A 70,456-nucleotide genomic window follows, 5' to 3' on the forward strand; every position below is an offset into this window, starting at 1 on the left:
ATCATCAATTTCTCATACCTTTTGGCATTACGTATCAATAAACAAAGTATTCATACATTCCTTCTTTTCCTTACAATGAACTATTTTTTTTGGCACCTACTTAAATGAAGATGACAAAAACATCTTTTTATGAAAATGCTTTGTTTAAAAGTGTGACTTATTTATTTAGCCATATTTTAAACAAAGACAACACTTTTTTAAATATCAAAATCTAACCATACAATCCATCATCCAAGGGTCAAAAAGAAATATTTTCATATGAAGACAATTATAAAATCTTCATTGTAGTATCCACCTTTTTTTTTCTACCAAAAATAGAAGACTCGAACTCGCAACCTCTTAATTGAATATGGAAAAACTATGTCATTTGAGCTATAAATCATTGACTCCTTACAATGAACAATTGAACATACATGAATTTAAATTTGTATTAAAAAATTGTAGGGGAAAAAATATATGTGATGATACATATAACAATTATACTAAGTGTACAAAAAAAAATTAGTTATAAAGTCAAACACTTGTATAAAATATATATTAAAATATTAATATACATTAAAAATAAATAATTAAATTATATATATATTTATACATAAAAATATATGAATTGATATATTTGTTGTACACGTGGTATTTTTTATATCTAATTATTTCTATAATACTAATTAATTAAGCGGAAATAATAATAATAATAATAATAATAATAATAATAATAATAATAATAATAATAATAATGGGATCATAATTACGGTTGTGGACTGCAATTTAATATTAAAAAATTATATATGGTCAAAAGGGACAATGATTAACTGGGAATAAATGTTTATGTTTATGGTCATGCTCAGTGGTCTTGGTTGATTGTGCTTTAATTTATATTATAAAGGATGTAATATAAAGTTTTGGAATATATTTTGCTTACTACCAAAACAAATAAAGCAATAAACAAATGGGTTCTTTTGCTTTGTCTTTTGTAATATTGGCTGGTCCTCATCAACTAAATTGTCTGATCAGATAAGATTACAATTATCACATTAGATTCAAATACAGTATTATTTAATTTATTATTAATAATTTTTTTAATTATATTGGAGCCATATGGATGCTGCATTACTCTAATTAATTCTAAATCACTTAATTAATTTTGAATGACATGAATTACAATCTTTATATAAACATGGAGTGCTGGAGAAAATAACTTTATAATTTGCAAGTTTGATGATAGAGATCATCATAAGTAGTACATTATCGTTGACATGTCAAGTTAAATTTTTTTTTTTCTAAAACTAAATAAGTTCAATCATTGAGAGGTATCTATTTTAAATAGCTTATTACACAAGCAAAACTTTCACACACTTTTGCAACCTTTAAATCATATCATAAACATTTCACATGCAACAACAACCCATTTTAGTCATTAAGCTGAGGTGTTCTGCAAGCCTCTCTAATCAATATATATTTTAAACTGTATTTTTTTAGTTGATGGATTGAATCTTTGGGGCTGGTTGAAAGACGGCTAAAAGTGCTATTTTTTTTTAAAAATGTAAAAATAAAAATAAACGTGCTGCCTGTTTAACCCGCGGGCTAGTCCGATTAACCTCTCATTTTTTTTTTTGTTAATCAGGTTCAACCTGTTTAGACCGAAATTTAAACAGACTTAATTTTAGAGATAAAATCCGCCCATTTAAATAATTAAACGAGCTGGCCCGATAGATTTGACCTATTTTAACGACCCACGCATGTAAAGAAGTCGAGATGCATGGTGTTTAAGTTACATAAAGTTGGCATTTGTAGAAAGCGATAGAGTTGGCGACTTATTTTATGTAATAAAAGTCTCACAATACTAATTTTTATTATTATTTAACGATTTAAAAAAAAATCATATTATTCCAAAATAATTTTATTAGAAATTAAAAGGTCTCTTTTTTTAGATAAAGACCACTTTATCCTAAATAAAATGAATATAGGAATTCAATATATATTTTTTTTATTGATGAAAATTTTTGCAAATATAATCTAATTATTATTATAAAGTAGGGTCTATCATGTTCTTAATCCTGCAATCTCATATGAAGTTTTTATCAAGCAAAACACTATATTCATAAACAAGTCAATGTGTTAGGTTTGAAAGTTAGAAATGTTTTTATGAGATTTTTGTCTCAATAGAGTATACACAGGCTTACACACACGTGAGGATCAAGTTTGATTCCAATTACTTTAGTTTTTGTGAAACTCATGTTTTAACTTTATGCAGTGAAAACTTTTTTGCAGAAACAATAATATATTTCAATTTTAAATCGATTATTATCAAATTAATCGAGGACGTACATCACCATGAATATGAGTACTTTAATTGATAATTAATACTAATAGCATACTTTTTAAATAGAAGAAAAAAAAATTAGAGACCCGCTATACATACAAGTCTTTTTGGTTTACAAGTCTTACAAGTTAACACAAGTCCAATAAAACACACGCATTACACTTTCACATTGAAGAGTAAATAAATGCACGTTATTCAACTACTTCCTGTTTCCAAAGCGCACTACTCACCATGCATTATGAACAACTCTTCTTCTTCTTCCTCCATGAAAACGATTTTTTTGCCAAATTTAAAGATAATGGAACTTCAGAAATACACCAAAACGATTACAGCAATACACCCAAACGATTACAGAAATACACCCAAAGGATTACAAAAATACACCCAAACGGTTATAGGAATTCACCCAAACGATTATAGAAATACACCCAAAGGATTACAGAAATACACCAAAAGGATTACAAAATTACACCCAATGATTTAAGAAATACACCCAAAATTCGTTGAAGTACACCTTATGTGCATAATTCAGAACTCTTTCACTTTCTCCTCCTCATCTTCTGCTGCTTCTTCTTCTTCAAAAACGATTTCAGAGCTTAATGTCAAAAAACAATGGAAATCAAGAATAATGAAGAAAGAAAACAGAGAGAAAAGCACGTAAATAAAGAAAAAGAAGAAGAAGAAGAGGAACACAAGGAAGAAGAACGTGCAGCAAGAAGAAGAAAAATGAGAAAGAGAAGGCAAGAAACGAAAGAAAAGAAGAAGAAGAAGAGGAAGAGGAAGAGGAAGAGGAAGAAGAACGATTCAAAGCGCGTTTTGAGCGTTAGTTTTAATTGGACTTGTAAGGCTTACAAGCCTTAATCGCTTGTATGCGAAGAATTTCTGAAAAAATTATTACATGAAATTTAAAGATGATGACATATATAACACGTACACTTAAGGCAAATCAGCTTTTAGCAAATCTATTATGCAAGACCAAGGGAGGTACTGAGTTTAATTAATTTGGTAATTTAAGTAACGAAAATATATGGTAATCAAAACAAATTAATAAAAAACAGTAAGAATTTATTTTATTTATTATTCATTAATTGTTACAATAATAAATAAATTTTAACTGTTTTTTTTTTTTGGAAAAGTATATAGAACCAAGAGGTTACTAGCAAAAAACTAAACAAAACCACATTAATTTATATTAATAATTAATTTAAAATTTTTTAAATTCAAAATTTAAAAAATTTAAAATTGATTAAGTAAACCTAATTAAAATCTATAAAAACATTCCTCTTCTCTCTCACATTAACCTACCCACCTCCAACAATCACACACACAAATCTCTCTCTTTCACCGCCTCTCTCTCACCGGCCCTCTCCGCCTCTCGAAATTTTGCACGCATAAACAACTAACAAAGCATGCAAATAACGCAATTCGAATTAGAGTTTATCTTACAACGCAGACATAGTAGTGATTGTCATCAACACGTTCACGTTCGGCATCTTTCGAACGCACTCTCTGATCACAGGAATCGCCGCCATTCCTTCTCCTAATGACACAGCGTGAAACCACCCCAGAGGTCCCGGTCGCCGTGGTAGGAAAGGGCGACCGAGTCGCTCTAGCCACCGGCAACGGTGGTCGAGGCCTCGGAAACGCGCCACCTCAAGTGGAGCCGAATCAGCGGCGAGAGAGCGTAGGTTAAGGTTATATATACGTTGTACAGCAGCAAAACCTTATTCGTTGAATACGCCATTGCTTCTTCTTCAGCTTCAGCTACTACTACTATAGACTGGAGCGAAGTATTCGGTGGGCGAGGGTGTATGATAGAGGCCCAAGGAAGAAGTACATTAATTGGGCATAGAGATGTATGTTACACACTTGATCTTAGCCAAAAGGAGTCCTTGAACAATTACAGAAATATAAAAAAACATTCATTTAATATAAAAAAAAATCCTAATACTTAACAAAAGAAACATCCAGTTATATTTTAGCAAAAATAATTAAATATCTATAAAACTTAAAAAAAATATATGAAATTCTTAAAGAAATAGAGACATTCACATTTGCAATACAAAAAAATTCGAAAAATATATAAAAGAACATCCATTTATTATGAAAAGAAACATTCTGATATTTAGCAGAAGAAACATCCATATATATTAACTCGTAAAAATTTTGGATTCAACCAGAAGTATTTAGCTGATTTTTGGCTAATACTTTTTTTATTCCCTAGCATTACTCTTTTTTTTTTTTGTCTTCTTAGCATTATTTAGTAACAGAAATGTTTGGTAATATATAAGGACGTTGAGCTGGAAAATTGTGTCGAGGATAATAATAACAACTAATAAGAATACCTTTTTTAATATCATAACATCTGACTCTGGCGCAACCTAGCGCAATAGTTCCACCCCAAACAATTTGAACATAAGGAACGCAAGTATAATTCTTCTTATCAGTACAAGAGTTGGATTTGTAATTATATTTATTTTTCGTTTTCAACCAACGAGCCACAGCATCTGCTCCAGTAATAGGTCGCGAATTTTGTATAGAAATTCGGCCATATACCTTACTCCAACCAGTTGGGTTTAGTTTACAGCTTTCAGCGCGATCATTCACGAATGCACGAGCAAGATCTTCCATTTTGTTGTTCCACTCCAATGGATGGACTCCAACACTTGCACGTGCATCGTTGTGAACTTTAAGATAGTCTTCTGGATAGTTTTGTGCCATTAAAAGCAATGGAACTACACTTATAAACTTTATTACCACTATCCAAATTTTCATTTTTGTAATTTTTGATGATTGCAAAAATTGAAGGTAAGTATTGAATATGGATATATATATATATATATATATATATATATAACATAGTTGCAACTAGCTAGATAGATGTACTTAAAATATATATTTAGATAAAATGTCTTTTTATAATATGTTAGGAGTATAATAAATAAAAATTTTTAATTTATTTAGTTTATTATAAATATAAAAGATTTATCTTTTTAATAAATTTAAGGGAAATATTTTTTTATAATATTATTAAAACTTATTTTTAAGACAGATGTTTAATAATTTCGTATCTTTGAAGTATTAGAGAATTGTGGAGATAACAACAAATGAAAGTAATTATAATATTGGTAATATTAGAAAAATAAAAATAAAAATAAAAATTTATTTAAAAAAAAATAAATTTTGACTATTTTTATTAATTTTTTTTTATTAAATATTTTTGTTATAATATAATCTTAAATATTAGACCAATATAACTAATGATAAGACAAGAGCCAATTATAAAAATAAAAACCACTGATAACTCTTGGCGGCACTCTTTCGTAATAATGTGGTGAGGCATTTAATTTGCCCCTTCAATTTGACATTGTTTTAATAAGGTTTAATTATTTAGTTAGTTTTTATAGTTTTATCAAATTTTTAATTAAATTTTTATATTTTTATTGAATCTTTATATTATTTTTATTTTGTAATTATATTATTTTCATATCAAAGACGTTAAAATAAATAGAATATTTCTTTTAAAATATATGTAGTAAAAAATTTAATTAAAATTTTAATTATAAATACTTTTAATTTATAAAAAAATATTTACTTAATTCTAATATTTTTTATACAAAAAAACTTAATTATAAAATTAAAATTAATATATAAATTAATTAAAAAAATAATATAAAAACTTAATTATAAATTTAGTAAAATTATATGAACCAATAGAATAGTTAAATCTTTTAATAAAGAACAAAGCTTTGGCTGTGTTATTTCATAATAATAGCGAGGTACTTAGTTTGAATAATAAATTAAAAAATATAATAATAAGTTTTAAAAGAGCCGAGGATCTTGTTCTTATTTGAATAACAAAGAGCGTTTCTAAAGGAGATTGCTTAGAGTTGGATTATTATTATGTTGTCATGGCTGTCCTATGATAAAACAACACATAGCAAATATAACTTTTTATTTATTTGTAATAGAAGGGTAAAATATATCAGAATCAAAGAAGAGAAGGAACTGTCACTTCTTAAAAAAGTGCGCGTCTTTAATAAATATAATAAATTAATTTGCAGCGGTTGGAACATTTAAATCGTTGTTATCTTGATCAATTTACATAGCAGAAGCAAAACCGCGATTAGAATTGTCGCTATTTCGTCAATTTGCAGCAGTTTCGGCAAATGGCCGCCAATTTTCAGACGCTATTTTCCGCATTTGTTGTAGTATAATTTTAAGATTGATGAAATATTTAGTAATTAATTCATTAATTTATTTAAGTAAATGTTGTTAGAGGTTTGAATTACGTTTTGTGTTTGCAATAATCTATTAACTGATGACAAATTCTTAAATAGAATTCAAATCACAATAGATTATTTTTTTATTTACAGAATTAAGAGATACTGTAAAAAAAACATAAGATTGATTTTTTAATTTTAAATTTCTGTAAGATTATCCATTGGAGTAAAATTTAGTGCCTAGTTGTGATATATGTGATGCTTATTAGGGGTTGATGCACATAAATAAAGTTTATTCGGGCTTAAGTTTAAAATTTCAAAAATTTATCTCTTGATACAATGTGAATTAATCGATAATATTAGAGAAATAAATAAAAATCACAATTTGTTTTATTTGATATTTATTATAATAATTAATAAATATCAAATAAAATAAATTTTAACTATTTTTTATTAATTTATTTTGATTAAATATTTTTGGTAAATTAGTATAAAATAAAATTTAAGTTTCTATAAAAGTTGTACAAGAATGAAATAGAATAATATCTAGATTTTTATTTAGAGTACACGACTCTTGAAAAAAATCGCCGTTAACCGTTTGTCCGCGCCCCATTTTTTTATGGTTAATTAACAGCCATGAAATGTTTTGCGACGATTCAAAATTGCTACAAAACGGCTCCAAAAACCGTCGTAAAATGTCAGAATTTTTGTAGTATATATATATATATATATATATATATATATATACTAATATACAGCTCTCTTAAAAGTTCAGCATAATCGCTCCTTTATTAGCAGAAACTTCTTTAACAAAAATACTTTCATCTAAATAAAGCTAAAAGGGTGCACCTCTTTATCATCAATTTCTCATATCTTTTGGCATTACGTATCAATAAACAAAGTATTCATGCCTACCCTTCATTCTTTTCCTTACAATGAACTATATATTGAACATACTAAATGTATACAAAAAAATTATGCTAAATGTATACAAAAAACTAACTATAAAATCAAATATTTGTATAAAATATATATTAAAATATTAATACATATAAAAAATGAATTAAATTATACATATATTTATACACAAAAATATATATAAGAGTTGATATATTTGTACACATAGTATTTTTTATATCTAATTCTCTCTATAATACTAATTAAGCGGAAATAATAATAATAATAATATTGGGGATCATAATTATGGTTGTGGACTGCAATTTAATATTAAAAAAATTATATATGGTCAAAAGGGACAGTGATTAACTGGGAATAAATGTTTATGTTTATGGTCATGCTCAGCGGTCTTGGTTGATTGTGCTTTAATTTATATTATATATAAGGGATGTAATATAAAGTTTTGGAATATATTTTGCTTACTACCAAAACAAATAAAGCAATAAAAAAAAGGGTTCTTTTGCTTTGTCTTTTGTAATATTGGCTGGTCCTCATCAACTAAATTGTCTGATCAGATAAGATTACAATTATCACATTTGATTCAAATACAGTATTATTTAATTTATTATTAATAATTTTTTTTATTATATTGGAGCCACATGGATGCTGCATTACTCTAATTAATTCAAAATCACTTAATTAATTTTGAATGACATGAATTACAATCTTTATATAAACATGGAGTGTTGGAGAAAATAACTTTATAATAATTTGCACCTACATACCCTTTTTCATCATAAGTAGTACATTATCGTTGACATGTTAAGTTTTAATTTTTTTTTTCTAAAACAAAATAAGTTCAATCATTGAGAGGTATCTATTTTAAATAGCTTATTACACAAGCAAAACTTTTACACACTTTTGCAACCTTTAGATCATATCATAAACATTTCACATGCAACCTATTTTAGTCATTAAGCTGAGGTGTTCTGCAAGCCTCTCTAATCAATATATATTTTAAATAAAGATATATAGTTTAAATCGATCAGAAAAGATACGGAATTATATGAAAAAAAGATAAATACGTCTCTGAGAGAAAATTAGATGTCTCGCCTTTTAAAAAATAAAAAATATTTTTATATTTTTAATTAGTCAAAAATTTATTTGTCTTCAAAATAAAAAATTAAGGACTTATTTATATTATATAGGCATATAGCTGAATTTTTGTTAAGAAGAAAAAAGAAAAGGTGTATTTTTGCATAGCTTATAACTAATTAATCTTGAGGTAAAAACACTAATAATTATATTAATGCCTTTGGGTACATAATGAATTAACAACGAATGAAAAAAGATTAAAATAATAAGGATACTTAATTAGATTAATTAATATAAGTGTGTGTTGGACACATGAATAGATAGAAGGGTAAGTGGTGGTTTTGCATTGTGTTATTCGAGTTGTCTTGTGTGGTAGGCAGCAAGAATCAAATTCCCCCAAGAACAAACTTTCACAAATGATGTCTTCTAATTTACTATTATGCTTTACTACTTTTTAAATAAAGTTTCATTGCCACATTCTCCTCCAGCGTTTTTCATTTTCCTGGAAGGTTCAATACATAATTCATGACCGTATCACGAATCTTCAAGAAAGATTATATATATATATATATATATATATATATATATATATATATATATATATATATTAGTTTTTCAAATTTTAAAATATATAAAATAGTCTCAATATTTAATTCTGTTAGATAATACAGTTAACCAATTAGTTATTCACGATGACTATTAATATATAATGTTAACTTTATGCATAACTGTTCTTAACAAGACATAAAGGAAAGAGACAAAACAATATACTAAAAACAAGACATAAAAGAGAGAGACAAAAAATTGTGTTATTATATTTTGTTTGGTAATAAACAAAAATAAATTATAAAAATCTAATTTATTCTAATTTTTTTCATTAAAAAATTTTGCGACGAAAAATATAATAATAAAAATATAATTATGAAAAGTTAACAAGAATAATGAAAGAAAAAATAAAAAATAAGTTGTGTTACTTGTTAGTGTCTCCGTGTTCTTCCTATCAGGATGGACACAAAATATATTAATTTAGTGTCTCTATCCATGTCTCATCTGTCAAATACGATTTTGTGTCTCTGTGTCACTGTCTTAGTAAACAAACACAATTTTGTCCATGTATGTGATATAGACAAATCAATCTTAAAAATAAAGTGTAAATCAATTTTAATGACCATGTGTGTGAGTTAATATTCTATATCAACAGTTATCATTAATGATAAAAAAAATCAAATTATAAAAAAATTGCATTGTCTAACAGAAATAAATATTAACATTTTTTTTATGTATTTCAAAATTTAAAAGACTAAAGTATCCGATATTAAAATTTTTGATAATTATTTTTGTTTTTTATTTATTACAATGTTATTTGAAATTTTAGGGAAATCACTTAAATTCTAGTGGTGATGATATATACATTAGTTTGAAGAGCAAGTTTTACTTTAATTTGCTCCCAAAAAAGAAAAAATAAAAAAGAAATAGATTCTTTCTCTAATAATAGAAAGCCTTATCAAAAAGAGAAAAAAAAAAGACTTATTTATTTGAAACTCACTAAAATTATTATAAGCCGAAACTACCAAAATCCCATACGTGATAAAAAAAAAAAAGGTACATCCTCTGTATATATAATTGGGTGAAAATTCAGGTGCAGTCGACTTCACGTGAAGTTGATAGGTGAGAACCGTTAGATGAAAATTTAGTCAAATTGGTCAAATCATTTAACGGCTCTCAACTATCAACTTCACCTGAGTTTCCACCATATAATTGACTCTTTTTTCCACCAAATAAAGTTGTTGTGTTATTGTTACATGATGGAGCATGAATTAACGTTGTCTTCATTGAAGAAGTTCAAGAGTTGATCTGGAGTGTCTTGTGAAGAAGTAGGAAAAGTTTGAGAGGTTCGGACACAATTGGGAGGTGCCCTTTTATCATACACACCCGAAGCATGCGGATATGTGACTACATGTTGTGGAACATATGGCCAAAATTCTGCTCTTTTTTTACCCGTTTCTTTTACCCTCTTCAACACCTTGTTTGCATCCACATAACCATTCACGCTTACTTTGCTTTCTTTTCTGTTTATATTCACTGATTTCACTCCTACCAAATATAATCAACAAGTAAGTATACAAATTAAATCATGCTCATGCATAAGTTGGGTTGGTCAAAGAAAATGTAAGTATAAATAGTCTTATTGTAATACATGATAGGACAGAACAATTGTATCGTTTAATTTATCAATAATGCTAGGGAACCAACTCTATATAAGCCAAGAATCAGCCAACTGATAAACCAGAGGCACCGGTAACTTTAACCGGATATTGCTACTGATAGGCACACGGATGTTTCTTTTTTCTTGTAAATTGGATGGTTTTTGATATGATTTCTATGTTTCATGTGTTACGCATTGATAAAACATAATTAATTATATGGAACTAACTAATTAATGATCAAAGCATCTGTTCCGTGATTCTCCTATCACTAACGTATCTTCTCTCATGTTTTGAACGTGGTCAACAATAATTTAAAAAACAAATTAAAACTAATTACAATTAATTATGTTGTTCCATTATTGGCTGATTATTAGTTGGTTCCATATACTTTTCCTTAATTTATTTAGTCAATCTCGTTTAAGAGAGAGAAGATTTTGTGTATGAATTTAATTTTAATACATTAATAATATAAAATATTTTACATAATCATACAATCTTATCTGTTTTTTTTTAATGATTATTTACGTAACTATTATGAAAAAATGTATTTTTACTAATATGTCATTGTATGATTAAAAATACGTGTAAAATAAATTTTTTGTTGTATACGAAAATGCAAGCGGAAATTACTTACGAGTCCTGTTAGGCTCAATATGAGTTAAAAAATGAACATCACCCATACTATTCAAAATAACTATCTGGATACTAGGATAATATACCATGTCATGAAACCACTCATCCCAAAAGTTTAAGCTTATGAAAAAAGGTAATACTAATGATTATATTTCTAATATTGAATCGAACATCCCTAAACCTCTATTGTACATATTGTACAACTATTCTATTGGCTTCCTATACTTCCTTGTTACATTACTTAAAGGTTAACCTAAAGTAAAAGGAAAAGGAAACAATGTACAATGATGTTGTGAACTTGAAGCTAGGGAGTTCTTAACGTAATGGTAACAATTGACTATTATTTATTAGGCATCTCTCCAAATAGGTAGGAGTTTTTTTTTTTTTCCTTTTTTTTTCTCTTTTCTCTAATTAGAGTTTAGAGATAGGTAGATATATCTATTATATTCTTTTCCCTCATGGAAATAAATTTTTTTCTTTTACAACCAAAACACAAATATTTAAATTTATAAATAAATGATATGATGACTACTATCAAGAAGACTAGAAGTAGCTAGGTAGATTCTAAGAGGACAAAGTATATAATATAAAAAAACTTTTAAGTATATCGGTATATCAGTGTTTTAATAAATTTTAACTGTTGATCTTAATTATATATATTATATATATTTTTTATAATTAAGATTAACGGTTAAAAATATTGAAACATCAATGTTTCAGTATAATTGAAAATTTTTCTATAATATAAAGCTTTGGAAAGGAAGATCATAAATAATGTTGTTTGAATTTTTTAAAACGGGAACATAATTTTAGCAGCTCTATATATAGCTCCTATGATCATAATTAGATACTTACTATGTTATGTATTTATTTATTTATTTTCTACAATAATGTGCCAAAATAATAATAAGAAGCTTATTAATTTGCAGCACATTGATTAAGAAAGCTAAGAGAATTGAAATATTAATGGTAGGTGTTATTAGTTGGTGATGGAAATTAAACCTCTCATTGTAGCGACTGCATTTCTAACCTTTCGTTCACATCCATCACAATCCATTTTGACTTTAATCTCAACTGTCTAATAATAAAACAATGCAAATACATACATTAGATTATAGGAATTAATTAGAATGAAAGAACCAAAAAGAAAATTAAACAACGAGAGCATGAATATATTATAAGAAGCTATAACTATACCTGCATTGATTTGAGTTTTCTTTTTGTGGTTGGAACGGTGCAAAAGTAGAAGATGTAATCGAGTGCTCCCATTTGTAATAATTATTTTTCTAGAGAAGACACTCACACAAACATGAGGGCAAGGTGTTTATATAGCTAGGGAACTCAAAAGATTCACATACACAGAGAAAGAGATAAAGATAAATGTACAAAAGCAGTGTCTAGACATAATTTGTTGAGAAAAGAACAAATAGGTCACTGATCTTTTGTCTTGCAGATATTTTTGTTTTTGACCATTAAAAAATACTTTTAAATTCCTAACCTTCACAAAACTTGGACAGATCAGTCTCTCCGTCCAAATGCCTCCGTCAGGGACTGATCTGTCCAAATGCCTCCGACAGGAACTGATCCGTCCAAGTTTTGTGAAGGTCAGGAACTTAAAAGTATTTTTCAATAGTCAGGGATGAAAATGTCCGTGGAGCAAAAGGTTAGGGACTTATTTGTCATTTTCTCAAATTTTTTTTTTCAAATTTAGGAGTGAGACACGAATTCGCGATTTCTAGGTGAGTATAGAAAGATTATGCCATTTGAGTTATAATTCGTTGGCCTAAAAATTAAAATTAACATTATATATTATTACAAAAGAAAATAATCAAAGAAAAAATTATAAGATATAACACTGTTTTAAAATTAGAATTATTTTTTACGGTATTTTTTAATTTAGTAGATTAAGAACTAATTCTCAGCAAATTCGAACGATATTTAAAAATATGTCGTTTTTTAATATTTACTCAGGTTTTGGTTTAAAACTAGATTAATGTTATGTATGTATGTATGTGTGCATGCTATATATTAACAAGGGAATTAAATATTTGAGATACATAAATATAAAATTATAAAAAAATTGATCATATGATGCATGTATGTGTATCTCAATCTTTTTGTAACGCCTGTATATGCTTTTGCTTTAATTTCCAACTATTAATTAATACAATACAATACACATGATTCCGTCTACTAGGTCTAGTTGCGTTATTATATATATTAGAATGAGTGGCCAAATATATCCCTTGGATTTTCCTTTTTCTTAATTGAAAGAAAACTTTAAAATTTTAGAATTTGGAATTAATTAGCTAGTTGCTGAGCTGGTTTAGTGAATCATTATTATACTAGAGCAAGGTTGAAGTGATACATATATATACGATTATACTAGAGCCAATGGGAGAGGAGAATAATTGACCCAACTTATGTTCTCCAAAAGTGTAAAGTGGCATTATATCTTTTGTAGGCTTAAAAAGACAAAGAAAAAGGAATTAAAAGAACATTATGATTTATGCAACTCCATGTTACTTTACAGATACAGAACCACCGCCCAAAGGATCAATCTTTGTTTTGTTGACTAATTTGCTTGGCTTCAATGCAACTTCTTGTGGCCGTCAAGCTCTATATGCCATATATCGGAAGGGATATAGATATATCTATATTCATTCTTTCCAACACTTGCATAAGTACATGTATATATGTATTTAGAAAAAACTAATATTTTAATAATTAAAATTATTAGGCACTATTAATTTTAATTAATTTAATATTTATTAAAGATTTGATTATTTTAACAAAATTAAATAAAATATTCGTTGAGATTATTCATTTAGCTAATTTTATCCGACTAATTTAATTTTTTATGGATATTAAATTAGTTTATATATTTTATTGTTAAAATTACGTAAATCTTTTATTAGATTTGTTACACATCCAAATTTTATTGCCATCCAAGTTTAAAAAACATTACCGGTCTCATTAAATTTTAGAAACTACTCTCATTAAAAGAGCGTATACACGTGCCCAAAATCTTAAAAAACATTACCGGTCTCTTTGCGCTTTAATATGAAAAATCGTTCCGTTCATATCTCCTACTCAAAACTGCAACAAAAGAATTTGAAATCTCTCTCAAAATCTCTCAAATTTTCTGCAAAAACTATTGCAGAATCTGGTGATGTATTTGAAATCATCAACAAAAAACACAAAAAAAGAACAATAAAGACTCCGCAAGGTACTAACAAAACTACTTATTCTTAATGTTCAGTTTTTTCTTTTGCATATCGAAATTCAATTTTTTCTTGTTTTTCTCTATAATTAGGGCATCTAATAAAACTGTGTTGTTAGTTTATTGGTTCTGATAAATAATTTTGCTTCATTTCTTAATTTAATTGAAGTTCATTTTGATCCAAAAATAAATTAGATGTATTTTTGTTGATAATTGAATCTTTTTTACTGCTTGTTGAAATCAGAAATAATTTAGATTTCAAAAACAGACTTATTGATATCATATTATACTCTTTCAAGCTTAAATAATTTCATAATACCAAACTTCTTACTTTTCCCTACTAAAATGTAAATACAAAAATAAATGCTTCAGAAAATGATTATCTTTCAAATTGAAAAACAAAATAAAAAAAGAAAAAGAACATGGACTTGAACAACTTTAGAAGCTAGAAAAGCATCTATTGAGGGCCTTCTTCAACAACGGCATGCCACTTTGTTCTTGGAATCTGCTATATTTAGACAATCCTCGACAAAGAAACATTTAAACCAAAACTGATTTCAAGAAAAAGAAAATAAAATAAAAAAGAACAGGTAAAGATGATGGGCACATTGAATATGAACATCATGACAAAACCAATAGTATCACATTTTCTTTTACTCAATCTAAAGAAATTTCACTTGTCATGAATAATTTCTGGTTAAGAACCACTAAAGTGGACATACACTATACAAAAATTGTTCCATGTTACAAAAATGAAAAAATTAATTGTCCAGAAGACAGAGGCTATTGAGAGACACCAGTATTTGCACCTTGGTCAAGATCTGAAAATCTGGAACCAACTTGCATGGAAAGCCTCATGAATTTTTCGGCACACCTGAGAACACACGTTTCCTCGTTTTTGGTTAGGGATTTTCGATAGAATGTATCGACACAATCCTTGAAACATCGCTCCACTAATGAATTATACATCCTTAGACTGCAATTTTAATGAACAGAAAACAAATTAACAAATTCCACCTTATGCTACAAGTAAACAATTTCTACACCAAATGCACCTAACCAGAACTTCTACATTCACATCCCTTCAACTTTAAACTCTATATAAAATTATAAATAGCTGCATTGCTTTAATATATGCACAAAATAGTGTTAGTTTAATATGTAATTTCGCCAGAAACTTGCACTTAAGAAGTAAGATTACAAAGCTATTTCATTTTTGCTTCAGTCTTAACAGTTAACACACACAGTTCTAAAGTATCCAAATGAATAAGACCAAGAAAAGGATATTTCAAAAAGAATAAAAATAATGAGAAATTCTGCACATAATGGGGAACTAGAACAAAGCAAATTTTTTTCATTCCAGCACTATAAGCATTTTTATACATGGGAGTACATCAAATGGTGATAGCTTCAGACTTGACCTGAAAGATGCTAGTTACATCTATTGGACCAGTCGGAAATACAAGCTTTCTTGCACCCAAAGGGACAGGACATGAACTCCATTTTCCCATGGCATCCGACAACTAGTCGAGAAAGAAAGGGAAGAAGGCCTAAGCGAGCGAGACGAAAAAGAATTAAGGATCTAATCCCTTAGTTTAGTGGCATTGTTTAACAATCATCCTCTAACATGAGAAGGCCACATTTTTAGCCGCATCAACTGCAATAGAAACTACTTATTTAAAACCATACAATAAGGATCTAATCCCTTAGTTTAGTGGCACATACAGAGAAGAGTCATTGAATTAGTATATCTCCCCATGAAAACAACAATTACATCTTATATTACATGCTTAAACATCTAAAGAAACAATTTACTCAATTCAGCTCTCATATTAAAAAAAAAAAAAAAAAAAAAACCCCAATATTAAGTTGCCATGCTACCTTATCCTAAATAATAATTTAACAATTTCATATATGAGAAACATGGGAAGTTCAATCAAGGCTCCATAAGTTCATTGACAATAAATCCACCTAAAAAAATTAATAATTTTTTTTCTTTTTTAAGATATAGCTTCCAAGTTCAGATCCCAATCTAGCATTCAATCCTTGGGGCAATTACTAATTACTCTTCCAAATTCCAATGTAGAAATCTCACAAACAAATACAACTAAAAAGTGAATAATAAAACAAAAACGAACTAAAGCTCCGAATCCATGATTTCCATGGATAAACAAACAAAGCAACATTAATAACAAATAAATAAATAAAAATTATACCTGTCTCGAATTTGTAGCTGGTCTACCATGGTGGACATTCGTTGCTTATCCTCTTCAGGAAGATCAGACATGCCACTGAAAATGTTCTTATCCATCTCCAATTTACACGAACAAGAATGAAAAACGGTTAACGAGGTTTTCAATTTTTTAGCGCGCAGGTTAAACCCTAAAACTTGCACGCTAGACGAGGCTAGTTTTTTTTACTGATTTGGGCCTGGTTGTTTTGTCATTTTGGGCCCAACTTTGGGCCTGGACCACTTAGAAGAAATGTAATGAGGAAAAAAATGAGTAGCAGTGTAATTCATTATCTGTCCATTTCTTCTTCCATGGCTGTTTCCTTGTTCTCTCAGCTGCATCTGCATCCACTGCTTCATGGTAACAACAAAATCTCTTTGTCTCTGCAATCCCAACAAAGGTTTCATTCACCATCCAAGGCTATTAGTATTATTCAGTGTTGCTCGAGTTCTTCCAACCACAGCATCAAGCTCAGAACTTGCAAGAACTGCAAATCTCAATTCGACCCTTCACTCAATCACCCTCTTGCTTGTCGCTTTCACACTGCCCATTTTGGTGGTAACTCTCTTTTCAATTTCTCTGTTTCATCTCCTATTAAAAGTTTCTGGCTTTTCCGTTATCTTTTATTCCCCCAATTGGAGATCAAATTTGCTTGCTTGAATGCTGATATTGAATAGTATATGAAATGAGGGTAGTGAATTGTGAATTTTGATCGGTTACAATCTTGAATATATATAAAGTATGTATAGAAAAGTTCCAAAATTTATGTGGAACTTTGTGAATTATATATGTGTACTGAAGAGAACTAAATGATACTTCATATTATAATTTTATGTCAATTGAAACTTGGAAAGCATCATTGAATTTATCAGCATTTCATTTGGAGCATGCAAACTTTCTAGGCTTTTCTTATTGACAGAATGGTCTCTTGTTAGCTGGTTTCTATTTTAGCATAACTTATACAAATATGTTTCGAAATTAATCTACACAAAATATCAAATTTAGGGGAACATTTACAATTTGAAGGTTAATGAAGTATTGGAGGATCTGTCATGAAAAGTATTAAGACCTTAAAGCTAATTAAGACCTTGGCATATTTAAGCATTGTGCTTATTTTCTTTCTTTCCTATGAATCTTATCTAACTATTTGGGATATCTGTCTTGTCTTTCTGTTCCACAGGAGAAACTAAGAGGAAGTTTGAGAGTGTTTATGAAGGGGGCACCATGAACACTCCTGATTCCGGCAAAGTTTTTCAGTATTGGCATTGCTGCGGATCCGAAGATCCCTTCCATCCTGGCTGCACTTCTGCACCTCACTCCTCCTATGATGACTGATGTTCATCAATGTCTCTTCTTCAACTCTTCAATTAAAATTCTTTTAGCTAATATACACTTATCATGACTCAATGCTAGAAAGGATCCAGGGACCAATATGGTGTCTGGAGCTGGATCTTGGGGACTAGTATAGTAAATTTTGAATCTGAAAGACTAAAATGGTGAAAGTCATAAATCTCAGATACCACTACGGGGATTTAGTCTACTCATCTTGTGTACAAAAGTTATTGATTCCTTGTGTAACATAATCTAAAAAAATGCGATTATTTTTGTGTGCACAATGAATCTGTTATTAGTCAAGATATTGATGTAGTTAGTAATCTGTTATTGGAATGTTAAACTGATTCATATGTTAATGCTATCTGATGCTAATCAATACGTTTTCAATGTTATGTAACACTCGATTTCAGTTCGCACCGGAAACCACTTATAAATAGCTATAACAACCATCATCACAATTTCCTTGTAGAAAAGAGTTGATTTAGAGATCCCAACTCGACTTCTTATCAATGGAGGCAGCCAAGCTTTCATGGAATCCGATCTTCTCCAAGAGCCTAATACGTTGGCGGTGCATGCCACGACGCAAGGTTGTTGGGATGAGCTACTCTGGTGGCGATTATCAGGACTACTATCTAGGGAGGTTAGTGGATGAGAGCATGATTGTACTGTATTCACAACGACAAAGATGTATTTGAAGCATTTGGGTTATTGGAATGTTATATGTTGAGCCTAAGACCAAGTGTTGCATTAGGGATGCTCATATTTGTTGCTTTGAGTGTGCTGATATCTTTTGGTGTAAGATTGTTTCATGCCATGGAGATTCATATATATCTTGCTTTGGCTTAACTAAGATGAGAGAAAATAATAGAATATTTAGCTAGGTAGAAGAAACTAATGATTATTAGTTGAAATGAAGAAAAAGACATATCTAGTTTGAAATGAAAAAACAAAACTACCATATGTAGATTCAATTGCTTCCTTTTTGTGTTATATACCAATATTACTATTAGAATTATAAGAGTAAATTATCATTTTTGTCCCTAACGTTTGGGGTAAGTCCTAAAGTTGTCCCTAACGTTTCAATCGTCTTATTTAAGTTCCTAATGTTTCAAAATTGACTCAATGTTGTTCTGCCGTTAGGGATCCGTTAACAGAATTGACGGCGGGACGAAATTGAGACGATTTTGAAACGTTAGGAACTTAAATAGGACGAAAACGTTAGGGACAAAAACAATACATAAAAATAAATTTTAATTTAATTTTATCTTTCAATAATATTAATTTTTTACTGTACATAGTATTCAATTATTTTTTAATTACATCTAAATAAATTACACTTAATCACATTATTTTCATTTTAAATAAATTTATTTTTTTATAATTTTAAAAAAGTTTGATACATTAGAGACAAAAGGTATAATTTATATTTTATTGTATATATATATATATATATATATATATATATATATTATTTTTTTCTTTTCTGCAAGTTTATGTACTAGTCATTCTACAAATATTTCATGATAACTAAAAATCTTTAAGAGTAAAATTATAAAAAAAATTAATTTATTTAAAATAAAAGTAATATGATTAAGTGTAATTTACTTAGATGTGATTAAAAAATAATTGAATACTATGTATAGTAAAAAATTGATATTATTGAAGGATAAAATTAAAATTTATTTCTATGTATCATTTTTGTCCCCAACGTTTTCGTACTATTTAAGTCCCTAACGTTTCAAAATCGTCTCAATTTTGTCCCGCCGTCAATTTTGTTAACGGATCCCTAACGGCAGGACAATATTGAGTCAGTTTTGAAACGTTAGGGACTTAAATAGGACGATTGAAACGTTAGGGACAATTTTGGGACTTACCCCAAACGTTAAGGACAAAAACGATACTTTACTCGAATTATAATAACTCCACACATTATAGTTTCTTATTTGTCAATGTGTTGTAACTTGTAAAGTTTTAATTTTCTTAAAAATGGATGAATAAGTTAATTCATATTTATTGTGAAAAGCACGTGGATGGAGATTCTCTGCTTTCCTTTGTAGTATAGTGCTTTTCTCAGGCATCACACAACATAACATAGAGAAAATTAAATAAATATATGTATATAAAAAAAAAGGAGGGAATGTGTTTCTTGGTTTTGAAGATTTCTAACGTTGTTTTATTATTATGGCATACCTTATGTTATATTTGTGCTTTGTTTGTGATAACAAGGACACTCAATCTCTTGCTTCGTTTTGAGGACCAGCCAAATAGAGAAGCAAATCAAATCAAAGCAATCATCATAAATTAAAGGCTTAATACATGTTGTATTCATTCCTGAATCTACTCAACAAATTGCCATGTTTTGATGTCTTCATGTCACGCACAGTCTTAATTTGTTGGATTCGAGTTCTGTTTTGTGCATGAAATGGAATCGATATCTCCTAATAATATATTGGTACAATGCCGAATATGTCACAATGAAGATGAAGAGTCACACATGGAAACACCATGTTCATGTTCTGGCACCCTCAAGGTAATTATAATTTTAACAAAGGAAAATAAATAAATAACTAGGTTTTACCATTTCTTGTATATAGGGAGTCATAATGATTTTTTTTTTTAATTATTTGTGTTAGTATCCCCTCTTTTTGAAGTCCTTGCACACGTATTATATAAATTTTTCAGAAGTAATCAAACCATATGTCTAACAACCTAGCAAGAAAAATTAAGACATTTAGTCTCTAATTTATTAATTGTAGAATTACAATAGGCAATATATATATAAATAACGATAATAAGAGTAGAGATATTTAACTCCTCTGCTTTAATTAATTAATTAATTAATTTTAATGTTGTAGTATGTACATAGAAATTGTGTTCAAAGATGGTGCAATGAGAAAGGCGATACTACCTGTGAGATTTGCCTACAGGTACATGATTATGTTCACTTAACCAGTAATGATAAGGGTAAAGTACTAAATTGATTTCTACACATTCTTTTTTGATTCTTAATATTTAAAGTGTCCTATTTGAATTCAAAAAATTTTCATTTAGTTTTAATGTAGTCCTACCGTAAGGTCAAAATTAAATAATTAACGAAATATCCTACATAACAGCTGTGCAAGAATAAGATAGCTAATCTAGAGAACAAGTACAAGTTCCAAAGGTATAAAAATAGGTTCGCCAAGTACGTTAAAAATTCGTCCTAGAGTTGCTCTGCCCACTGGAACACTTAGGGGCTCCCCGTATCAATCACTTCCATTCCTCTTATTAGACCATCTGTAGCGCTCATAGCTACGGCTCTAACTCGATTATTTTCTAATAATTGCTGTACTTCACAAGTCACGTTAATTTGTTGCTTCAATACATTTAGTTATCGTTCTCATTAATTTTATAGAAAATATTTCATTTAAATTATAAGAAAAATGATAAACAAATATGTTAATACATCAACGGTTGATTTTATGCCTTTGAAACTTGTACTTATTTTCTAGATTATCGATCTTGTTTTTGTACTACTGTCACGTACGATATTCCGTTAATTATTTAACTTCAACCTTACGGTGAGACTAATTGAAGTTACATAAAACTTTTTTGAACTTAAATAAGACACTTTAAACCTTACAATTCAGTACTTTACTCAAGTAATGATGATGATGATGATAGTAATGGTACATGTTAACTAATGCAGCAATTTACACCCGGGTACACTGTACCCCCACCACTTATCCATTATGGTGGATCTCCAATAAATTTCGGGTAAGTCTGTGTATCAACCAACATTTACTGGATTCATGTTTCATGTTCATACTTCAATTTTTTTTTTTTATTGTCATTGTTATTTCTTTTTCTACCATGAAGTGATAGAAGTTTGTTGTCTTAGATGGAACTATTGGGAGACTTCAAGAAGAGTTCACAATAACAACAATCAATTTGTATCAATGTTTGGTGCTGATCATCATGATCTAGAACCTGACATTGAATATTCAACACCCTCTACAAGGTCCATGATATGGTGCCGCATAATTGCCACTATTGTAATTTCCATTTTTGCTTCTTTTAAATTTATATACGTTTTATGTAAACAAAATTCATTGGGGGCAACAATTTTCTTAATAATTAGCTAAAGAAAAACACACTTTATTGTATATTGCAGTTTCTTGGTCTTATTGTTTTAAGGCATACACTTCAAGTTATACTGATACTCAGTGAAACAGAAGAGTATTCATTAACAGTGTTTATGGTAAGAGGATACATTTATAGATAATTGTTAAAAAAACAGTTTCCATCTTTTTTGAAAGCCTACACAATAATCTAGAGGAGTTTAAGAAAATTGATTCAATTTGATTGCAGCTATTACTGTTGGGAATCCTTGGGATATTGATTTCAATACATACGATGATCAAAGCTAACTACTATGGCCCAAGGACTTCAACACCAGGTTACAACATTTGTTCTTAACCACTTGTGAATTAGATGGTGTAATGAGAGTTAGTTACTAATAAAATTGCGAAGATTAGCTAGAATCCAATTAATGATTGTTTCTATGTACAGATTCATCATTCCCCTATTTCATCACGTGAAGAGTATAAAGTATAAACCATATTGGTGATTCCATGCTATATGTGGTCAATTTCGGATGAAGAAATTGCTTTGATGTTGAAAAAAATTGATGAAAATCATAGTGGAGATCAGGACACTATGACCATGTTGTATAAAGGGCAAATCATGAATGCCTAAATTATAGAGAAAATTAACGTTGTATGCTTAACTTGTATGCAAAAAAAAAACCAAATTAACGTTGTATGCTTAACTTGTACACATGGAAAAGATCATAAGCATTATTGATGATTGAAATTACCAACAAAATTCATATAATCTAAGGGGCACATGTAATCAGAAACATTTCTTATAGTGAATATATAACTAAAACCATAGTACTTAGAACACAACATCAAGCATAATCCAGACACATACATGAACTCTAGCAACACTTCAACCACACAAGGGGCCAAAACAAGACCCTTTATTCAAAATAAAAGGACACAACAGTAAAGAAAATCAACAAACTGAGGACAATAACAGTAAGTAAATGTGATATCATAATCTTCAATATTCTGAACTGAGCACAAACTTTTCTCATTCTTCCTCCGATTCTGATTCAGCATTCTGAAGCCAATCAATGAATGGTTGAGCATTCTTCCATATCTGAGAGTCCTTCTTATCACCCTTCAGTCCCTTTGAATACCAATGCACGACGTGCTCTTCCTCCACCAAATCAACATCATAGAGGGCTTTCAGAATAAGTGCAACCTCCTTCAATGCATTGCTACCTTTCTTGTTACAGAACTCCTCAACAGCATTGAGCAATAACAGCTGCAATCCCTCGTCATCTCCAGCAACTGCAGCAGCAAGGTGATTCTTCCTCTTGGTAGCTTCTTTTCCAAACCCTTTCTCAACACCATCAAATAATCCTTCAAGAAGTGCATTCATCTTCTCCTGAGCAGATACAGGAAATGCAGCAATATGTGACTGCAATTCCTTCGCTGCGACACCTTTCTTCAAATATGCTTTCACTTCCCTGACCACAGTTGCATAGTTCACAGTGTCACCATTCTCAGAACCCTTGCTTTCTGTCTTCTTCTTCTCTGGTTCATTTGTCGAGAGCATGACCATATCAGCAGTCACAGCACTTAACTGTTCTTGAATACGTTGACGAGCAGCATCAATAGATGTATCCGTTTGCCACTGAACATCATCATCACCATCATCTTCATCACGAGCCTCCTCTTTCTCATCAATTTGACTGTGTGTAGGAGATACACGTTCCTCATCAGAGCTACCTGCTTTCTTCTTACTAGATTTTACAGTGCCATCCTTTGATGATGAAGAGCCTTTCTTCTTAACCTCTTTCTTCAGTTTCTTCTGTTCCTCATCAGCCATTTCACCTTCCTTCATCCTCTCCTTCTCAGCTCTCCTCATGGCCTTTTTGTCTTTCGATCCTTTCTTTGCTTCAGGAGGGTTCTTGATGATAAAGGTAGTCAGCTTGTCCCTCATGTCCACATCAGACACAAAACCACAAGCAGCACATTTCAGCTGGATCATTTGACTCTTTGTAATCAAAATATCAGTTTCAGGATTTCCACAACCGTAGCATTGAACATATTTCTTAATGAAGTTCTCAAGAAGGCCCGCAAGTTTTGCAGTATCATGTGCTCCATTAACATGAGAAGTGCCGGTTTTCTCATCGAATTTCGATTGTGCTCCAAGCTCACAACCGAAATATTTGGTGGTGTAAGATGCCGGCCTAGCCAACGCTTTTGCAATGTCAACCATATTGACAATATTGGTTTTGATGCCATTACCTCTGCCCTCAATCTTGGTTATCATTTTAGGCATCTTATACCTGTAGAAGGCATCATCGCTATTTGCGGCACCAATGTTCTGCAGCGCCATGACGATGACAATGACTAACAAATAGATGTTCAGAGAAGGCAATACAAAGCTGGGATAGTGGCCTCTAAGGCTGCTTGCACCCTCAAAGACTCTCCTTCAGAGATTATGGTAGGTGGCCAACCGCAATCAGAAAACCGAGGGATTTTATGGTATGTCTCACGATGCATACAGCTAACTTGGCACGACAAAGGTATGTAGTTTTTTCTAGTAGAAGAAAAATACTCTGCTAGCAGCTCAATTGCTCCAAAATGGGTAGTAGCCTGTTCAAACATGAAAGAAACTTGGGCGTGACACTTTCACTTTATAATCTGCCACAGCAGAACTTGCAGGGACGCCAAACCAACAACCGGAAGATTTGATGAACAACTGTACAATTCCAAAATCAGAAAATCAGTTAAAATTACAACAAAATATAAATCTAATCACAAAACAAATAAAGACCTATAAAAAAAAATTACAACATTAACAACGAAGACTCATCTTATATCTATCAAGAACTAGGTTATTCATACAACCATGATAATACTTTCCCATAAGTTCTTAGATCTATTTATGTGATCAACTTGCCTATAATAAATTATTAATCAATTCCATATTCGGTCCCAAGCCATGACAAAATAAAAAGGGTTCACAAAAACCCCAAAAGCATGTGGAATCTACTTCAGATACACATACAAGACAAGAATAAATTCACATCACATACCCTAAAAGCATATATACCACCGAATCCCTTAGCTTCAATCATGAAGCAGAATTTTTGAACGTCGTAAATTACACATAACCTAAATAAAAAAGAAAAAGGATTTCCTTTTGGTCAAAGATTAGAACCTTTGCTACTTCAAACACCACAAAAACAACTTTTCCAATAAAAAAACAACAACAATAACAATTAATCCACCTTAAATAAAAAATCTCCAGTATTATTCCAGCTCAAAATACTATATCAGATTATTTTTCGTTAGAAAACGATCAAGCGCAGTTACCAATTTCATCATCCATTATCTATTATCAGAAACATTAAAAAAAAAAAAAGATAACACGAACTAGATCAACAAAATATCAAGAGAGAATAGATCAAAATTGGTACCTGGAATTGATGAGAAGCTCGTAATAGGGTTCGCGAAGAAAAGAGAGAATCGGAGGATAGAGTATTGAGAACTGAATAAGATGAATGAGGCGGCGGAGTGCAAAGGCTCACACATATTTATACTCTTATTTATACGGTGTTTGAGGGTCCATGGAATTCTCAAGAATCTTACTTTTTTTGTGGTTTCAAATTCAAATCTATCACATTAATCAGAGCTTTTTCTTATTCAATCTCTTCCGTTTTTATGCTGACTTTCTGTTAATACTTTTCATCGCTCAATTTGTGGCCGTTCATCTTAATTTGATAGCTTCCACGTTGTCATTTCAATATCATATTTGCGAAAATAAATAATACCCTATTTAAACTTTTTTTTTTTTACGGATTATCACTAGGGTTTTTTATTGTCTATTTCGTAAATTGTTGTGATTATTTAGATTGAGAAAGTAGAAAAAAAAAGATAAAAAATTACATTTTGAATTTAAAATTAGACAATCATAAAAAAAGGACGAAGGTCCATGACTATGGAAAATAAAAAATAATTAAAATGTATGAAAATTCTCGGCTCTTATCATAACATCATGTGTGCCAGCTCTTTTCTTGGACGGAAAGCATTTGCAATTACTCGTCAATGGGAATTTGATATTTGAGTTGGTAAATAAATGACTCACAAATTATTATTATTATTTTTTTTACCAAAGATAAAAAACTTAAATCCGCAACCTCTTAATTGAGTATGGAAAGACTATGCCATTTGAGCTATTACTCATTAGTATGACTCACAAATTAATTGCTAGATTAGATTGTTAAAAGATTATCTTGTCATCGACAATTAATTGTTTGTTAGTGTTAATCTATTTCTTTTATTATCTTATCGTCATCCTAACATATTAAATTTCTTTTTTGTTAGGTCGAAAAACCGTAGAATAATATTTATTTTCTTTCTCATTTGATTTATTTATATTCTTTCTCATTTGATTTCTATAATTCTATAATATACGAAAAATTTGTAAAACATATATAGTAGAAAGGTATAGGGCATTAGTATTATATTATTTTTTTTATTTTTCTGGACTTCGATATTATTATTGTTAATCACGCACATGTGGTAATGCCATTTTTAATTATTTAAGTGAAAATCACCCAAGTATATGAATGGGATTTTATTTTTGGCCCATAAACAAATGGGGATCAATTGTTTTTGTATTTTTGACTTAGTTCTTCTTTCATTTTTGGGGATAGATTGTTTTTGGAGAAGATATATTTTTGGGATAGTTAATCTTCACACTTTCCTATACTTTGGGCTCGATGAAACCCACTAGGCCCAAGAAAAAATTGGAAGGGCTTTCACATTCCGAAAAATTATTCAAAGGGTCCTAGAACTTTAAGAATTTGTGGTTCCAGCCCAAGAAAAAAAAAACCTTGGTGTTTAAGAATCTCTGAAAAAAAAAAGTTTAAGATTCTCGTTTCCATATTTTCTCTAATGCCTCATTGCTAAGGGTGTCAAAAATTCCCGGAGGTGGGGATCTCTGCAGGGATCGCCTCGAATGGGGCTCTAATGGTGGAGAATTTTTTTTGTGGAGATGGGGATGGGAAGCGAAAAAATTCCTCCGAGACAGGCGCGGGGACCCGAGCAAGGATCCCCGTCCCATCCCCGCTAATTCCCCGAATTTTTGAACTTACTTAATAACTCTTACTTTATTTCTAATATAAAGGTTCTTTTAATAATTTCACTCATTGAAAAACCCTAACCCTATTGTTCAAGATTTAATTTTATGGACTATAATTTGCTATGTTATATTTCTAGACTTATAATCTTGGATAAGATATGTTTGTGTGTTTGTAATAATATTTTGTAGTTTATTTTTTGATTTTTTTTTATATTTTTTATTATAATTTCCATATGAATGTTAAAACAGGAAGATGGGAAATGGGCCCGCAGAAAATACGGAGACGCAGAGAATGGAGATGGGGACAATTATTCTCCATGGCGAAAAACAGGACGAGAACGGGAAACAAAGAGGCATCTCTTGGCCCGAACCCATTGACATCCCTACTCATTGCACTTTGATTTTTAGTGAATTTAACCGTACTTATAATTTGGTGTTTAGTTTTTATTTAATTTATTTTTTATAATAAATTTTAAAAATTTAATAATTATTTATTTTTATATTTTTAAAATTAAATATTAATTTTAATTTTTTTAATAAATTAGACAAACATTTTTATGTATCATAGTAATCACCTTAATTTTTTTGGGTTATTTAAAAGTTTAGAATTTGGATTTGTTAGTTCTCTTTTTATTGTTTTGCTTATTTTGATAAATGTGCTACATAGTACATATAGTATAGAAAATATAATATGATTGATAGGTTTTTAAGTCTTAATAATAAAATTATTAATTTTAACATATCTTAAATCTATTGAGTTCTTATATCATTTATTTTTTCACTATTTTTTATCCTCGTTAATGCCTTCTTTCATAACTCAAAAGATGATTGTCCCCTAATAAGGCCCTAAGGAAGTAGGATACTTCTATAATACAATAATTTTATGTTATTAATTATTATTAGCAGCCTCATATAATACATGAATTATGCATGCTAGCTGGCCTTCACAGATCTTCAATGCTAAAAGTCAAGTACCCATTTTGTTTAATTATGTTTGTTTATTTTTATTTATTTTCAAAGTTATCCATTGGATGGTAGCAAACCAAAAAACTAATAAAATAATCATAATCATAATCATAAAATCTAGTTAGATATCTAAATGCATCTTATTCAATCTTTATCTCAAGCCTTAACTTAAAAAATGTCAAAGAAACTCTCTAATAATAAATAATCAAGCACTAGCTATAGGTGCAGTTGTTAATCACCTTGATTAACATAAAAGATTGTTCATTCTTAGCTCTTACTCATCTTGATTGATTATTTGATGTTTCTTAATTAATTCTTATTTCTTACTTTAGCCATTATATTATGCATTCATCTGACACAGCACCTCTTCTCTTTTTTTTTTTTTTCCTTTTTTTTTTCTATTATTGGTTGTTGCTAGCTTTTGTTAAAAGTAGAGCCAATATATATCATTAAGTTGATTCCAGTTATTCATCCAATAAAAGAAAGGAGAAAACTAGCTAATTATCTAGTAGTGAAAACCTTTCAATAAAAATAAAAATAAACAAATATCTTAGTTATAATTTTTATAATAATTAAGTATTGGAAATTAATTTGTAATATTAGTTAATATTAGTCAACGTTTTTTAGTTGTAAATTAAAAGCCTTCAGTTTTTGAAAAATTTAGAATTTATTAAGAATTTAAAATATAAGATTAAACAAATAATTAAAAAAATTAACTGATATTAATAGAAAAATTTTAAGGGAGATGCTCTCATAAAGATGCATAAAACGTCTTTGTGCAAAGACATTTACGTGTCGCATTATTATTGGACGTAGTAATGAACTGGTTATTTTTGAATTTTTTTAATAAATTAGAATAAAATCGATTTTTTATAACAATAACAATAAATCCAATTTTTTTAGGGATTTAATTGTATTTTTAAATTTTTAGGGATATAAATGTCCGAAAAATAAAAAGTCATGGATATAATTATCTTTTTATCAAAAAATTTAAAGATATTCGATTTAGATGGTATAATTCGATCGGATAAAAATTAAAATCGGGTCTAATAATTATAATGCACACAATTGAATTTATTATAGTTCTTATAATAAACCGATTTTGTTCTGGTTTATAATAAAAAATAAATTATTAACTGATTTAATAAGAATATCCAATAATAACATGAGATGTATAAACGTTTTAAAAAAAAGACATTTTTAATATCCGTATTAAAGTGATATCCAAATTTTAGTTCAGTCGTTGAACTCTTAATTATAATAATTTATAATAAACCAAAGAAGGCGCCGGTTATTTGAACTAATCCACGCATGGATGATTCCAAAGGCAGCACTAAATAAAATTTTCTGTTCAACAAATACGATTTCAACTTTCTTCACAGTCTTCCCATATTGATTAATTAATCCCTTCCTTTGAATATATTATTATTATTTTCTTATAAATAAAATCAAATTCTCTTCTCTCAAAGCTTGGAATTGTTGACCATTAAAAAAAAAAAAAAAAACCCCTCTTCATGTGTTCCATGTCTTATATGAGAATCAACTTAAAGGAAGACCAACAAAACCATATATATATATAACCAAATATTATTGAAGGTATCTATCTATATTTTCAACATTAATAGCATAAACCCTATCCTTCATTCTCACCAATTTTTTTTTCACCAAAGTGTATAGCATGGCTTCTTCTTCTCTACTTCAATTAAATTTCTTGTCAAAATCAAGATCACATCCCAAGGGATGCAATACACACCGGAATCGGAATCGGAATCTTCGAGTAATAAAAGTTCAGAAATATCACGAAGAAGGTAATCACAAATTTTTAGAATATTATTTGACAGAATAAGTTCTCTTTTTGGATTTGCTTGATTTTTTATTTTTATTTTTTTATTTTTGGAGTTCTCCAAGGATCGAACTCTTGACCTTTCGGACATAGAGTTTAAGCTGATGCGAAAAAATAACACTAATGATTATACTCTAACAGAAATAAATGAGTTTTTTTTTAATACGTGATTTAATTAGTTATTTTTTTTATGATATGATGAGCAGGGAGTTCTACAAATATAGTGGATGCTAATTTGAAAGTTCTTAAGGAGAGGATAGAGATGGTGAAGGTGAAGGAGAAACTAGAAAGGTGTTCCAAATGTCAACAAGGGTGGAACTATTATCCAGTTTCTGATGATAATTATTATCATTGTCAAAAAATCAAAGGAAACAATAATAAAGAGTTACACAACTTGATTGAATTGACATGTTTAGTTTGTGGGACTATTGGTTCCACATGTTTTGGTGGAACACTATTGCTTTGCTTTGTTTCTCTCCTTCTTCATCATCTTCAACTATGATCTTATTAATTAGATTTATATGCTCATTAATTTTTTTTCCTATTTAATAATTTGCATTTGTTGTATAGAGCTCAGGATTTTTTTTATTTATTTATTTGTTTTCCTTATCCATGTCAGGTATTTTGTTCCATGGAAATTGAGAGGGAATTTCAATTGTTAGTTTTAGAATGTATTATATACAAAGTGTTTGGATTAATGTTTGTAAATGAATATATACATTTATATATCTAACTAAAAATAATTTTTATCAATGTAATTTGTATTTAGACATTTTTTTTATCAAATGTGATTCTGAAAAAAAAATTAATGTTGCCTATGTGATTATCTAAAATTATGATTGAACATGTAATTAATGAAAATAACTTCATTCGCTAATAAAGTCAAATTGTATTAACAGTTTAATCTTGTATTGATATTGAATAAAGGAAAAGTATAGGTAACAAACAAAATTTTTGAATAAAATGTTTTAGATAAATATTTATTATATTTATATTTTTAGATAATTATTTATGTAATCAATATAAAAAATAATTATTTTTGTTGATATAACATTACGTAATTAGATGCAAGTATAAAATTATTTTATATTAATAATATATAAAAATTAAATTATAATCTTAATATAAAAGTTAGAATAAGTATTAACATATATATTAATATTATATTTATACGCTTTCAATGTGATTACAAGGATGAAAAAGAAAAAAAATTACTTCTACCAAATATATACATGAGTAAAATTAAATTCATGTTGAATTCAACAAATATTACCTAAACACAATTTTCTAATAATTTGTGTCAGCTAAACCCTTTTTTGGATATCCAATATTTTCTATGATTATTGGATTTTATTATATGAGTGATAATAATAATAATAATGAGCAAATATATTGAGAAAAAGAAAAAAAGTCTTCGATGGCCTCAGGGTTCTTCTTGGCGTGATCTTCACCTTTTCTCTAAACACATATGGTAAAAGACAAGCTAATATAGAGGTTTAGATAATATAATTTATATTAGCATACATTTATTAAGTTAAATTAAAATATCGCACCACATGCATGCATGGAACATGAGATGAGATCACGGGTAACTAACTATATATGTTATACAAAAAGTTCAGAAAATTAAATAAAATGTGTTTGTTATCATGATACTCTCCTTTTTTTGCTCTTCCTGTTCAATTAAATAGGATATATATAATACAATTTTTTAAGTTTAGGTATAAAATAAACAAAAACATCAAATGTCATAAAAGATTAATGAGCATTAGGGAATATATATATTGTATATACTATATAGTATACACACACGCCTGTTTTCTGAAAAATTATATATAGCCATATATATTTACCGACAACATTTCAACTAAATTATATTATCTTCTTTAATTAGTAAAAGTTCTCATCCTATTTTCTTCATTGTTCTAGTTAAATTATTTTTGTGTTTATATAAAATATAGGTTGGTGAAAAGATTCGTTTTAGTATGTGGTTAAGAGTTACCTTTAAGCTTTTATATATAGAATAATTTGCCGGTTATGTAGATTTCAAGTCACCATAAACAATTTATATAAGTGAAAACTCAAGTGCAATCGACTTCACGTGAAGTTGATAGTCGAAAGCCGTTAGATAAAAATTTAATTAAATCAGTTAAATCATCTAACGATTTTCAGTTATCAACTTTACATAAAGTCGACTGCACCTTAGTTTTTACCATTCATATATATATATATATATATATATATATAGATATGTACGAAAATCTTGTTGTTTTACTATTTTTTACTAAATATAGGGTATTAGGATTTTCGGTGTAAGTTAACTCAAATGAATTATTTTATTTACACATTAAAATAAATCATTAAAATTAACACAATATATTTATATAAAAATATATCTATAATTTAATTTATTTTTAATGTATATTATATATTTTAATATTTATTTTATTCTGATAGTTAACATTAATAACTTATATATATATATATATATATATATATATATATTATTTACGTGGTATCTCTTAGTCCAATAGGTTAAGAGCTAATCAATAGATCTGAGTTTTATTTATATGTATATGGCGAAATTCAAATTTTTTATATTTGTTTAAGCAGACGAGTGAACTAGTTATTTGACCAACCCAAATTAATTTTTTTATATATATCTAACATAGTTGCTGTAAGAATGTTTTACATGAAATTTAATTTGTTTTCGAGCAAATAATAGAAAACTTTCTATTTTGGACTATCCATACAGGAAAAAGAGAATAAAGTGAGAGAGAATAAAAGACAAAAATCACGGGATGCAGGAATTTGATAGACAATTATATTGCAAGTGGAACTTATTTCTTACTTGGGAAATAAAGCATTCCTCTTAGATTTTTAAGGACTTTAGGGAAATTACTATACTATAAGTCTCTATATATTATATAACACATTATTGATCTTAGGGTATAACAGCTAATAATGGTAATGATACACCACTGGTGACAGCAAATTGATGAGTATATAACACATGTAGTAACATATAGTAGTGGAGTATATTCTATAGTTTTAATGGCATCACATTTATATATAGCTGAACCTATCCTAGTACATTATATTTTTGCAGCTGTTTCATAGTACTACTAACCAAATTCACACTGTTGTTGTAATCTTGTTGGTTTTAATGACAATAAATATTTGATAGATGCTTCTTGGTGATGATAATTAATATATGTGTTGTTGTTTTCCTGTCTTTGGAATCCAAGACCATTTAGCTAAAAAAATTATAAATGTTTTAATTTGATTAATTCAACACATAATAATACGTATAACAGCATTGGTGTACTCAACACATGCATTAGAGGGAATCTAGGATTAATAATTAAGGGTACGGAAGCAACATTTTCAAGCTAAGTTTAAGATGAATCCATCGATAGAATTTATTAACTATGTCTCAATTATCATTAAAAACAAGTTGACTCTTTCGAAAATGGGTTTGGTTTTTTATTATTGTTATGCATGTAAAATATAAATTGGCTTTCTAAATTTAACCGGCTAAAAATTAATTTACTGTGAATCAAAATTTTATTTATAAGTTTGTTGCTGACTAATGAATTACTATATATATATAAAGTGATATTCGAATCTTTGACATGTAAAATCGTTTAAGAGATATTATATATATAGTTCAATATATTTTAAACAAGAGTATTTTACTAAATATTTTGTAATTATCTTTGTTCTTTTTTATTTCTTAATTAATATATGAATAATAAAATAACATAAATTTTAAATTAGATAGAATACAAGGAACTTGGGGGCACATAAACCACATCAAACTTCAAATAAACAAATATATTTTGGGAATTTTAATTACAAGGCACGCTTTCTTTGACTAAAGTCTTAGCTAAGGTGTCATATATACTATATAATATTAAATATTCAAAGAATTCTTTACTATAACAATTTAAAGATTTTAATTTTTTAAAATGATTTTTAATGCTAAACTAAATGATTCTGTATATGTGAATAGAGCTCTCAACCAAACAGGGAGCAAGTTGCATAATCCAGCACCATCCCTAAGTTTCCATGAATAAATACAATGCAGACATTACCCTTATCCAATGTTATAGTTTATTTATGTTATTATGAATTAATTACTTTAGGGCATGTAATTTTAGTTACATTGATTTAACTATCAGAAAAATATGACAAAAATGATGTCCTGCTGAGAGTGGTTTGAATTTGACAAATACAATTTTTGTTGTATATAAAATATAGGGGAAAAAAAATGAAGACTATATATATGATTTTATTACTTACCCAAAACATTGTCTAATTGACTTGTTTATTGTATCCTTTCCGTTGTGGTTGCAATCTGCCTTTGTATACCGATCTGCGTATAATCCAAACACAAAAGTCCCATATTGTCTTCCATTTGTTTATGTTAATCCAAAAGAAAATTCTGCTTAAATAGACAAATTAACCTTAAATTATGGTGCATGGGTGAAACCGCGTTTTCCGTTTAATTTGGAGTCATGTCTCAAGCAACATGGAAATATAAAAACTTTGTTATTGTCTTTATACCTTATGCATTTGTCTTTGCATGAATCTACTTGGCGTCCTACCATGCACACGTTCAGACTGCTAATGCATGACCATAAAATATGATTTATAAAAACTATGCAAATTGATTTTTGAGATCTTTTTTTGTTATTTGTAAACTCTATTGACATGCATGAGAAATACACACTACAAAGAAAGAAAATGCTGTTGACTTGGACTGTTGCCATTGCTGAATTAGAGATGCAAATAAAGAGATGCAAGAGTTTGAAAAATGAAAATGGAAATTGAGATTTGAGATTTGTTATACCCCTATGAACTATAGTAGTATTATGTAAAATACCAAAAAGCAAAGAGATTACTGGTTAAGAATCTTTCTACAAACTAAACGTTGACACATTTTATAAAGCTGAACCTAGAAATCATCTATACATCAAGAACCATCATCTATACACAGAAAACAAAACCAACATTCAATCTTCAGCTGTGACATCCTTCTTCCTTGGCTGAGAATGAAACAAATTAACAATATCTGCTGCTGTACTACACTCTTCTGGGTTCCTATCCGACACACGCCTAATAAATCTCGGAAACCGTATTGAGATGCCCCGAGACAGATGAATTAAACCGATGGCTGCATGATGAACAGGGGACACCGTGAACTCTGCACCTCGTATCTCCCAAACAAGTTGCGGACAAAACCACATGTCGGGCTTCTCTGCTGTTCGATAATACAGCGGCTTTTTGGATAAGACTTTGTCCCCAGAGAAGAATTCTTTCATCTGCAAGTCAATGAAAATTTTCCATCAACAAAGGATAGCTGAAAATGGTACTTTATAGTTTTATTGGTATGCAGTTAATAATAAATATGATGCTATATATACCTCTATGTAAAACGAATCTGAGAACCCAGACATCACTCGGCACACGCTTTGATATTCCTCAGTTTCAGGATTATAACATGCCATGAGAAATGGACTATACCTGCGAAATTAGGACCAAAATTCCAAATCAGACACAGTATAGCACATCACTTTCAATCATTACCATAGTTGCCATGAATTTGTTTCATTCATGCACGAACACACCTGGGGATCCATCTAACTGCTCTTTTATGCTTGACCGGACAAATTTAATGTAAGATGAAGTACTTTTAATTTTCTTAACAGAATCTTAAATTATTAAATAGATAGCAGAAATATGAAAGTTGATGAATTACCATCCGGCCTTCCTTCCATTTCCATGCCAAGCTCCAATTGGCACCAAATCAAGAGTATCATTTAAACCATCGACATAATCTCGTTTGACCTACAAAATGGAGCCTCAAATCATTATACAAATTCTAATATCTGTTTTTCACTGTCTATCTCAAAAAATTTGTAGGAAAAATAATGACCTTTAACCATTTATCAGAACGCTTTGACGGAGAATAACCAGCATCTACATCCAATGTTTTCACCATAATTCCTTCACAGGAAGAACGAAGAGCATCTTCCAAGAAAGCGTTTATCTTGGTTAATGTGTCTTTACAAGTTTCGCAAGCCTTGTCTGCTTCAATCTACAATTGAAGGGTTCATATACATACATAAAGCACATTAAATGAATTTAACTAGAAACTGGTAATCTTAAACTGAGCACTCACTGTTATTTCCTTTGCATATTCAAAATACCCTGGTTTTTCATCACATAACAAATCCTTTAGATCTGTAAAATTCCAAAATAAGAAATTATTGCAGTAGGATAATGGCTAGCAGGAATTCGAAGGCATTATGGCATTAAGATTTCCAAGGTTTAGCCAGGCTTAGGTCAGCACCCCACTACTTGTCGTATTTGGTTTGGTATTGCTATCACACATGATTTTGAGAGTCATGATGAGAATGAAGTTATGAGTATTAGTACATTTTGTCTCATCTGAAAATGCAGATAATACATAATCTAACAAGATTGCAAAATAACCATATGCATACATTTCCGTCTTGTGCGAAGAGGAAAACCCAATAGCCTGCAGAAAGTATTCAGGTGTCACTACAGACAGAAAATTTCTACCAACAATTATCATAAACTTGAACAAAAGTAAGTTAGAGTTAATTACTGCTCTCCATTTGCAAACATGATATCAAAGACAAATATGCAAATATCCACCTGTGTGAACAGAAGATATCAGTAACAAATCCAGAGAATTCAACTAGAAACCGAGTTGACAGAGCACTAGAATAATAGAGAGGTATGTGGGAAACCTTCATAAGACAGCTATAAGGGAAAATGTAGTAATACAGAATAGAATAGTTATGCTTGGTAAGTTAAATTTTGAAGTTTAGGCTGTTTTGCTTTAGGCATATACACTTTTCAGTTTCTTTTAAGCAAGTAAATTACCAACCTTTATGCTCTCTGTAGTAACTAGAGTATCTTTGCTTCCTTTACCACGTGAAGATAGCTCCTGGAAAGACATAATCCTAAATCCATTTTTTCTATCAATACCAACAACCTGAAAGGAACGACCAAACAGAAACATAAAATTAGGAGAGATTAGCTTTTTTAACAAGTACAAAAATGTAGTAACTTGTTGTAGAAAATATCCTTTTTTACTTCAGCATCAATTATGAAAGTCGAAGCAACAGGCTTGCAGGATTCCTTAATTATGTCAATAAGATCAGGAAATCTTGATGTTGATTCATCTCCATTTCTTGAAAAAACACGAATTGATCCATCAATTAATCTGTGAATTTGAGCTCGCTGACCATCATACCTGGAATTTCATTCAATTCAATTGAACAAGCGATGTAAAACTGTGAATTATCCATGTGTTTCAAAGGATTACTCTCTTACATATGTCCATTGTTGTCTAAAATGACATGTCAAGGGAGACATGAACAGAATAAATGTTACAGGAAATAAGTGATCAGAGAATAGGGCATACTTATATTCACAAGTAAATGCCTTATTTTGAAATAGGTTCAATGCCTTGGGAATGCCATTGGTGATCCTATGAAGAAAGAGAAAGGAAACCAGGGAGGGTGTAAGTGGGTACTATTGATGTTACTGATATTCAAGAGCCTTAAAATATAATCATACTCAAAGAAGGTTGGATGTGTGGAATAATACATACGTTGCAAGCATAGGCTTAATAGGAATTCCAGGAACCATTGACAAACTTGAAACCGAAAAATCAATTCCTTTGTTCATGAGAGATGGAACTATGAGATCCTACAATGACGATATGAATGTGTAACATTGGAAGCAGCAGAAATTCAGGGAAATTTCACTAAAGTTATTGGATATTCAAACATGACAAAAAAATCTGCATATCACAGAATGCATTACTTATCACTTGTAATATTGACAAGATAAAGTAAGTTTGGGATATGTTGCTCCAAGTATATTCACACATTTGCATGAAAATTAAGTTTTCTACTACAGCTCAAATAGTCATATTTATCATCTAAGAACATGAATGGACCCATTCCCAATGTATCAGTCCACAAGAGGTTAAGTTGACAACAACCTAATGATCATGATAGTAATATTCTTTAAATCATAAAATCTGTATATATTGCAAGATTGGCCATCCAATATTAAATTAAATGCGTACCAAATTCGGAATTATGTTATATGCTTCAACAATTTCCACAGAAAGGACCTGTAGCGATTAAGAGAAAATTTCAGTAATACAAACCCCAAAGAAATATTAATGGCGTTCGGAGTCCCAATAAATCAACTTCCAATACAGGTCGAAAACTAGGTCATAGGTGAAAGCAAAAGGTTGCAGAATGGACCTGAAACTTCTCCTTCAAATTCTCTGCAGTTCCTTCTTGTTGTACTGTAGGGAAAGAATTCATAACAACAGCTTGAGCCAAGGCAGGTAAAACAGTTTTAAGCATTGCCCCAATCCTTAAGTTCCTGACCTACACAAGAGGCTAAATTAAAGATGGTTGAACAGGGACTGCATGCAAGCCCTCAGGAAACTTAAAAGATTAATTCCTACCTCCTAAATTTCTATGCATCAAAACACTGTAGGGAAAGAATTCATAACAACAGCTCAGTTCAAAGCAAGCACACACACACGCACACATTGTAGGGAAAGAATTCATAACAGCTTGAGCCACAGGACGTAAAACAGTTCTAAGCGCGCGCACACACACATTGTAGGGAAAGAATTCATAACAACAGCTTGAGCTTATGGAGGTAAAACAGTTCTAAGCATTGCCCCAATCCTTAAGTTCCTGACCTACACACGAAGCTAAATTAAAGATGATTGAACAGGGACTGCATGCAAGCCCTGAGAAAACAAGGTTAATTCTTACCTCCTAAATTTCTATGCATCAAAACACACATATAAACACAAAAAAGCGGGAGGAGAAACGGAAAGAAGAAAAAGATATAATCTGAGGTTTACCAAGGTCCGAACAAGAAATTTAATCTCCTTCTCACGACAGGAACACATGAGACGAATGATAATGTCTTTCTTCCGAGATGTGCTTCCATGGCCTGTTTGTAAACTGATGAGCACTATATAAGAACATTATCATCATCATCATCAATAACAACAACAACAACAAAGCCTTATCCCACTAGGTGGGGTCGGCTAGCACTATATAAGAACATGTGGAACAAAAATATAAAAAGGTTAGGTAGTACTGCATCAATAAGAACATACTTGATAATACCTTATCTTTTGCAGTGCAGAGAAAACATCCTTAATCAGAAGTGGTGTTGGTGGTGCAAGCAATCTCTGTGTTTGACGACACTCTTGAGCAACATCACCTTTAATAATCCCAGGATATTCATCATTATTCAAAATCCTCACAGACTGAATAGGTGTAGTAAAACAGCCAAAAACTATTGAGAAACAATCATCCAACCAAGATCGCCAAATTTGTTATACATCTCCCTTATTTTGGATCGATTTGTTCCGCATGCCTCTTCAAGTGCTGCAGTAACTATACTTCCACCAATGTTTAGTTCCTGTATTGATGGTATGACAAACAGAACTTTCTTAGTGCATCAAATCCCTCCATACCACATAGTAGACTCCTATTCTCATTATCAAACCCATTGTCATTATAGAAGACCAAAAAGTAAATAAATGATGCAGAACCTGAAATAATAGTCTACTTTTCCAGAGCTACTTTTAAAGGTAAAGCGGCCTTCAACTTGATAATAAACGATTCAGTAATAGGAAAAGGTTATGTCATTATTGTTGTAAGTGTAAAGTGGACTTCAAACTGACAACTGGATTTTATCCTTTTGAGTTTTCCAAATTATTCAAGAGTCAAGATGAAGTTTCAATTTCATTAATAATGAAGAATTGAAGATGTTAAACGAATTGCCAAATCATCAAGACAGGAAATAACCCTACCATCTTTTCATGGTCTGCTGCAATTTTGTTTGTACATAGGTACACAGCAGGCAGCACATCTGCTGGAGACAGGGCCAGCAAACTGTCGTGATAGAAACATTGCAAGTAGAAAACATTCCTCAATTAGCACATAACAGGTAAAATTGTTTCATTATTCCATAAAAAGCAAAAAGGATAGAAAAGATGCATAGCAACAATGAGTGTGATCAGTATCAACCTTCGGAATGTATTGCATAACATTGAAGTAGCCTTAATCTTTCCTTTCTCATCCTCCAGAAGGCTGAAGGTTCGTGCAAGATGTAAATATGGTGCAGGCTGCCCATCTTTCCAACAAGCTGTTCATTAATTCAAGTTTTGTACATACTTTATGAAACAGATCTTGAGTATAAAGAATACATATAATCAATTTACAAAGATATTAAGAGATAAGAAATTAACACAAACCATGCTCTTTAGGATTGTATTTCTCAAGTGGTAGAGTTACATGAATTCTCTTCACGGTGGTATCAGGAATGCCTTTCAATTCATGTAACACACAATTCTTCTCTAAAGAGCTATCAATTTTACACTCTGCTTGAACTGAAATTTCCTTTTCACCAAGATTTCCAGAATTACAGTAATATATATCCAATGCCTTATTTACATCTCCTTTTGCCTTCTCAATTATAGTTATGGCATGATCTTTTAATGACTCTTTCCCATTTATTATTTGCATAAACTGATCAATCTCATCCTTGTACCGATTTCCAACATCATCTGGCAACATATTTTCAACTTTAGGGCTTACGCCAATCATCAATTCAGAACGATCAGACTGAGCAACACTAGGCTTCACAGGCAATACTTTGCTGAAGAATTTTGTTATGGTGGACTGCTTTGGATCACTTGATTGTGACTGTGACTTTGCTTTGACTTTTACTTTCTTGTTTGGCTTACTTCCACTAATTTTATTCCTTTTGGCAGAGGAAGCTTGACTTAAAACTGTATGCTTCAAGATAGTTAGTTTAGTAGAGTCCTGGCTTGGAAAAACATCGTTATTTTTGGTAGTGCTGCTCGAATTCAGGCAAGCTTTTGAAGGAGAATCTATGTCATTTAGTGAGCTGCACTTGGACACCGAAGAAGTTTGACAAGAAAATGCTTGCTTGTGAAATTCAGTTTCACGTTCATAAAAATTAGAAGCAGCTTCAACAACATTGCTCCCTGAGATGCTGATCAGCTCTAACATTTGGCTTCGAGTGACCCATGCCGGCAAACAATTACCAAGTTCTTCAATCATTTTCTCTTTTTCTTCATCAGTTAGTAAAGTAACACTTTCTGTACACGGTTCCCCAGTAGAAGAGGGCACACTAGCAGCAACATACGGAGTTGTACTTTCCTCACCATCCAACTCAGATGGCTTGATTCCTTCCTCCATGTTTTTTCCTGGCTTCTGACCATCATTAACATCCTTCTCAACCAAGAAATCTGTGTCGCCTGTGGCACGGTGAAATCCCTTTAGAAATTCATGCTTGTTGGCCGTCTCATCAACCAATCCAGCAAAATACTTCCTCATTTTTTCAGCATGCTTACTGTCGCTTTTCTCAACATCCAAACCCACTGTCGGAACAACACCCCTTGGCTTCAAAAACTTCACATACTCCCTGAGCTCCTCGTAGTTGGAATGCTCGCTATACGGCACGAGATGAATCTCAAATGAATCCTTGGACCTCACTGCGAACGTATTGCCCTTTACTTCATAAGTCCATCCGGTTGGCACAAATCCCACAACCTTGGAGTACCCTCTCTCAATCATAATCTCCTTCATCCTAACGAAATTTGGCTTAAAATACGGCCATGTCTCCCCCAATACATTCCAGCCAACAACATGAATATTACTCTCTGAACTGTCCTCGGTAAACACACCACTCTCTCCATACCCAAGCACCCTCAAAACCTCCATTTTCCTAGCATCCACATGCACCTTCCTCTTCACTCTCCGTGCAAGTTCAACCAAAATCTTTTCCTTCCCAATAACATAAGTAGCAACAAGAAACAAAACACCACTACCATCACCACCACAATCACTAATAACCCTCTCGACTACACTAACCACATAATCAACACTCTCCTCTTGCGAAGGAAACACAAACTTTGGGTTGCAATAAGTAGTATCCAAGAACACAGCATCACAGCCAACGAAATCAAGAATTGCAGGCTCCAAAATCATTGAATTACAAAACCTGAAATCGCCAGTGTGAACATACCTCTCGAATTTCTTCCCTTCTTCTTTTGTTGGGACCTTGAATAGGAACTGGACCGCGCCAGGGCAGTGGTTCGCGTCGACCAGCGTGACCTCCGCGCCGTCGATTTCAACGGGCTGGCAAAGGGGAAGGGGTACAAGGAAGCGTTTGGGGACTCCGAGGATTCGTTGGAGGAGGGAGGCGGTGGTGGCGGAGCAGAAGACAATGCCGCGGGACCAAGAATGGGAGAGACCGGTGTAGTGATCGGAGTGGAAGTGAGAGAGGAAGTAGGAGACGGAGAATGCTGTGTCGGCGTGGCGGAAGGCGTCGACGAGGAAGCGAGTGTTCGGGATGAGCTTGGAGCGTGGTACGGTGGAAGGAACGGTGGTGAGGGAGAGTGAATGTGGTGGTTGTTCGGAATGAGTGGTGGCTGTTGTGGCGGCAAGGAATAAACTGGTGGAGTTTAGGGTTTGGGGTGTGAGTTGTGGATCCATCGTGCATGCGAAGATGAACTAATGCTAAGAGAGAAGAAATGAGTATGTAACGTTGATTCTGTTACATTGTTTTGAGCTTCGAATTGGAACAATGGTGGAAGGGGAAGAAGAAGAAGAAGAAGAAGTAGAAGAAGTCTCAAGAAGAAGAAGAAATCAAGAAAAGGAACTGAGTTTCTGGTTCCTACGTGGATAATATTTTTTGTTTCCTGGGGAATTTTTTTGCTTATATATTGAGCCGGTTAAGATCATTTATTTTGAGTCCAAACTTTGGCCCAAACTCGTCCAAACAATTTTCCTTTCCATCACCACTGATCTGTTAAGTTTTAACAAAAACCGTATCTAGCTTCTTGTCCAAAAACTAAAGTTATGTTTATGTGGCTTCAATTCATTGTATTATTCTCTGAACACAACAAAAATATATTAAAAAAAAATCAAGTTGGATTGATTTAGTGGTTAGTTCACTAGTCCATTTAAACAAGTGTTGTAAGTTCGAATACCACCTTGTGCATGCAGTAGTAACCCATTGGCCAGCAGCAAACCCTTAAATGGAGCTCAGTACCGCGACGGATTAGTCCTTGTCCTGTGGGGTTAGGAGATACTGTGGAGAACCAGAAAAAAAAATATATATATATATATATATATATATATATATATATATATATATATATATATATATATATATTCTATTAGAGGGATATAGTTCTGGAAATTTTTTAGTGTTTATAGGAATATTTACAAATTATTAATCTTAACTTAAAATTTTCACTAATATACACATTTTCATTGTTCACCAATTGGGTCAACAATATTATTTTCATTTAAAATATAGAAAAAAAAAGTATAAAAAGATAATAAGAATAGTAAACAATGTAAATAATAGAATAAAAAAGAAAAAATAAAAATTTTAAATTAAACCAAATCACAAATGGTACAATTACATCTGGTATCTTTTCCATTCGCGAATTCCGGTCTGTAGAGTAATCCAGCCGTCGCTTCATTTTTCCGCTTTCTAGTCCGAACCCAGACTTCAACCGTCGCCCGCCAACCTTTAGCCGACGTTGCCACTACAAAAAAATAGATATAAAATGGCATTAATAGAATGGCGGTTATATAAAACTGCCGTTATTTTCCTAAAGTGAGGCGGTTTATACGGCTGCCATAATTCGTTTGTAGAAAGTGGTAGCTTTTTGGTGATTTTGGCAGTTTTAAACGCCATTACTTCGCTCCTCCTTCCCTGATAAAAAAAAACTATTCTATTTCACTAATAAAGGCTATGCTATTCAATGGAACCTCCATCACAATGTGAGAACCAAGAAGAAACTCCACCGCAACATGAGATCTGCGATCTCATCCACGATGCTCTCCTCTGGCGGCAATGCCGTTGTTGCTGCCTTCGAAGGAGCGCTCTTCTTTGATTAGGTTTTCTGGCTTCGATTTGAGGGTTCGTTGTGCCGCCGCTCATCTCCTCGTCACCACAAGCAACGCCATCGTTGTTGTCCTCGGTGGAGCTTCTGCTATCTGGTTTTGTGCATCTTAGTTGATCTTAAATTTTCTTAATTCTAATTTGGATAAGCTTTTACAGAGCCTTTATTTTCTTTTTCCCCTTCAATGGTGGTCCTGATTAGTTGAATCTGAGTTTTGTAAAGCTTTCGTCTCAATAGCTCTCTAAGTATAATTCTCTTGGTTAAGTAGTTTAATTAATTATATCATCATACATTACACCTACCACTAGTCCACTAGTCCAGTTACTGGTTACATGGAGCACGGTTCAAGCTTCCCATGATTCTTTACTAATAATGGTTGGATTTTAACGAGTAGTGTTTTGAAGTCACTACACTTTTTCAACCCAAAAAAAAGTCACTAAACTTGATAAGAAAGCAATTAAAAAACTTTACTAAAATTTGAAGCTACAAAACGTCATGGTGATATCATTCACTACAGTTGGATATTAGATTGCTGCTCACAAAAGAAGCTTGTCCCCTTACAGCCAAAGTGAGTTTCATGACTGAATATGAACTTCTTTACATCCTGTTAAACTCTTCTGATGATACGTTGCCTTAAATATTTTCTATAAAAGGTACTTCCTCTTCCTATCTGAAGTAACAAGGAAGAAGTTACAAGAAGAAATTGACGAGTTCTCTGACTCTTACTACATGTATATTGATCTTGGAGAGTTCAAACAGGTATATGATTTCATTAGCTATTAGTTTGTTTTTTTCTTGAAAAAATTCTGACAAAACTGTGTCATTTGTCATGTGTGGAACGTAGCACAGAAGCACAAGTAGACTGTCTGGTCCTGGTATTTTGTAAAGCATAAGACTTCATAGTTTATGGTCTAAAGTTTGATAGTATAAGTCTTATTACTATAGCATAAGTTATATATTATAATCTATTAAAATTTTTATAAGGAAAAATCCTGTATGAAGGACAAATGAGGAACCGCTATAAGTAGGAAAAATTTTTATAAGCTATATATCTTAATTATTTTTTTCTGCTTTCCACATGTCCTTCATATCCATATATAATTAGAGCGTATTTCATCTTTTTTGTATACGTATACACTTAGTATATATCGTTTTCTGAACTTGAGTCATTTTCTATCTCAGATTCTCCTTACAAGATGGAGCAAGAAACAAAGATGTTGGAACAAGTTCCTGGGATGAAACTCACACAAGAGACCAAGAAACTAAGGCAGGCTTATTTTAAAGTTAATTACAAAAGAAGGAAACTTTTGGCCTCCAAAATTTATTCATCATGACTTAGCTAAGCTAAGCTACTTGTCTTGTATATTCATATTCTAAGTAGTAAAAACAGCACTTATTAGATGATTTAAATACATTATTAGATATTAACATAGTTTAGGGAACTGGATGGTAGATTTGACTAATTAGTGTTTATTGCAAATTTGCAATGCTTGTATTTTGGTAAGTTTAGTAAGACAAGGTTTTGTATAGGACTTATTACTTTTGATTTTCAATAATAAAAAATTATATATTGTATTAATATTTTGTTTAAGAGTTATATATTTGCTATTGTGAAATTTTAATCACAAAATTATTTATTTAACGCGATAAAAATAACAGTAAAATTTTTTTTTTTAAACGATAAAAAATGTCACTGTCAGGGTAAAACGGCGGTTCAAAAATGCCATTTTAACCAACCAAAACGCTACTGTCAGGGTAAAAATGACGGTTCAAAAATGCCGTTTTAACCAACCAAAATGCTATTCTGTCAGGTAATAATGACGGTTCAAACCGCCGTTTTAACCTATCCAAAAACCGCCATTTAACCCTGGAAATAACGGCGGTTTGAACTGTCATTTTAACCAACCAAAATGCCACTCTGTCAGGGTAATAATGGCGGTTCAAACCGCCGTTTTAACCTATTCAAAAACCGCCGTAATAACCAGAATGGCGCCCAGAATTACGTCGCTTTACGAAACCGCCATTATTGGTAATAATGGCGGTTCAAACCGCCGTAAATACCCAAAAAAACCGCCGTTTTTACCAGAATTTTTTGTAGTGTGCCCAGCCTTTTCGCGGACGTCCGATCGCGCCGCATCAGCCTCGGATAGCTTCCTTCACGCTACCCACCCGCCGTCGCCCAGCCTTCAGCCAACGCCATCCAGTCTCTCTGCGAACGTCCGATCGCACTGCACTAGCCTCAAACAGCCTCCTTCTCGCTACCCACCTACCGCCGACCATGCAGACTCTCGTGCAGCCCACAGCGTTCACCGTCCCAGCGTCGCCATCCGCGACAGATCCGACCAACATAGAGGGACGTACGCGGCTAAGTGAGCTTGATCATGGTTGCTTCTTCTGTTCATTCATCTCCTTCTTATTCTACTTCAATGGCCAATTTAGGATGATCATTTTAGTATGTATGCGGATTATTATTTTAATTCTTATGTAAATGATTATTTTTATTGGATTGAGTTTGGTTATATATAATTCAAATATGTTAGATATTCAATTCATTTGGTATGCAGATTATTATTTTTATCCTTAAATAGATGGTTATTTTTACTAGGAGTGAGTGATGCCGGTGGCGACGTGTTGCAAGCTAAGGAACGACAGTAAAATGAGATGATTATTGATTAAGGTGGGAGTGACAGCCAGTTGAAAAAGAAGAGGATATTGAAATGAAATGCTTTGATAAATTAGAGTTTGAAATAGTTGTTTTTTTAAAATAACTAAGTAAATTTTTTTATTTAGATAATTTATAAAATATTTTTTATTTTTTATATGTATTGAGTTAAATTTACAATCTATTGTTCAAATTATTTAAATTTTTTATTGTCTCTCTATCGGAATTAATATAGAAAAGCATGACATAATTTTTTTATGAATGAAATAGGCACACGTATGCTTGCATTGTTATTATTATTATTGCACAATGGATCCAAATTTTAGTAGCCATTTAAATGTTAGCTTAGCCTTATAGACAGCTTTTTACTCCACTTTGCAGACAAAATAATGATGATTAATTGATTATGCTAGAAATTATGAAGAAAATGGAAACATGTGGTTAAGTAGTTATCAACTGGGGACGGTTAGTTATAATAAAGTTATGGAGTTGGTTACGTACTTTCGAGTTTCACCTATATGACTATAGTTACCAACTGGAGACGGTTCTATTTGCCTAGCAATAATGTCTCTATTCTATTCCATGTGTTCTGTAACTTCATCACATTCGTTTGAGCCTGCTTTATAGAAAATTATTTCTGCATGGTTCACTTATTAGCTTTTATTTATAGGATAATCACTAATAAGATTACAACCATACTACGTGCCTAATTCATTCATTATTGGTACGGTCCTTCCACTAATGTTCCGTCAGGTTGCCTTACCTAACTCATATTATTATCGTTTAATTATTCTGTTGGTTTCTATAGTTTTGTAAAATTTTTAATTAAGTTTTTATATATTTTTTAATTGGATTTCTGTATCAATTTTTTTTTTCAATTAAATCTCTCTTAGTAGTAATTGACTTAATTTTATAGGGACTCAACTAAAAAAAAATTAGTACATGGACCAAAATAAAAAGAAAAAAATGTAAGGATCCAATTAAAAAAAATTTGGTGCAATAACTCAATTAAAAAAAAGGTATAGAGACCTAATTGAAAATTTTACAAAACCATAGGGACCAACAGAGTAATTAAACCTATTATTATTATACAATAGGTTAAATTACACAGTTGGTACGTACACTTTCAATTAAATTACAAATTGGTCCTTACACTTTAAAAGTTTGTAATTGAGCTCCTAAAGAGAATTAAAATTTGTAATTTACTCCCGTCAGTCAAAAAGTGTTGATTTAATAGAATATTATCAGGATATGCTAAAAATATTCTATTAAAATCGAGAATATGCTGAGAATATTCTGTTAAATCAAACACTTTTTGAACAACATGGACTAAATTGTAAATTTTAATTATCTTTAAAGACCCAATTACAAACTTTTAAAGTAGGGACTAATTTACAATTTCACTAAAAATGTAAGGACTAACTGTGTAATTTAACCTATACAATATTCCTTGGTATAAATTATTTTGTTAATTTGTAAATATTTTGATGAATGAGATAATTGATTCAAAATATAATTTTTTTTTTTTTGGTAAAGATAAAAATTTAAATCCATAACACTTGATGAGAAGATAATGAGTTTCTTCTCTCAACTAACATTAGATTTTTCATGGTAAAAAATCGAAAATCTTATAAATCACTATGGGAATATAGTCAAGTATATATAAAGTGGTACTTATTTCTTATTTAATTTTCAACCAATTAAATTTTTTATGAGAATGAAAATAAAATAATATTTATATAAAAATGTTATAGAATAATTTTTTATCAATATTAATTAATATTTTAGACTAATATTTTATTTTTATATTATTAAAATTTAAGTTAAAATTTAAATTTTAGTATACAAATATTTTTAATAGACTAAAAATCAACAAATTTATTGAATATATTTTTTTGGTGTCTAAATTTTATTGAATATATAAATTGGTCTATTTGTATAAGATAAAATCATAATCAAGTACATAAATAATGTAACACGACGAACAGGTTTAGCTATCATCATCACATGCATTATTGAAACCTGCTACATATATTTTATGGAGAACTAATATTATTGGAGCGAGGGTTACACCAATTTGTAGTCACCATGCATGATTGGAAAATGAATCAAACTTTGAGTTTGGATGCATATATATATATGCAGCAGAAATATCAAATATTATATGAGTAAATCACTAAAAGGGGGGTGGGGGGAAAGAGATTTCTTAAGAAATTTTATTATAAAAATAAAATACTATCTTATTTATTTTATCATCAAATTAATTAGTGAAGATGAGAAATTTTCTACTACCGATTGCTTTGAAGTTTGTCGTCCATTGAACTTGCCCAACATGTTAATTTGACTTTTGACTTTTTGACTGTCTACATCGCAAATACCTGTGATGAGTCAAAATAACATTAGGGTTGGAAACGCTAATTAAGTTGGAATCTTAGTAATTAATTTCGTGTGTGGGTCAAGTTCACTGATCTTCTTAGCTTTCATTTCGGTTGTCCTTCAATTTTGTTTACAGAAATATGACACTGAAATAATAATACTTAAATATAAAATTATGTTTGATAAAAAATATATAAATAGAAGCAATGTATCTAAAAATATTAAATTAGTATATTTTGTATTTATTTTAATAAAAAAAATATAAAAATACTAATAAAAAATATATTTTATTTTTTATTTTTTTTTTATTATTCTTATTAATTTTTTATAATTATACTTTTATTATTATATATTTTGTCTCAAATTTTTTGAATAAAAAAATAAGAATAAATTAGATTTTAATAATTTGTTTTAGTTTATCACCAAACAGAATATAAAAATACAAAATTGTGTCTGTCCTTTATGTCTTATTCTCAGTGTTTTATCTTGTTCTATTCTCAGAAACAAAAACAGTCATATAGATGCCTATAATGATACAAAACGTGTGTATATATATATATAAGTGAAAATTCAGGTATAGTCAACTTCACGTAAAGTATTAGATGAGAGTTTTTAAATAATTTAAATAATTTGACTAAATTTTTATCTAATAATTCTTAGTTATCAATTTCACGTGAATTTGACTACACCTGAATTTTTATTTATATATAAAATAGAATAATCACCGAGACGAAAAAGGACTAATTTTTTTATATAAAAAAAATATTGGTGTTCTTGTTAGAAATGAGATTATTTGATATAATTACATATGGGTAGATTTTAGAAGTAAAAAATCAACTCATGAAACGTATATAAGACATGTGACAACATCCCAATCAATATGTGAGGACGTATTAAATATTTTCATAATATTATAATGTTAGAATAAATTAATTTCAATATTCCAGATCATTCATATTGAATCACCAAAAATATATATATCATAATGCGGAAACGTACCTGAATTCATAAACATGAATCATACGATCGGAAGAGTTTGGATCTTGTGGTTCTTTCTATCTTCCTCAACCAAAGCCTTCTGTATTCCTAGGAGGCTGAACTGTAACTCTTTTGATGGGGAAAGAGTAACAAAGGCGGCTTTGGTATATTGGGGACCGAAACCCTGAAGGTCTATTTATATTTGGGCATGGCACCCATTAAACCCTTAAGCCCAAATAAAATAGTATCTAAAGCCCAAAAGATAATATATCTAAAATCCAAAAAGATAATTATCTAAGGAACAAAAGATAATATCCGGTTTTATTCTCATTTAATTCCAAATCAAAAGTAATAATGACTTATTCAATTAGCATTTAAAACAATAAATGAGATCATCATTATATAAGTCATTTAATTTGAAATAGCATAATTTGTGATTATAATTAATATATGTATTGCCCACAAATAAGTTAGGAAATCAAATAATTTCCTAACAATCTCCCACTTGGGCTATACATATATTATTTCTTGACATAATCACATCTTTATAAACTTTATGCGCGCATCTGAATGCTATTTCTCTCATTACTTTAACAATCTGGTCCGTCTCATACATTAGATATGGAACTACCGCAACTTTTATCACATTAAATGCCGTGACTAAACCACGCCAATCACCATCCTAATATACTTAACGACATAGATCAAATTTGGATGAGTAATATGGAAATTACATGCCAAATGATCTCATGCATGTCTATTTCCAGCTGGTCCAACTTTATTGAGATCAAACACAATACAAATATTGCAAAATGAACATTTCATATAACATGAAATAAACCATCAACTTAATTCTGCAGAAAAATAACTCAATATCTGTCATAGGACATATAGCATAAACTCCCACTAAACCAAGACATCACAACTATTGACACCCATTCGAGCAGTGTGCTCATGAAAGACTTTAGGGATCAATTCCTTGGTTAATGAGTCTGCTAGCATATACTCTGTTCCTATATATTCTATGGAAGTCTGTTTTTTCTTAACCTTTCTCCTTGACAACTAAGAACTTGATGTCTGTATGCTTCGATTTTGTCAAGCTCTTATTGTTATTGGAGTATGGTACTGCTGACTTGTTGTCACAAAATATCTTTAATGGCATTTCAATGTCATCTACTATATGAAGCTTAGTGACAAAGTTTCGCAACCATATGCCATGAAGTCGGAATCAGAGTACCTTATGATCTCTAAATTTTCTGATCTCCGATAAATAAGCATGTAATCATTTGTTCTCTTTAAACAACGCATTACGTGTTTAACAGCTATCCAATGATCCATATCCGGATTGCTCAAGTATCTACCCAATACTCCCACTATAAATGATATATCGGGATGTATGTAGACTTGAGCATACATTAAATTCCCTAGTGCTGATGCATAAGGCTTATCATGCATTGCTGTCCTCTCAAGATCATTTTTAGGGCATTGCTTGAGACTGAACTTGTCTCCTTTAACTACGGGTGTGTCCATTGGTCTACAACTTTCTATGACATATCTACTTAAAATCTTTTCGATATAGTTATTTTGTGACAATCCAAGAATACCTTGAGAGCAATCTCTTAGTATCTCGATTCCTAATACAAAAGAGGCATCACCAAGATCTTTCATTTCGAATTTGTTCGATAGAAATTTCTTAGTTTCATGCAACAAGCCTATATCGCTACTGGCAAGTAGAATGTCATCAACATGTAAGACCAAAAGAATGTATTTACTCCCACTGAACTTGCGGTATACACACTCATCTATAATATTTACCTCAAAACCGTATGAGGTAATGACTTGATGAAACTTGTGATACCATTGATGGGAAGCTTGTTCGAGACCATAGATGGATTTTCTCCTTTTCTATTAGATCTCCTTAATGACACTTCTTGAGGTTGTTGAGCTTGCTGTATGGGTTGGGATTGAGGAGGATTCTCATTATTTTCCTGTACTGTAGCAGTATCTTGAGCAACAACAATATTCTCATTGTTCTCTTGTACTGTAGCTGGATTTACAACAGGATTCTCATTGTGCTTTTGTACTATAACTGTATCTTGAACAATAATAGGCACAAGGTCCTGATCATTGTCAGTTATAGAATCCTCATCAAAAGCAACATTCCTAATATTTCCTTTCCCCCCAAACTCAACATCCTCAAGAAATCTCGCATTTTCCGTTTCAATAAATAGACCTTGATGCAGGATTGTAAAACTTGTACCCCGTGAACGCTCAGCGTAACCAACAAAGTAGCAACTAATTGTCCTTGAGTCCAATTTTCTTTCATGCGGCCTATAAGGTCGCGCCTCAGCTGGATATCCCCAAATATGCAAATGCTTTATACTAGGCCTTTTCCCAGTCCAAATTTCATATGGGGTTTTGTTAACTGCTTTGCTTGGCACCCTATTAAGGATGTACACTGCGGTCTTTAAGGCTTCTCCCCAGAGTGATTCAGGCAAGGAAGAATGACTAATCATACTTCTCACCATGTCCTTAAGAGTTCGGTTCCTTCACTCTGCAACACCATTCATGCTAGGTTTGCCTGGCATAGTGTATTGCGGAACAATACCACACTCCTCTAGGAAAAGAGCAAAAGGCCCAGGACGTTGCTCACCTGAACCGTCATATCTTCCGTAGTATTCACCACCACGATCAGATTTGACAGCTTTAATTTTCTTTCCAAGTTGAAGTTCAACTTCAGCTTTGAAAGACTTGAAAACATCCAAGGCTTGGGACTTTTCATGAATTAAATATAGATACCCGTAACGAGAGTAATCATCTATGAACGTAATAAAGTACCGTTGTCCATTCCAAGAGACAGTAGGGAATGTGCCACATATATCGGTATGTATTAGTTCTAAGACATCTTTAGCTCTCTCGGCACCTAATTTCCTTTCGTTTGTCCTTTTTCCCTTTATGCACTCAATGCAGACTTCAAAGTCCGCCAAATTTAGGGGTCCGAGAATTTCATCCGACACGAGCCTTTGAATTCTCTGTTTAGAGATGTGGCCTAGGCGTTTGTGCCATAATGATGCCGAATTCTCATTCAATTTTGTTTTGTACCCGTTTGCAGTATTTCATTATTATAGGAATTTAAGTTAAGCCTATATAGATTATCCACCAAATGACCAGAGCAAATATTATTCGAATTATAAAAGAGACTGACTTTATTGTCTCCGAACGAACAAAAAAAAAACCTGATTTGTCCAAACGAGAAACAGAAACCAAAATTTGTCTAAATGACGGTACATAAACTGTCTCTAATAAATCCAAGTAAAATCCACTCGTGGAACATAATCTAAAGGTTCCTATAGCTTCGACTGCAACTATATTGCCGTTTGCCACATAGATGTATCTTTCAGCATCACTTGGTGGTCGGCTCCACAGGCAACCCTGCATAATAACACTTACATGAGTAGAAGTAACAGAATCTACCCACCAAGTATCAACAGGTGCATAACTTAAACTAGCCTCAGAACAAACGAAAGTAAGAATTATACCCTTCTTTACACGCCAGGTGGCATATTTGGTACAATCCTTCTTCACGTGTCCCACCTTCTTACAGAAGAAACAAGTTGAAACTTGATCTTGTTTCTTATCCTTTTTCTGCTGAGAAGGCACATCCGCAGTAGTATCACGCTTTCTTTTATACTGAGAAGATGAAGCCATGTGAGCACTTTCAGTCTTATCTTGCTGTAGCCTCTCTTCTTCTTGCACACAGTGAGATATAAGCTCATTTAAGGACCAAGTGTCCTTCAAAGTGTTATAACTCACTTTGAATTGCCCAAAGTGTGCAGGAAGGGAAATCAAAATGAAATGCACGAGTAAATATTCAGACAACTCTAATTTTAGTGTTTTTAATTTTGAAGCAAGATGAGACATTTCCATAATGTACTCCCTTATGTTCCCGTTACCTTTATACCTCATGGAGACAAGTTTGCTCAAAAGACTACTTGTCTCCGCCTTTTCATTCTTAGTAAAGAATTTTTCAACATCCTTTAGGAACTGTTTGGCATCTTTATCCTCAGTAATTGAGCCCCGAAACGCCTCAGGAATTGAGCGTTTCATGATCATAATGCTCATTCGATTGGATCTCTCCCACTTCTCTATTTTAACCTCATTGAGGTTTTCCGGAGTGGAAGTGGGTTTCTCCTCTCGAAGAGCTATATCTAGGTCCATACAACCGAGGACAATCTCCACGGTATCCTTCCAAACTTTAAAGTTTGAACCATTCAGCATAGGAATACTGCTAATTTGTGCAGAAACATTGGTAGCTAAAGCCATAGTTTCTGGATTAGAACAAAAAGAACATGCAGTAGACATTAGTTAATTAATGGGAAAAAAATCCATATTGAGATATCTAGCACAACATTAATTTTCAATCTTTGGATAGAAAAATTAACTGTAAGTGATACTCTCATTGCAGTAATCAAATATTGTCAAAATTCCTGTCACACATTAAGCCTTTCTTTGGACCGACTTAATGCGCACATGGAAACTTAAATTTCGCAACCTATTTATTACCGCATATATTTTCTATTAATTGGCCAAACAATAACCTTCCTTTGGCCCGATTATTGACCGCATAATTAATAGAAAATAAACAGAAGTGTGCAATGCTTATTATTTGGCCAAATAATAAACTTCCTTTGGGCCGATTATTGTTCGCATAAATAATAAGTATTACTTTATTCTTAATTAGTTATACCCAAATATTTATTTACCATTAATATGTATATGTAATTCGGCCAAATATAGGCCTTCCTTTGGGCTGACCAATATTCACATGAATTACATATCACCATATTCCTAATATTTTAAATAAATTAATTTTCACAAAAGATGCTACTTTGGCAGCATAATGTTCAATCAATTTATTCTAAAACTAAATCTTTATAAAATAAATGGGTATAATAATCCAAATTGTTACTAATTTCCTTATGTGACAATTAAATAACATTTTTTTTATTATTATTCTATTAATATTTATTTATCAAAATAATTTTATGAGTATCATCTCAAAAAAAAAAAAGATAACCGAATACAGGACGTATCCATCACAGATACACAGCAATGTGTATAGCCGAAAAAAAAATGATGATGATGTCTCCGAATTTACATATATAATAGCACCAGTGTATATATATATAGAACTAACCTATGACGGCATATATACATATATATATTTATAATGCAGGCACATAGTAAATTATATATATATGCGGTAGCAACAAACCGAACCAGTTAAGGATGTTTAAAAAATATATATATGTAATTTTACAGCACAAAAAACGCAAATGTATACGACGTACGCATATACATATATTAATCCAAAAGAAATAGTAAACTGAATATTTTGATGATTAAATTATGGACGGCTCTGATACCACTTGTTAGAATAAATTAATTTCAATATTCCAGATCATCCATATTGAATCACCAAAAATATATATATCATAATGCGGAAACGTACCTGAATTCATAAACGTGAATCATACGATCGGAAGAGTTTGGATCTTGTGGTTCTTTCGATCTTCCTCAACCAAAGCCTTCTGTATTCCTAAGAGGCTGAACTGTAACTCTTTTGATGGGGAAAGAGTAACAAAGGCGGCTTTGGTATATTGGGGACCGAAACCCTGAAGGTCTATTTATATTTGAGCATGGCACCCATTAAACCCTTAAGCCCAAATAAAATAGTATCTAAAGCCCAAAAGATAATATATCTAAAATCCAAAAAGATAATTATCTAAGGAACAAAAGATAATATCCGGTTTTATTCTCATTTAATTCCAAATCAAAAGTAATAATGACTTATTCAATTAGCATTTAAAACAATAAATGAGATCATCATTATATAAGTCATTTAATTTGAAATAGCATAATTTGTGATTATAATTAATATATATATTGCCCACAAATAAGTTAGGAAATTATTACAAATAAGTTAGGAAATCAAATAATTTCCTAACATATACTACTCTTTAAATATTAATATTCAAATAAAACACTATTACCACTTCCATATTAAAAATAATTTCCGACGAAAAAGAGCATGATATATAGAAAAAGTAGACAAAGATCTAAAATTGATCACGTATTATATTGTCGTGTCACTTTCTTTTTTTTTTAATGATAACTTTTTGTTCATGCTCGCGGTGGACCGTTCAAGCATATATGATTGAGACATACCATACCATGAAAAAGTAAATACTAAATAACAATAATTTACTATGTTTAGTAAATATTTTAGCATAAAAATACAGAAATACTAAATATAAAAATTAAAGTAAAATTAAATTTTAATTTTGACTTATGTTTTTTGTTATATTTACTTATTGTATAAACAAAACATATTTAGTGGTCGTGTTAATACGACTAAAGTCGTCAAAATCCGATTAATTCAAAATTTCAGATATATTTTATCGCATTTGAATTTGTCTCTTTTATTTAGTGTTATCTTTAAGATAAATTCGAATTTGTTTCAAATTACTCGGGCCAACTCAATGTTATTTTTTATAATAAAAATATTTTTTAAATAAAATTAATAATATAATATTATATTTTTATATTTTAATTAATATTTATTTATATTATATAGAAGCGGTTTTACTTTAAGATAATTTATTTTTATATAAATGTAATATAATATTTATTAATTTTAATTTTAAAAATAAAATTTTATTAATCTATTATATAAAATGTATAAATAAATTTATATATACTAATTTTTTTTCAAGTCATTTTCAGGTTAGATTAAAATAAAACGTATGGTTTATTAGGATCAAATTTGAGAGTAATTAAATTCAATATGGTCCAGCTCATGAACACCTTAGGATAATTATAAGGATTATGTTAAATAATTAATAATTTTTTAAATAATATAAATAATTATCAATAAAATAAAAATATATTATATTTTTAAATTATTTATTTAAATTTTAATATTAGAATAATTATCTGCACACTTAATAAAATAAACATTCGATATAATTATTATTGACAATGTTTACCAATGTTGTTGGTTATATACTTTTCCAAATTATAATATGAAAACCACTTTTTTGTCCTTATCCTCTTTATAACGCTTGTTATTGATACTCGCTTCTTCTCTTATTGCACTTGTTTGATTAACATTTAACAACCTTAACTTAGTTTTTCATATAGAAACCTCTAGAGAGAAGATGAACAAAGAGGAAGCAGCAATACCACTGCTTCTAACAAGGAGAGAAGAAGAAGAAAAAGAGGTGAACAAGAATAGTAATAATAATAATATTAATGGGGTAGTGGAGAGTGCATTGTTTTGGCAAGAGTTAAAGAGGGTAGGTTCCATGGCTGCTCCAATGGTGGCTGTGACTGTGTCTCAGTACCTTCTACAAGTTGTGTCTATGATGATGGTTGGCCATCTTGGTGTACTTGTAACCTTCTCTGGTGTTGCCATTGCTACTTCTTTTGCTGAAGTTACTGGCTTCAGTATCCTTGTAAGTTCTCAATCTCTTCTTTTCATATTAGGGATTCTAAGAGCATGTATTTTGATCCTTAATTACTAGTTTATTTGATCCACTTTGTTTTGTAACATAGATCTAAGAAAGGTAAAACATCCTTTTATCTTGGGATTTCGTTCCCTTTGTGCATGGATTCTTAAAAGGGCTTTGTTACTAAGTATGTGAAGGTGATCATGTAATTACTACAGATGATGTTGGAGATTATCTTAATTATGCTAGTTAAAAGTGTCTTGAGTCATATATGAATGTTTTCTTAACTTGTCCTTTCTTTTTAGCTTCAGATTCACATACAGTTGTCTTCATGTGAAGTTGATAGTTGATAGTTGAGAACTGTAAGATGATAATTTAGTTGAATTTGTTAAATTATCTAACGGTTCTTAAGTATGATGGAAACTCAGGTGCAGTCGACTTCACGTGAAGTTGATATCTGAGAACCGTTAGATGATTTGACTGATTTGACTAAATTTTTATGTAACGGCTTTCATGTATCAACTTCACGTGAAGTCGACTTCACCTGAGTTTTCACCCTTAAGTATAAACTTCACATGAAGACTCAGAATTATCTTGCAATCCACTTGCATATAGAGAGTTCTAGATTTATCTCTTCCATGTGCTCTTGATCATTGATTTGAGTTTGAAATGCATTGTAGATAGGGATGGCTGGTGCATTAGAAACCTTATGTGGCCAAACCTATGGTGCTGAAGAATTCAGAAGTCTTGGAAACTACACTTGTTGTGCAATTGGTACTCTAACTCTGGTTTGTCTCCCCATATCTCTGATATGGATATTCATGGACAAGATACTATTGCTTTTTGGCCAAGACCCCGCGATTTCCCTCGTGGCTCGCGAGTACTGTATATGCCTGATCCCGGCTCTGTATGGCTACGCCGTCCTTCAAGCCATGACTCGATACTTCCAGACTCAGAGTATGATCTATCCCATGGTTTTCAGCTCTGTCGCGGCTCTGTGTTTTCATGTACCTATTTGTTGGGGTCTGGTGTTTAAATTTGGACTAGGACACATTGGAGCAGCATTTGCTATTGCAATTTCATATTGGTTGAATGCCATTGGCCTTGTTGTTTACATGAAGTGTTCATCATCATGTGAGAAATCCAAGATTGTGTTTTCTAGTAATGCTTTAAAATGCATTTCTGAGTTCTTGCAATATGCTATCCCTTCTGGACTCATGTTTTGGTAAATATAATTATAACATCATGTATAAACTTAGCATCTTTCATAACACACTTGATTTGTTTTGTTACATTTTGGTATTTGATTTTTGTTCTTATTCTCCTAACCTATATGATTCTCATTTCAATGTGCATACAGTTTTGAATGGTGGTCATTTGAGCTTCTTACATTATTTTCTGGTCTCCTACCTAATCCTCAACTAGAAACCTCGATTCTTTCGGTCTGGTAAGAATCATTAGATGGTTTGATATGTTTAACTAAACTGCTTAACATGAAAACATCTTTAGAGAAATACTTAAGAAGAGGTTTTTCTAAACTTGTTTAATTTTAAACTTTTAATTTGCAGCCTTAACACTACTACATTGCACTTCTTCATTCCTTATGCTGTTGGAGCTTCTGCAAGGTTTGGTGACAAAACTAAAACTGTTTGTTTATTCAAATTTCATAACCAAAACTGTTGCAAATGATATGATCCTATGATGAATTTGCAGCACTCGCGTGTCGAATGAATTAGGAGCAGGGAATCCGAAGGCGGCTAAAGGAATCATTCGTGTGATTGTTACAGTTGCAGTTACAGAGGCAGTTATTGTAAGCAGCTTCTTCATATGTTTCAGGAATGTGTTAGGAAATGCTTACAGCAATGACATGCAAGTTATAGAAAATGTTGCAAAAATGGCTCCTCTTCTTTGTGTTTCTGTTATTGCTGATAGTCTAATAGGAGTTCTTTCTGGTAAGTTCCACTTTCCTTAAATTGTTAATAGTGTCTTTCAAAAATGTTACGTATACACTAAAAATCAGTCACCATATATTCTATACAGATGACTGATTTGGCGACTAATTTTTTTGTTATTTATTCAATTGGAGAGAACATCTTATTAGCAATTAATTTGAAGGGGTTGCAAGAGGTGGAGGATTTCAACAAATAGGAGCTTATGTGAACCTTGGAGGCTATTATCTTGTTGGAGCTCCAATTGCATTGTTCTTGGGATTTGGCCTAAAACTCAATGCTAAGGGACTCTGGATGGGAACTTTATCTGGCTCTTGTCTAGTAGTAATTATACTTGCTATTGTAACAGCATTAACAGATTGGGAAAAAGAGGTTTGTTTTTTTTTTTATTTATTTCTTAATTATTGTCCAACTTTACCTTACATTTTCTGTTTTTGATTGTGTTATATATGGCTGTTATTATTGCAGGCAACAAAAGCAAGAGAGAGAATAGCAGAGAACTCAATTAAAGATGGTGATGTATCTGTATCATCAGTATGAGATCAGAAATGAAATACTGAAATTTTGATGTCAATTTTTGGTTTTTGCTATTTATTTTTATTTTTTTGGTAATTTTTTTTATGTGACTGGAGATTGGAGAAGTGTACTCTAATTATGTTAACAGAAAAATGCTAAGCTTTATCTGTATATATGAATTTTGGACTGGAATTGAGCCTGTGCCAGATTAATGTAAGCATGTAACAGATCCCAGAATTGAATTGTAATGTGACTGATAAGACTTTTTCATGAGCATTAATGTATGGGAAGATTTTCAAGTATACCGTCGTACCGGTATATCAATGATTTTTAACCGTTGATCTTAATTATATATATATTATATATATTTTTTATAATTAAGATCAACGGTTAAAAATCATTGAAACATCGGTATGACGGCATACTTGAAAATTTTCCTAATGCATACACACGAAAATTTATATTTACAATCATACACTTGACTTTAGTGTTTGTTTTGAGGTACTGAGACAGAGACTGAGAGACTGAGACTCAGTATCGTGTTTGTAGTTCAGAGACTGGTACTAAAATTTCTGTCTCTGTCTCTAAAATTTTAGCATTTCAGTATCTCCAAAAAATAGGGACACAGGGAACTGAAATTTTTAGAGATGAAGACTGAAACTTTAATAACATTTTATACTTAAAATACTTTCATTTTAATTAATTAATTTCAATTTTACTTTTTGTGCAAATTAAATTAAAATTTCATTCTTGTTTCAATTCCTGTCTCTCATTTTGTACCAAAAAGAATACTGAGATTTATTTCAATCCCTGTCTCTTAATCTCTGTCTTTCAGTCTTAGTCTTTACGTCTTTGTCTCTCTACCAAACGCTACTGTACTTGTTCTGCATTGTTGTTGTCACAATAATGTTACACACCTTTCTTTATATAGTATTATTGTGTATACTGTTTAAGAATATACGTAACATAATTGATAAAATATACACACTTAATATTATACAAAGAATAATCTAAGAAAATATTTTTTAGAAAAAGAAATCCTTGCTAGCTACTCTTGTTTAATAGATACTTGACTTAACCAAAAACATTCTTGGTTTAAGTCATCATAATAAATTTATTAAAATAAGAAATTGTAAAATATTTCAACAAGTAAGGCAAATATTGTCATTCAGATCATAATGATCCTTACCTTCCCTGACACAGAAATTTATTGGTAGCGTGGAATGCATGGTGGTAGCTAGTTGATTCATAAATATTAAGAACTTTGGCATATTATTTATTTTTATAGTTAAGTTTAGTACATTCTTCTAACCGCGGCGGTATGACTATGTTCAATGAACAATTATTTATTTATTTGAAACAACCACATCGCATATGTGCTTTATTGCTTTATAGCTTATACTATTGAATTTAATTTTCCATATTTGCAAAGTATATGTATACTTGTGCCAAGAAGTGTCTAGATAGGACCACACACGTTTAGCAGTTAGCACATTCTAGTCGTATTATATATTGTTTTTATTTCTTAAATAATGTTAATGTGGTACATCAATTATTTAGAACATTCAGAAGTAAATTAATAAATTAAATAATACAAATTATACTAACATATAATTAAGAAGACTAAGATTGTATTGGGGAGGAATGCTCTAAGGAGCCTCAAGGAGTTTTTCCAATTAGCCATCCCTTCTACTCTCATGGTTTGATAAGTTTGACCAGTTTTTTAATCTTTGAGATAAATATAAGGAGGAAATTCGCATGCAGTTGTCTCTATACGAAGTTGATATTTGAAGATCGTTAGATAATTTGATAAATTTGACTAAATTATTATCTAACGATTCTCAATTATAAACTTCACATGAAAACAACTGTATGTGAATATTCACCTTTTGTGTACTATTTTTTTATATATCATACCGATATACACTTACCTACTATTACATAATGGAAAAGTATATGGAACCAAAAGGTTACCAGCCAAAAACTAAACAAAACCACATTAATTTATATTAATAATTAATTAATTTTAAAATTTTAAAATTTAAAATTTAAAAAATTTAAAATTGATTAGGTAAACCTAGTTAAAACTTATAAAAACCTTCCTATTATCTCTCACATTAACCTACCCACCTCCAACAATCACACACAGACCCTTCTCTCTTACCGTCAGGCCCTCTCCGTCTCCCCATCGCGATCCATTTCTCTTCTATCATCGACATCTGGCTCGTCGAATTTGTCACGGTCGACAAGAACCGTTTCCCTTTTGTGAACCAAATGTGTTACCGGAGCCGCCGTTGCAGTTGGAGTTGAACTTGGACTCGATCCCTAAGGCGGCGGCGATTTCGAGGACGGGAGGACAGCCTGAGAAGCCATGGAAGCGGTGACGGACGTGGAAGGAGATTCTATGAGATGCACCTCATTGAGTAGGTGCTCACTGGTGAGTCCATGGTGGGTGGCACACCGTAGACTCTTGCGTGATCACTCTCCAAACCATAATCCATCATCGAACGGTACTCCAAATCCTCATCGTGATCGAACACAAACTCCGGAATCTCCACCTCGTTCCTTCTTACATTCTCCCACAGTAATCAACCCTCGTCACATACTTCAACTTCCCCTACACCCTGCCACATGGTATAACACTTCTTTAACATGTTGCTTATTTCATTTTTTTGTGATTTCTGATGCTTGGCTTTTTTCACTCCCAATTCAGATGTATAAAGGACACCATTGAAGAATACTATGATTTATATACAGAAGCTGAGACATACAGCAACAACCAGATATCAGAGGTGTTACGGATCCGACCCACGGATCCCGCATACCCGGTTACCCGGGGACAACCCGCTTCCACACAAAGGCCCAAACACCGGCCCTTCAAAACCTCTAACCCAAATATCTCTCTCTTATCTTAACCAAATAAGATAAGATAAGATATTCACCTATAAATAAGAGGACCTAGGTCCCCCCAGGTATTCATTCATTCCTCACACTTTCTACCTCTTAGATCCATTCTGACTTGAGCGTCGGAGTGTCTTTGCAGGTACCACCCCCATTGCTCCAGTCAAGCGACCCGGCTCCAGCTCTGTCCGCGGGTTCCCGATCCACCCTTCAAACCGTACCAGAGACATTTCGTACATTGGCGCCGTCTGTGGGGAACCTGCGCCAGCTGGACCCAATGGGGGACGTCCTGGAGGAAAACCCCTCAAGCCAAGATGACTCTCAACCAATTAACCCAACCCCCGAGCACCGTGAAGTAACGAACCAAGCGAGAATAGCAAGCACTATTCAAAACGCGAACGATCACGACATCACGGACCGACGACATCCTGAAAAAGCCAGCGACAAAGCAGCGCAGATCATCCAGGATCTCTGCCTCCGAGTCCAAGAACTCGAAGGCAAGATAACCGATAAAGGAAAACACAACAACGAGCACGGAAGCCATGCAACCTCCAGATCAAGATCTTGCCGCGGAAGGTTGCCAACCCGACGACACGACAGAAGAGACGGTCGCAGCTCAACACGCGATCACAGACACGAGAAATCGCCAGAACGGCGATACAACAAGAAACATAACCGCAGCGCTTCTCAAGATCTGAGTTATCAACACTACTCAGACGAAGATCGGAGGGACCGAAACACCAAACGCACGAGAAACGACCATATAATAATGGGAGCTACACCCTTCACAGAAAGAATCTTGAGGGCAAAACTCCCCAAAGGCTTCGACAAACCTACCGATATGAAATACGATGGAACTAAGGATCCCCAAGAACACCTAACGGCTTTCGAGGCCAGAATGAACCTAGAAGGAGCGGCCGACGCGGTCCGATGCAGAGCCTTCCCGGTAACCCTCGCCGGGCCAGCAATCAAATGGTTCAACGCCCTCCCGAACGGATCCATAGCCAGCTTCCACGATATTACACGAAAGTTCATGGCCCAGTTCACTACTAGGATCACCAAAGTCAAACACCCCATCAGCTTACTAGGGGTCACGCAAAAACAAGAAGAATCCACAAGAAAATACCTCGACCGCTTCAACGACGAATGCCTAACGGTCGACGGACTCACGGATTCCGTCGCAAGCCTTTGCCTGACCAATGGGCTAATGAACGAAGATTTTCGCAAACACCTCACCACCAGACCGGTATGGACCATGCATGAGATCCAGAACGTCGCTAAAGATTACATCAACGACGAAGAAGTCAGCCAGGTCGTTGCCGCCAACAAACGGCAGCACGGCAACGCCCAGCGCGGCAACTCGGCTTCTCACCAAAACTCAACACTCAAAGAGAATCAACGGGACCACCCCAGGCCGACCAGCCGACCACCGAGAATAGGCAAATTCTCAAACTACACGCCCCTGACGGCACCAATTACCGAGGTATACCACCAAATAGCAGATCGAGGCATCATTCCGAAAGCACGGCAACTCAAAGAAAGGACAGGAGGCAACAAGACCCTTTACTGCGAATACCACCGAGGTTACGGTCACAGAACACAAGATTGTTTCGACCTTAAAGACGCCATTGAACAAGCCATACGAGACGGCAAACTCCCAGAATTCGCCAAAATCATCAGATAACCAAGACACGCGGAGAGAGACAGATCGTCGGAGAGGGAAGGACGTAACCCGAGAACCCAAAAGCAACCCCCGAGGGAAAACCCAGAGGAAGATCCAACCATCATAGTAAACGTCATCACAGGCAAAGACGTATCAAGCAAGTCAAAACTAACAATGAAGAAAGACCTCAAGATAACGGCGGTAAGGAACCAAGTCCCAATCTCCGCGGCCGACAATACGATAACGTTCTTACCAGAGGACTGCCAACACGGCACCTCAGCCGAGGACGCCCCTTTCGTCATCTCAGCTAGAATCGGAACAGGACTCGTACGAAGAATACTGGTAGACACCGGGGCAGACTCAAACATCCTTTTTCGGGGAGCCTTCGATAAACTCGGACTCCGCAACGACAACCTCCAAACACACCGCCACGGCGTCACGGGACTCGGAGACAACTTCCTCAAACCAGAAGGCTCAATCACACTTCCCATCACCATAGGAAGGAGCAGCCAAAAGAAGACAATTCTATCTGAATTCGTAGTCCTAAAAGACTCCACAGCCTATAACGTGATTCTCGGAAGGAAAACAATCAACGACTTCTCCGCAGTTATCTTTACCAAATACCTCCTTATGAAATTCAGAACCGACGACGGCTCCGTCGGCACCATCCACGGAGACCGAGAAGTCGCAGCCGAATGCGACAACACCAGCCTAGCCCTAAGGAAGAAATCACGAGATGCGGCCGGTGTATTCCTAGCCGATCTGGATGCCCGACAAGACGGCCAACCCAGGCCGGAACCAGAAGGGGATATGGAAAAATTACAAATAGGGCCAACCAAGGATGAGTACACCTTCATTAACAGGAACCTCCCATACGACCTCAAAGAGGAGCTCTCCCAACTCCTGAAACAAAATAGGGACCTGTTTGCATTCACACCGGCCGACATGCCGGGAATAAGCCCCGACCTAATGTCTCACCGTCTAGCCGTGGATCCCAAAGCTAAACCAATAGCACAAAGGAGAAGAAAAATGTCACCGGACCGAGCCACCGAGGTCAAAAAACAAGTTAAAGCCCTACTCGAGGCCAACTTTATCCGAGAACTCCCCTACACGACTTGGCTAGCCAACGTCGTACTGGTGAAAAAATCTAATGGGAAGTGGCGAATGTGCGTCGACTACACGGACCTCAACAAAGCTTGCCCGAAAGACGCCTTTCCCCTACCAAACATCGACGGATTGGTAGACGCCGCATCCGGTCACCGATACCTCAGCTTCATGGACGCATACTCCGGATACAATCAGATTCCGATGCACCGACCAGACGAAGAGAAAACAGCGTTCGTCACCCCAGACGGGACGTACTGCTACACAGTAATGCCCTTCGGCCTAAAAAACGCTGGAGCAACCTACCAAAGACTGGTTAACAAGATATTTCGAGACTTATCCGGTAACAAATTAGAAGTTTACATAGACGACATGCTCGCCAAGACCGAATCCGGCGAACAACTAACCGGCGACATCAAAGTCATAATGAACACCCTACGAAAACACCAAATGCGACTCAACCCGGCAAAATGTGCCTTCGGAATGGAGGCAGGGAAGTTCCTCGGCTTCATGATTACGCAACGCGGAGTTGAAGCAAACCCAGAAAAATGTCGCGCCATCCTCGAGATGACGAGCCCCAAAAACCTCAAAGACATCCAAAGGCTTACCGGCTGACTAACGGCGTTGTCACGCTTTCTCGGGGCTTCAGCCCAAAAAGCGACCCCCTTCTTCAAACTAATGAAAAAAGAAGCCCCCTTCAAGTGGGAGACGGAATGTGAAGAAGCATTCCAACACTTCAAGAAGGTCCTAGCGGAACCACCAATCCTCGCCAAACCCCAGACGGGGGAAACACTTTACTTATACCTCTCCATAACGGAAGAGGCACTCGCAGCAGCACTCGTCCGTGAAAACGAGAAAAAGGAACAAAAACCCATATACTTCATAAGCAAAGTCCTACAGGACGCGGAAGCCCGCTACTCACGCTTAGAAAAGCTAGCTTTCACACTCCTTACAGCCTCCCGACGCCTACGACAATACTTCCAAGCTCACCCCGTAACGGTTCGAACCGACCAAGCGGTCAAACAGGTGTTGCAGAAACTCGACCTAGCCGGAAGAATGCTAGCGTGGTCCATCAAACTATCTCAATTCCAGATCAAATTCGAACCCCGGAATGCAATCAAAGCACAAGCTATGGCCGACTTCATCGCCGAGATGACCCCGGGAAAGCTCACCCCCGATTCATGGAAACTACATGTCGACGGCTCATCAAACTCCACCTACGGAGGCGCCGGAGTCATACTCGAAAATCAAAACGGAATCACGATCGAACAATCGGTACGATACGAATTCCCGGTATCAAACAACCAAGCAGAATACGAGGCCCTCTTGGCAGGTCTTTCATTAGCCCAGGAAGTCGGAGCAAAGGTCCTAGAAGTGAATACCGATTCACAAGTAGTCAGTTCCCAAATTAACGGAGACTACCAGACACGAGACCCCCTACTCCAACAATACCTCGCCAAGGTAAACGAACTAAGAGAAGGGTTCGAACACGTCACCATACGGCACGTCCCTAGGGAACGAAATGCCAGAGCAGATCTACTCTCCAAGCTGGCCAGTACCAAACCCGGACACGGTAACAAATCGTTAATCCAGGAAGTCGTTAAGACACCTTCCGTGACAACAACAAACAACGCTCACCTGACAATCTCGAACCAGGAATCTTGGACCTACCCGATCCTGCAATACCTCCTCGATGGAACACTACCACCATATCCCAAGGAGGAAAAGCGAATAAAGAGGGAAGCCGCCAACTATACCATTGTCGCAGGACAGCTATACAAACGCGGATTCTCGCAACCACTGCTCAAATGCATCGAACCCGAGAACACGGAGTACATACTCCGTGAAATCCACGAAGGTTGCTGCGGTCACCACGTCGGAGGCAAGACTTTAGCCCAAAAAATCATCAGAGCAGGCTACTTCTGGCCCACGGTCATCCGAGATTCCATGCAAATAGTTAAAAACTGCGACAAATGCCAAAGACACGCCAATATCCACCAAGCCGCACCGCACCAGCTCAGCACCATATCGGCAGAACGGCCATTCGGCACTTGGGGCATCGACCTCGTCGGACCTTTCCCTACGGCACCTGGCCAACTCAGATACCTCATCGTCGCCATAGACTACTATACTAAATGGATCGAAGCCGAACCCCTGTCCACCATAACGGCAACCCAATGCCGAAAATTCCTCTGGCGTCAGATCATCACCCGATTCGGGATCCCCGAGATCGTCATCTCGGACAACGGAACCCAATTCACTGACAAAAAATTCAGAGAATTTTTAGAGGGGCTGCGTGTATCCCACCGTTTCAGCTCGGTAGAACACCCCCAGACAAACGGACAGGTGGAATCCGCAAACAAAATAATCGTCAAAGGACTTAAAAAGCGGCTCGACGAAGCTAAAGGGCTATGGGCCGACGAACTCGGGTCGGTCCTATGGTCATACCGAACCACACCTCAAACGACAACAGGAGAAACACCTTTCCGACTAACATACGGTGTCGAGGCGGTCATCCCGGTAGAGATCGGAGACCCAAGCCCCAGGAAAACGGTAGGAGGTAACGACGAGGAAGCAGAACGAGACCTCATTGACGAAACAAGAAGTATAACCCATCTCAGAGAGCTAGCCCTAAAGCAAAGAATCAGCCTGAGATACAATCACGGAGTCATCCGGCGAGAATTCGCGGCCAACGACCTCATCTTACGACGAAACGACATCGGTCCCCCAACCCCAGGAGAAGGGAAGCTCACCCCCAACTGGGAAGGACCATACAGAATCAAGGCCGTAATCGGAAAAGGAGCGTACAAACTCGAAAGGCTCAACGGCGACGAAGTCCCGAGAACATGGAACGCCGCCAACTTGCGACGATACTACGCCTAGACCAACCCACAAGGTCGCACCATTACCCTCATCTCTGTTTTTGTACTTCTCCTACCAGTTTACAAATTCTAAATTTTTATTTCATCTAAGTTTCAAACTCGGGTACTCTTTCCCACCACCAACGGAGGGTTTTAACGAGGCCCAACCATCAATAAAAATTCCATTAAAACAGCTATTTTGATTTTCCTAAACGTCCCAAAAACGGAACGAAAACACGGCCACAGTTGGGGGACTGATCACCCCTCAGGCCCAAAATACGCGGATATCCATGAAAAAACCCCGACCAAACGACGGTCCGAGGGAGCAAAATAGCCTAAAAACGGAATATAAAGAAGGCCCGGACGGCCCAAAAACAATATAACAACGGAACATACAAAAGGCCCGAACGGCCGATAAAGTACCATTAAAACAAAAATAAAGTGTTCCAAAATCAAAATACACGGCCCCCGGCCATCCGAAAATATCCAAAGCACAGTTCAAAGAAAAAAAATCCAAAGAGATAAAAGTAAAAGCTACTCGAGGTCAACAATCTGGCCATCGCGAACAGTCTTGAAGGCCTCCATCACGGACATATCCACACCAGGAGCCAGCACTGAAGCTTGAGCCCTCATCGTTTCCTCGGTAGCCGCTAATGCGTCCTTCGCATCAGCTAGTAACTCCGTCTTCTCCCTCCTCAAGGCAGCAACCTCGGCCTTTAGAGCCTCCGATTCGGCGAGAAGCATGGCAGCCTGAGACCCTACATCAGAAGCCCGCTGCCGTTCCTCTGCCAGCTGAGAGAGAAGCGAAGTTTCAACCTCGGCAAGTCGAAGAATCTCTGACCCGGCCTCCTCAGAAGACTTCACAGCCTTCTCCCTCGCAGCTTCGGCAGCCTCAAGTTCCCCCTTCAACTTGGCTACCTCAGCATGAGAATGACGAAGCTTCTTGTCCAGCAAACCGACCTGAGCCATCACAGGCTCAGCCTTCCGAACAACAACGGCAGACCGGAGGAGAGCACGATACACCGACTTGGCCTGGAACGAAACATCGCAGCCGTCAAAAAACGGCTCCGTTCCAGGCATCAAGTGCTGGTCAATAAACCCCGGAGCATCGAAGCGTCGATCCATCACGCTGGGCACAAGACCTTCATCCTCAAAAGTCTCACTGCTCGGGTCCTCAGGCCTCTTTCTCTTCCGAGAAGCCTCAGCAGCCGTCACCACGACGACTTCAGGAGAGTTCGCAGGGCCAGGGGAAACCTGAGTATCGGCCCGCGCACCCGAGGAAATCACCTCCTGAGAAACTGGCTGCGACTCCACGGCAGGATTAGAAACGGGAGTAGCCGGGGACGACGACCCCTCCTCCTGGGCCATCGCCGCCTTCAGACGCGCCAAGGATGTCAAGCCACCAGCCATCTCAACTGCAAACAATACAAAAAATTCCCAAGTTACAAAAACGGGAAACAAAACATAAAAAACCAAAGAAAAAACAGACACACACCAACATATGACCGACAAGCAATCGGATCACCCATCACATCCCGGGGATTAAGAGGACGCTCTCCAAACAACTGCCACAGAACGAGAGCAATATCCCGCTCCTCCGAGGACAGGAACTCTTTCGAAACCCGAGTAAAAACCGACGGTCCCGCCTTAAAGTTCCAGTAAGTGGGGAACCGACGATCACCCTCCAACGTCAACCAAAAGGGATGATGTCCCTCCG

At 33.1% G+C, this 70,456-nt stretch overlaps 9 protein-coding genes across 13 annotated transcripts; 5 read left to right on the top strand and 4 right to left on the bottom strand.

The window, feature by feature from the left end:
• Positions 1–10,103: 10,103 nt before the first annotated feature.
• On the bottom strand, positions 10,104–12,671 carry LOC107638197 (heavy metal-associated isoprenylated plant protein 21-like). Of its 2 annotated transcripts, none has more exons than XM_016341365.3 (3): positions 12,573–12,671; positions 12,378–12,453; positions 10,104–10,629 (listed from the first exon to the last, which is right to left on the bottom strand). In XM_016341365.3, exons 1-3 carry the CDS (start codon positions 12,642–12,644, stop codon positions 10,334–10,336), a joined length of 444 nt encoding a protein of 147 aa, XP_016196851.1. In that variant the 5' UTR covers positions 12,645–12,671; the 3' UTR covers positions 10,104–10,333. The 2 variants fall into 2 exon arrangements, with proteins under 2 accessions (XP_016196851.1, XP_016196852.1); XM_016341366.3 differs by having other exon boundaries at positions 12,378–12,449; positions 12,573–12,660.
• Positions 12,672–15,257: 2,586 nt separating this feature from the next.
• On the bottom strand, positions 15,258–16,957 carry LOC107638198 (mitochondrial import inner membrane translocase subunit Tim9-like). Its single transcript, XM_016341367.3, has 2 exons — positions 16,815–16,957; positions 15,258–15,574 (listed from the first exon to the last, which is right to left on the bottom strand). Exons 1-2 carry the CDS (start codon positions 16,907–16,909, stop codon positions 15,382–15,384), a joined length of 288 nt encoding a protein of 95 aa, XP_016196853.1. The 5' UTR covers positions 16,910–16,957; the 3' UTR covers positions 15,258–15,381.
• Positions 16,958–17,086: 129 nt separating this feature from the next.
• LOC107635684 (carboxypeptidase) lies at positions 17,087–19,179 on the top strand. 3 transcript variants are annotated; one of them, XM_016339230.3, is made up of 3 exons: positions 17,087–17,387; positions 18,010–18,175; positions 18,575–19,179. In XM_016339230.3, exons 1-2 carry the CDS (start codon positions 17,087–17,089, stop codon positions 18,162–18,164), a joined length of 456 nt encoding a protein of 151 aa, XP_016194716.2. In that variant the 3' UTR covers positions 18,165–18,175; positions 18,575–19,179. The 3 variants fall into 3 exon arrangements, with proteins under 3 accessions (XP_016194716.2, XP_016194717.2, XP_088341306.1); XM_016339231.3 differs by having other exon boundaries at positions 18,634–19,179; XM_088485180.1 differs by having other exon boundaries at positions 18,010–19,179.
• A 1,189-nt stretch (positions 19,180–20,368) lies between these two features.
• On the top strand, positions 20,369–23,002 carry LOC107635687 (uncharacterized). Its single transcript, XM_016339233.3, has 7 exons — positions 20,369–20,694; positions 21,020–21,091; positions 21,853–21,920; positions 22,045–22,198; positions 22,318–22,404; positions 22,515–22,602; positions 22,716–23,002. Exons 1-7 carry the CDS (start codon positions 20,587–20,589, stop codon positions 22,742–22,744), a joined length of 606 nt encoding a protein of 201 aa, XP_016194719.1. The 5' UTR covers positions 20,369–20,586; the 3' UTR covers positions 22,745–23,002.
• A 52-nt stretch (positions 23,003–23,054) lies between these two features.
• On the bottom strand, positions 23,055–25,938 carry LOC107635686 (eukaryotic translation initiation factor 5). Its single transcript, XM_016339232.3, has 2 exons — positions 25,705–25,938; positions 23,055–24,983 (listed from the first exon to the last, which is right to left on the bottom strand). The coding sequence occupies exon 2, from the start codon at positions 24,615–24,617 to the stop codon at positions 23,301–23,303; it is 1,317 nt and encodes a 438-aa protein (XP_016194718.1). The 5' UTR covers positions 24,618–24,983; positions 25,705–25,938; the 3' UTR covers positions 23,055–23,300.
• A 3,905-nt stretch (positions 25,939–29,843) lies between these two features.
• On the top strand, positions 29,844–30,923 carry LOC107638199 (uncharacterized). The gene is made up of 2 exons (XM_016341368.3): positions 29,844–30,145; positions 30,387–30,923. The coding sequence occupies exons 1-2, from the start codon at positions 30,016–30,018 to the stop codon at positions 30,680–30,682; spliced, it is 426 nt and encodes a 141-aa protein (XP_016196854.1). The 5' UTR covers positions 29,844–30,015; the 3' UTR covers positions 30,683–30,923.
• A 4,068-nt stretch (positions 30,924–34,991) lies between these two features.
• LIG6 (DNA LIGASE 6) lies at positions 34,992–42,983 on the bottom strand. 2 transcript variants are annotated; one of them, XM_088483985.1, is made up of 19 exons: positions 40,526–42,983; positions 40,299–40,416; positions 40,082–40,163; positions 39,585–39,687; positions 39,390–39,486; positions 39,119–39,221; positions 38,499–38,627; positions 38,315–38,362; positions 37,832–37,929; positions 37,643–37,708; positions 37,312–37,471; positions 37,103–37,210; positions 36,818–36,867; positions 36,693–36,727; positions 36,368–36,429; positions 36,122–36,283; positions 35,945–36,033; positions 35,610–35,709; positions 34,992–35,507 (listed from the first exon to the last, which is right to left on the bottom strand). In XM_088483985.1, exons 1-19 carry the CDS (start codon positions 42,792–42,794, stop codon positions 35,199–35,201), a joined length of 4,188 nt encoding a protein of 1,395 aa, XP_088340111.1. In that variant the 5' UTR covers positions 42,795–42,983; the 3' UTR covers positions 34,992–35,198. The 2 variants fall into 2 exon arrangements, with proteins under 2 accessions (XP_088340111.1, XP_088340112.1); XM_088483986.1 differs by lacking the exons at positions 34,992–35,507; positions 35,610–35,709; positions 35,945–36,033; positions 36,122–36,283 and having other exon boundaries at positions 36,386–36,569.
• Positions 42,984–57,383: 14,400 nt separating this feature from the next.
• Positions 57,384–60,383, top strand: LOC107635691 (protein DETOXIFICATION 9). The gene is made up of 7 exons (XM_016339236.3): positions 57,384–57,751; positions 58,426–58,970; positions 59,106–59,192; positions 59,314–59,370; positions 59,459–59,697; positions 59,861–60,066; positions 60,163–60,383. The coding sequence occupies exons 1-7, from the start codon at positions 57,455–57,457 to the stop codon at positions 60,232–60,234; spliced, it is 1,503 nt and encodes a 500-aa protein (XP_016194722.1). The 5' UTR covers positions 57,384–57,454; the 3' UTR covers positions 60,235–60,383.
• Positions 60,384–65,404: 5,021 nt separating this feature from the next.
• Positions 65,405–66,493, top strand: LOC148569606 (uncharacterized). The gene is made up of 2 exons (XM_088485130.1): positions 65,405–65,911; positions 66,077–66,493. The coding sequence occupies exons 1-2, from the start codon at positions 65,405–65,407 to the stop codon at positions 66,491–66,493; spliced, it is 924 nt and encodes a 307-aa protein (XP_088341256.1).
• The last annotated feature ends 3,963 nt before the right edge of the window (positions 66,494–70,456 follow it).

Source organism: Arachis ipaensis, chromosome B4, assembly GCF_059453495.1.
Source record: "Arachis ipaensis isolate K30076 ecotype BB chromosome B4, ASM5945349v1, whole genome shotgun sequence".
Classification (NCBI taxonomy): domain Eukaryota; kingdom Viridiplantae; phylum Streptophyta; class Magnoliopsida; order Fabales; family Fabaceae; genus Arachis; species Arachis ipaensis.

Coding starts and splice junctions, on each gene's coding strand:
- LOC107638197 (XM_016341365.3), bottom strand. CDS start 12,644: ATGGGAGCACTCGATTACATCTTCTACTTTTGCACCGTTCCAACCACA. Junction 12,454..12,572: donor GAAAACTCAAATCAATGCAG/GTATAGTTATAG, acceptor TTTTATTATTAG/ACAGTTGAGATTAAAGTCAA. Junction 10,630..12,377: donor TGCAGTCGCTACAATGAGAG/GTTTAATTTCCA, acceptor TATATTTGGTAG/GAGTGAAATCAGTGAATATA.
- LOC107638198 (XM_016341367.3), bottom strand. CDS start 16,909: ATGGATAAGAACATTTTCAGTGGCATGTCTGATCTTCCTGAAGAGGAT. Junction 15,575..16,814: donor CAGCTACAAATTCGAGACAG/GTATAATTTTTA, acceptor TTAAAATTGCAG/TCTAAGGATGTATAATTCAT.
- LOC107635684 (XM_088485180.1), top strand. CDS start 17,087: ATGAGGAAAAAAATGAGTAGCAGTGTAATTCATTATCTGTCCATTTCT. Junction 17,388..18,009: donor TCACACTGCCCATTTTGGTG/GTAACTCTCTTT, acceptor TCTGTTCCACAG/GAGAAACTAAGAGGAAGTTT.
- LOC107635687 (XM_016339233.3), top strand. CDS start 20,587: ATGGAATCGATATCTCCTAATAATATATTGGTACAATGCCGAATATGT. Junction 21,092..21,852: donor CCTGTGAGATTTGCCTACAG/GTACATGATTAT, acceptor TAACTAATGCAG/CAATTTACACCCGGGTACAC. Junction 22,199..22,317: donor GCCGCATAATTGCCACTATT/GTAATTTCCATT, acceptor TGTATATTGCAG/TTTCTTGGTCTTATTGTTTT.
- LOC107635686 (XM_016339232.3), bottom strand. CDS start 24,617: ATGGCGCTGCAGAACATTGGTGCCGCAAATAGCGATGATGCCTTCTAC.
- LOC107638199 (XM_016341368.3), top strand. CDS start 30,016: ATGGCTTCTTCTTCTCTACTTCAATTAAATTTCTTGTCAAAATCAAGA. Junction 30,146..30,386: donor TCAGAAATATCACGAAGAAG/GTAATCACAAAT, acceptor TATGATGAGCAG/GGAGTTCTACAAATATAGTG.
- LIG6 (XM_088483985.1), bottom strand. CDS start 42,794: ATGGATCCACAACTCACACCCCAAACCCTAAACTCCACCAGTTTATTC. Junction 39,222..39,389: donor TCTGCACTGCAAAAGATAAG/GTATTATCAAGT, acceptor AGTGCTCATCAG/TTTACAAACAGGCCATGGAA. Junction 35,710..35,944: donor AATGGAAGGAAGGCCGGATG/GTAATTCATCAA, acceptor CTAATTTCGCAG/GTATAGTCCATTTCTCATGG.
- LOC107635691 (XM_016339236.3), top strand. CDS start 57,455: ATGAACAAAGAGGAAGCAGCAATACCACTGCTTCTAACAAGGAGAGAA. Junction 58,971..59,105: donor CCTTCTGGACTCATGTTTTG/GTAAATATAATT, acceptor ATGTGCATACAG/TTTTGAATGGTGGTCATTTG. Junction 59,371..59,458: donor GCTGTTGGAGCTTCTGCAAG/GTTTGGTGACAA, acceptor ATGAATTTGCAG/CACTCGCGTGTCGAATGAAT.
- LOC148569606 (XM_088485130.1), top strand. CDS start 65,405: ATGAAATTCAGAACCGACGACGGCTCCGTCGGCACCATCCACGGAGAC. Junction 65,912..66,076: donor GGCTAGCCAACGTCGTACTG/GTGAAAAAATCT, acceptor GGATACAATCAG/ATTCCGATGCACCGACCAGA.